Here is a 72,089-nt window from a genome sequence, read left to right as displayed (position 1 = left end):
GTGGGCCCAATATTAATAGAGAAACGAAGTACAATTCTGCGTTTAAGGAAAACGCAGTATTATACTGTATTTTCCTTAAAAAAATTAATTTTTTAATAATACGCAGTATAGTACTACGTTTTACTTTAACGGCTAACTTTTCGTTAAAGTAAAACGCAGTATTATTTATTTATGTAACTTTTTTTTAGTAGTAGAAATGTATTTTTTCCCAAAAGGCACTAGAAAAGTTTCGGACTCCACGTACTTGCTTATATGATTATGGAATAGGCAAAATCAGCATTTCATTCTTTGTAACTCTACTTGACAACTTGTCTGCATTGTTGTTGTACATCGTATTATAATGTATCATTTTGTATTATATTATAATGATGGGTATATTTATGTTAATACATTTATGTTTTTATCATTAAAATATAATTTACTAATTAGCAGTAACAAAATATGTCGAAATGCATTAACAATATATTATCAACTTCACAGATTGCTGAAATAGATTAACTGCACAATTGTTATTTTGGTGCCTGAAGTTCAAATCCAACTTTTGTTAAGGAATTCAGACCTGCCGCTTACTGTACCACTGTATACAAGATGATTACAAACATTCTTACTATTAGGCTCTAAATAGTAGTTGATTTTCCAGTAGGCCAATCAGCTTTTATTGAAGGGAGAAATATTTTGGATAATGTGATCATTGCACATGGATTAGTTTAAGGTTACTCTATTTCATCCAGGTACCTGATTAAGGTAGACATAAGAAAGGCATATAACTATGTAGAGCAGAATTATCTAAGAATAGTTCTTTTGGAGTTTGGCCTTCTTGTTAAATTTGTTAGTTGAATGTGTGAGAATTGTGAGCTACAACCCACTGATTAATGGAGGTCTCAACCAAAAAATTCAAGCAAAGAAAGGTCTGAGGCAAAGAGATCTCATGTCTCTTTATCTCTTTATCTTAGCTATATAATATTTACACAAGTCCCTAAAGCAACTAAGGCATTTGCCTAATTTCAACTACCACCCTAGGTCTGAAAGGATGATGAAATGACTCGACCGGTCGTTTTGAGCATTTGCATTTTGTTCGGTTGTTTGAGAGTATGAGTAGCTCTGTATGCTGTATTATGACTTATGTGAATCGTCGGTTTTGGTTTTTCAGGTTATTCGAAATTGATTTGGAAGAATGATTCTCAGCTTGAAGCTTTAAATTTGAAAAGTTTGACCGAGTTTGACTTTTTAGAATTTGACCTCGGATTGAATTTTTGATGGTTCTGTTAGCTCCGTGGGATAATTTTAGACTTAGAAGCTCCGGATTGTGATTTCAAGGTCCGTGGTAAAATTTGGCTTGAAATGGCAAAAGTTAAAATTTTGAAAAGTTTGATCGGGAGTGGACTTTTTGATATCGGGGTCAGATTCCAATTACGGAAGTTGGAGCAGGTCCGTAATGTCAAATATGACATGTGTGCAAAATTTGAGGTCAATCGGACGTGATTTGATATGTTTCGGCATCAGTTATGGAAGTTGAAGTTTCAAAGTTCAATGATTTCGAATTGAGGTGTGATTCATCGTTTCGATGTTGTTATATGTGTTTTGAGGCCTCAAATAGGTCCGCGTGATGTTATGTAACTTGTTGGTACGTTTGGACGGGGACTCGGGCGTGTTTCTGATTGATTTCAGATTATTTCATTTCATGTTGCATAGCTGAAGGTTTCTGGTTCTGGTATGACCGCACCTGCGGCTGATTTGCGCAGGTGCAATAGTCACAGAAGTGAGAAGTGGTTGGGTGAGGAAGACTGCAGAAGCGAATTTTTGAAGCACACCTGCGTGCGCGCAGATGCGGAATTTGGAAACGCGTACGATTCGGCATCCGCAAGTGCGGGGGATTTCTGGCAATGTTATTTTCGCAGAAGCGGAGTTTTATCGCAGATGCGACAATTTTACCGCAAATGAGGAAAGTGCTGGGCAGAGTTATAAAAATCGAGGGTTTTGTTCTTTCTTCATATTTTGAGATGTGGGACCTGGATTGAGGTGATTTTTGAAGCAATTTTCATCGCAAGGATTAGGGTAAGTGTTCTACACTCAGTTTTGATTATATTTCATGAATCTATCTTCCTTTTTAACAATTGGTTGATGAATTGAAAGAGGAAATTTGGGGTTTTGGCCTAAAGTTTCATAATATGAATTTTTGAGTTTTGAACACCGATTTGGAGTCGGATTTGAGTGAAACTAGTATGGTTGGACTCGTAATTGAATGGGCTATCGAATTTTGTGAGTTTTGTCCAGTTTCGAGGCGTGGGCTCGGGTGTGATTTTTGGCCAAAATTGGGATTTGATGTAGAATTCGATCTTTATCAATTGTAATTGATTCCTTGGGCTTTATCTGATGTATTTGAGTTACTTTTGGCTAGTTTTGAGCCGTTCAGAGGTAGGCACGTGCGAGATGCCATTTTTGGAGCATCGCTTGGCTTGTTCGATATCTGAATTGGCTTGTTTAATATAAGTAACTCTTTTAAACTTAATGCTGAGGGTATGAAACCCCAAATTACGTGATATGTGATTAATGTTGAGGTTACCCACATGCTAGATGGCGGGCATGTGGGCGTGCACCCTATGATTTGTGAGTCTGTTATTTCCAAGGCACTAAATAGTGGATCTATTTTATTGATATATGTATTTTCATCATGTGATAAAATAACTGAGATGTACATCATGCTAGATATCATGTTTAGGCTGTATGCGGATATTGTTGGGGACCCATAGTGATCGTTTCTTGTTGTCATCTCATTGAATTTATTGATATTTCGCACTCGGTCACATTCATACATTCATATCATATCTCAGTCTCAAATGTTACTTATTGATACATCATATCATTGTTTCGGGTCAGTTTTCATGACATTGTGAGCTCGTGGGTGAGACTGGAGAGATTGATGGCTGAGTGAGGCCGAGAGTCTGATTATGAGAGACAATTATGGGATCAGGCTGCATGTCGCAGCATGTTTTATTGACTATTGAGTAAGGCTGATGGCCTGATTGATTTATACCATGATTGGCTTGTTATAGCGCTTGGGCTGAAGGAGCCCTCCGGAGTCTGCACACCCCCAGTGAGCGCGGTTGATTATATTCAAGGATGGATCTTCCCTTGATATGGAGATGGATCTTCTCCATGAGGCTGGATAGGCATGTGTTCCTCAGTACTGGAGACTGGTGGTCGGTAATGTATATATTCCGGATGGAACTTCCCTGTCCGTGTGAGCCATATACAGTACTGAGTAGTTGAACATTTATATATATACCTGGAGATGGATCTTCTCTATAGAGTCGGAATGGCCTTTCCTTGGTGCTGGGTGACTTATAGTCAGTGTTGTATATGTTTCAGGATAGATCTTCCTTGGGTCATATGGGCCATATACAGTACTGAGTGGTTGAGTATGATGAGTGGAAAGTGTGAGATAATGAGATTGAGTACTCTGAGAGTGTGAGCACATGATACATCTCTGAGATACATGACATTGGCATGCATATATGACATAAATGTATAGAGATACATTTTCCTCATGTTGTACTATACCACATCATTCATGACTTTTTACACACATTGGTATGCGGGCATAGAATGGCATTTCACATGGTTATTTGGAAAGGAAATGAAATATTTTTATTTATTGTGGAAAGGATCTTTCAGGAAAAAAATTATAATTTTCAAACTATCTTTAAATTTTTCGATGATTTCGATAAAGGATTTGGATTTTCACTAATATTCCTGAAAAGCGAAACTATTTTCAAAAATTTGTGCAAAAGCTGAACATTTTTACCTTAGAGATTATTTCCTTGTTTATATGCTCTACGTTGTATGACCTGCTGTTGGTTATTTGTGTTGGACTCGACCAATGTTCCAGCTCGTCACTGCCTTTAACCTAAGTTTAGGTTTGTTACTTTTTGAGTACATGGGGTTGGTTGTACTCATACTGCACTTCCTGCACAGTGTGTGCAGATCCCGGATGCCGATGTTGCTACGTTCGATGGTTACTGGATTTGAAGGCGTGCATGCGTTCCTGTTGTACCTGCCTCTTGTTCACGGTAGCCTTAGATTATAAAAATTTGTTTATGTACTGTTCAAACAGAAGATGTATTCTTTTCATGTCAGCTTTGTAAACTCTATTCTTAGAAGCTCATAATTTGTACTACCAGTCTTTGATAAATGTAATAGATTCAGATAATTTAGTTTGTTTAATTGACTTATTAGCAATATTGAAATTGAATAGTTATTGGTTAGCTTACCTAACAGGTTGGGTTAGGTATCATCACGATTAGTAAATTTTGGGTTGTGATAGATGAGGGTATATATTGCTTTGCAGATGACTTGTTGATATGCTGTTAAGCTAATATAGGTTCAATCCAGTTAATGTTGTATGTTTTAATCACTTCTCTAAGGTGTCTCGTCTAAAAACATATGCAGAATATTTCTCAAGATTGGTAGTTCTGATAGTTCAAGAAAAACATTGGTTTGCTTGGAAAAATTATAGATATGCTAAGATCAGCACGTGGCTTAGATATCATTTACTTTTTTACTTGGAACAGAACTGCCACTTTATATACTCCTCTAGGCTGTAACTTGCAAAGACACACTATGGATTCAATAATTGTATAGCCTCTATATAAGGGGAACAGACTTATCAAGCTTACATTCTCCCAAACAAGCATGTATTTCTTTTCTACTTGTTTCTTTCTTCCCCCCCCCCCCCAATATTTCCTATTTGGGAAAATGTTTTGCATTTTATATTTAAAGCAATTGTCTTTTTTTTTTAAAAAATGCAACTGTCATTTTGTTCTTATCACTTAATATATTTTTACCATCCTTAATTTTTGTAAAACTTCACCCTTTGTCCTATTTTATCTTTATCATACCTACGAATATTTCAAATAATATATAATAATAAGAAAATTGTGAAGTTACTAACAACATTTTAAAAGGTTTTTTAAGACTCGCTTAGGGTTTGCCCCTGAACGAGACACTTGTAAAACATCCTGGGGTTCATGTGAGGGGCTTAGTTACATTTTTTTATGCTTACACCTCAAATGCCCGACTGTGCACCATGAATGTCTCACGCTCAACACTGGGGCTTGACTAGAAACTCTTACAAAAAATTATATGTTGAATTTCCTAATTAGCACCTGAAAGTGTTGGTTTATGTTTAGTCAACAATGGCATTCCAATTGGAAGAGTTGGTGGAAAGAGTTGGTGTGGATGCTAGGAGGAAGCTTCCTCCTTTGATGTCACCCATAACATCAAGCGGAGGTAGTTTGATGTCACCAATGACATCAAGAGGAAGTATTTACCTCTATAAATAGATGCACTCCTTCATTTGTAGAAGTCATCCCAAAAATAATACAATACATTGTAGTGAGTAGAGAGTTAAGAGAGAAATTCTCTTAAGTGTAATTGGAAAATCTCCCCTTCCTTTGTTAATATTAAAAAGGCAACTGTTCTCTGGTGGACGTAGGATTATTTTGATCTGAACCACATTAAATCTTGTGTTCTTTCTTTTACGTTTCCGCTAACAATTGGTATCAGAGCGACATGATTCTTTAATGATCCAAGGAGGAAGAACAAGCAAAGATGAGTTCCATGAAGTTTGAAATTGATATATTTAGTGGACACAACAACTTTAATATCTGGAAGATCCAGATGATGGCGTTACTGTGGAGGGAAGGTTTAATCCATGCTATTGACGGAAAGTATCCTAAGGTTATATCAGCTCCTGAAAAGGAGAAGATTGAAGGGGATGCATTGGGTGCAATCCAACTATCCCTTGCACCTAACGTGCTTTGTGAAGTGAGTACGGGTACCAAAGAGACAGCCAAACAGTTATGGAAAAATCTAGAAGGGCTATACCAAGACCAATCAGTGACAACAAGGATGTTGTTACAACGGCGTCTTCACACATTCAAGATGAGGTCAGGTACTTCGTTACAAGATCATTTAGATGCGTTCAATAAACTTGTCATTGACTTACAGATTGCAGGAATTAAAAAGAAGGAGGAGACGCTTGCATGTGCTTTGTTATTTTCATTGACTTCAGGATATCGTGATATTGAGAATTCAATGGTGTATAGCAAGGATCCTATCAAGCTTGAGCAAGTGCGGTAGGCACTTAACTTTAGTGGTGTGCGGAGGCACATTGAAGGAGATAGATATGACCAGGCAAGTGGGCTCTTTGTGAGAGGCCGGACTAGCCAACAGGGAAAGAGCAAATCAAAGCACAGATCAAAGTCTCATGTGAACAAGAAGAATACAGAGTGTTGGGGTTGTGGCAAGAAGGGGCACTTTGAACGAGATTGCCCAATGTCAAAGTCCAAGGAAAAAGCGAATGCATCTACAGTTGAACATGTACATGATTTTGATAATGATTATGTATTAATAACATCGTGTAATAATAATAGTATTTATAGAAATAAATGGGTGTTAGACTCTGCTTGTACTCTGCATATGACATTCCGAAAAGACTGGTTTAGCAGCTATGAGAAAAGTGGAGGAACTGTAGTAATGGGCAATAATACAACGTGTGCAATAGTTGGCATTGGCTCAGTTCGAGTTCGCTGCCATGATGGAGTCGTGAGGACTATTACACAAGTCCATCATGTTCCTGATCTGAAGAAGAATTTGATCTCCCTGAGTACTCTTGATGAACAAGGCTACAGGTACATGAGTGAAGCAGGAACTATAAAGGTAATTAAAGGTTCTTTAGTCATGCTGAAAGGCAAGCTGGAGAACGGCCTTTACACATTGGCCGGAAGCACCATTGTTGGCTCTACAAATGCATCTACAGTGCAGTTATCTAATGATGATAAGGCAAGACTATGGCACATGAGACTAGGACATATGAGCGCACGTAGACTGGAGATGTTGAGCAATCGTAACCTTTTGGAAGGTGAGAAGATCAGCACACTTGACTTCTGTGAGAACTGCGTTCTAGGGAAGCAAAAGAAGGTCAGCTTCAGCACTGGCAAACACAAGACAAGAGGAGTGCTAGACTACATCCATTCAGATTTATGGGGTCCCTCTAAACTTCCATCGAAGGGCAGAAAGAGGTATCTTCTCACTTTTATTGATGATTTCTCACGAAAGGTTTGGGCGCATTTTTTGAAGGCAAAAAGTGATGCTTTTGAAGCATTTAAAGAGTGGAAGATTTTGGTTGAAAATTAAATGGAGCGGAAAATCAAGTATCTTCGCACAGACAATGGCTTGGAGTTTTGCAATGAAGAGTTTAATGAATTCTGTAAGGTTCATGGGATCTCAAGACATAGGACTGTCAGGCATACCCCACAGCAGAATGGAGTTGCTGAGAGAATGAACAGAACTCTTATTGAAAAGGCTCGTTGTATGCTCCTACAAGCCAAAATGTCTAAAGTATTTTGGGCTGAAGCAGTTCACACTGCTGCTCATATTTTCAATCGATCTCCAGCATCGACAATTGACTTTAAGACTCCGAATGAGGTATAGTCAGGTGAACCCTCTAACTATTCATACTTACGAGTATTTGGGTGTCCAACTTATTATCACATTAATGAAGGAAAGCTTGAACCAAGGGCTAAGAAGGCCATATTCGTAGGGTATGTGGATGGAGTAAAAGGGTACAAACTTTGGTGTTTGTCTTTACTCAAATTTTATAGTTAGTAGAGATGTCACCTTTGATGAATCCTCTATACTTGATCCCCGTAAAGTTTCCATGGAGTTTTCAGGAAACAAGAATGACGAGCAGGTGGAGCTTCCGACGGAGCTTGCCAAGGAAAAGGATCAAGAGACTCAGGCTAAAGATAAGTTAGAAGATGTAGACCTTGAAGAACTTGCTGTCAATGAACCATACACAATTGCGAAGGGGAGGAGAAGAGGCAGATACGAGAACCAGAATGCCTTATAAATCAAGCAAACTTGATTGCATATGCGTTCGTAGTTGCACAAAAAGAGATTAAGGATCTGGAGCCCTCCTCGTATATTGAAGCAACTTCTTGCAAGGATGCTGTATAATGGCAGTTAGCCATGACCGAAGAAATGGAGTCTCTTCACAAGAATCAGACATGGGTCTTAGTGAAAAGACAAAAAGGGAAGAGGACAGTTGGATGCAAGTGGGTCTACCGAAAGAAAAAGGGAATTCCTGAAGTAGAAGATGCTAGGTTCAAGGCGAGATTGGTTGCAAAAGGTTTCAGTCAGAAGGAGGAAATTGACTACAATGAGATTTTCTCTCCAGTCGTGAAGCATAGCTCAATTCGTGTGCTACTAGCATTGGTTGCCCAATTTGACTTGAAGCTTCAACAGCTTGATGACAAAACTACTTTCTTACATGGTGATCTAGAAGAGACAATCTATATGGATCAGCCTGAAGGTTTCCTAGCTGAGGGAAAAAAAGATCACGTATGCCAACTAAAGAAGTTTTTGTATGGTTTGAAGCAATCCCCTAGACAGTGGTACAATAGGTTTGATGTATTCATGACTACACATGAATTCTCAAGGAGTGCATTTGATAGTTGTGTGTATCACAAGAAGACGTCTGGTAACTCAATGATTTATTTATTGTTGTATGTTGATGATATGCTTATTACTGCTAACAACATTATAGAGATAAATGCTTTGAAGAAATTGTTGAGTAAGGAATTTGACATGAAGGATTTAGGAGTTACAAAGAAAATCCTTGGTATGGAGATTTCAAAAGAAGACGGTGTTGTACATCTTTCTCAGAAGAGGTATATTGAAAGGGTTCTCAAGAGATTTAATATGCATACGTGCAAGCCTGTAAGTACACCATTAGCTCCTCATTTTAAACTTTGAGAGTTACAAATGCCTCAGTCCGAGGATGGGGTGGAGCATATGTCAAATATTCCTTATGCTAGTGCAGTCGGTAGTATTATGTATGCTATGATATGCACACGTCCAGATATTGCTCAATCTGTAAGTGTAGTATGTAGATACATGTCCAGCCCAGGAAAGAGGCATTGGGAAGCTGTCAAGTGAATATTGAGATATCTCAAAGGAGCTTCTAGTATTGGTCTGACCTTTCGAAAAAGTGGTGGAAGTATTTCAATTCTCGGTTATGTAGATTTTGACTATGCAGGAGATCTTGACAGAAGAAGGCCCACAACTGGATACATCTTTACCCTCGTTGGCAGTGCCGTTAGTTGGAAGTCGACTCTGCAATCAATTGTCGCTTTGCCTACGACAAAAGCAGAATACATGGCAGCAGCGGAGGCGGTGAAGGAAGTTATCTGGTTGAAAGGTTCAGTAGAGAAATTGAGTTTGATTAAGCTGGAATCAACTCTTAGATATGATAGTGAGAGTGCTATTCATCTAATGAAAAATCAGAGATTTCATGAGCGCACTAAACATATTGATGTCAGATTTTATTTTATTCGAGATGTTGTTGAAGAGGGAACTATCAATGTCGTGAAGGTTATCACATACGATAATTCTGCAGATATGTTGACCAAGATAGTTCCGCTCGCTAAGTTTGCATACTGCAAGGACTTGGCGGGGGTGTGCATCAACTGATGCAACTCCGAAGAGAACAGTTGTTAGGTAGAGGTAGTATGTTCAACAATGGTTTGATTCTTCTTGTTCTTACAACGGGGTTGCCTTGTAAGCTTAGAAGTTTTGGCCAGAGTTGTTTACACGCACGCTCGAAACGCAAACCAAGGTGGAGATTGAAAGTGTTGGTTTATGTTTAGTCAACAATGGCATGCCAATTGGAAGAGTTGGTGTGGATGCTAGGAGGAAGCTTCCTCCTTTGATGTCACCCATGACATCAATAGGAGGTAGTTTGATGTCATCAATAACATCAAGAGAAGGTCTTTACCTCTATAAATAGATGCACTCCTTCATTTGTAGAAATCATCCCAAAAATAATACAATACATTGTAGTGAGTAGAGAGTTAAGAGAGAAATTCTCTTAAGTGTAATTGGGAAATCTCCCCTTCCTTTGTTAATATTAAAAAGGCAACTGTTCTCTGGTGGACGCAGGATTATTTTGATCCGAACCACATTAAATCTTATGTTCTTTCTTTTACGTTTCTGCTAACAACACCACTGACATTCAAACATCTCTAGATATATGAAGAATGAGAGTAACTAAAACAATAAATCATAGGCTATTGAAAATTTAATAATTATGAACATTGTGAGAGTAAATAGCACTTGAACATTTGTTTTGAAAATAGATAGTCGAAATTTATATTTGTTATTTGTCTTCACGTCTTAGTAATATGTCTCTCCAAATAATCAGTCTTTTATTATTTTACCTTTTTAAAAGTAATCATGTCCTTATTCATGAAGGAGTACTGTTTTAAGTTATAGTACTGAAAAACTTTATTGATTATTTACTTTTAGCGACGTATAATAGTTTGATAATTTTAAGAGATTGTTATATTTTTAATTGTTTGAAATTTAATACGTTATAACTGGTTTTTATCTTATACCTATTGTATTATTTATATTTTTAAAAACATATTGGATATTTTATTTTCTATGAGTTTCTTATTTTTTTTAGTTTTCTTAAATATTTAATGTAGTTTTCTATTTTTTGTGTTGTTATACTATTTTATTAATTTACAAATTAAAATATTTAAAAGATTTATGGATCCATGCCTTTTGTCTCATGACTTATGCCTCATCTTGTATTAAGTAAAGTCAGAATACATCGGCATGCCATTAAACTTGTTCTCCCTTTTCATTGTGACACTTACTTTTGAGTTTGTTCCATTTGAACCCTATAACAAGGTTATTACTTTGTCAATTTGAAATATAAAAAAAACATGTGCTTTTATAAGTCAAGCGTGTGTATATAAGCGCCGCTAACATGTAATAGCCGACGAATAAGTTTCTTCCATGTGAAATTATTGTCCACGTAAGATCCATGTGTACCGGATAAATCCAAGTCAAACAAATCAGGTTCAGGTTAAACTGCCCAACCCTTATAATTACTTTTAATCTTTACAGCCCTCAGTAAAAAAAATCCTAACCTCACCCCGTCTCCGTCTATCTTCTTCCCCTTCAAAATCTATTGCTCCATTAGAGAGATTATGAAATCATCTACTACTTCTCATAAAAGATTGAAGCTAACTACCTGAAAATCGTCCAAATTTCACTCTCGTCTTCGTTTATCATCTGCAATTTTTTATCTGAAGAAATTGTGAAGTCGATTATTTTGGGTGTCCTTCAGCAAGAGTGTTGTCTCGAGTTACTCCTTTACTAGTATGTCTCGAGTTACTCTTTTATTGAGATATTAGTTATTTATTAGGGTTTTTGTGTTAGTAACGGTGTTTTGGGAATTATAAATATAAAAATAGGTTTTTCACTTCTTTTCTTCGAATCTTGCTGACTGTGCTCATGTATTACTTTTATTTGTTTACTTTAAGTTAAAATCATGTCAGTAGACGGATACCTTCTTGTTCGCTTTTATCATGGTGGAACATTTACCGAATCTCCAGGTACCAAATATGTCACTAATATAGAGATAATTTCTACTGACAAAGACCATTTCTCCCTGTTTGAACTTCAATATTACATAAGGGGGTTGGATTATGCAACTGTTGGGTTTTTTTTTGTCTTTAACCCTAATTTCAAAGAATTTATCTTGGTGAAAAATGATGAACAACTATATAATATTACTTGTTATTGTAAGGAGGGTATTTTAGACTTGTACATTTCACATGTTGTTAAGATAATTTCTGATAGTGTGGTCCCAATTGGATATTTATGTGGGCCAGAGGTTGTTGGCGAAAGTAACAACACAATAAATAATCCATCTAAGGCAACAGTAGAAGATGGTCCAAACAATATAAATGGACCACAACTTGTTGAAAAGCCTCCATTTTAAGAGTTTGAGACTGTTATTGGTGGTGAAGAGGCTGCTGTTGGTGGGGAAGATTTTTCTGGTAATGTAGAAGAGGAAGTTGCTAGTGTAGAGAATCTGAATGGTGGAGAAGGGGTTGATGAAGAAGAGGTTGCTTCAGAGGTAGCTAGTAGTGAGTCAGATCTTGATGAACTTCCTTATGAGGATGATAGTGAAGTTGATGAAGAGGCTAGGACCTTCAGAAATGAGAGGAGAACTAAAAAGAATGCTACCAAAAAGAAGAAACAACCTGAAACTACTAGTGTGCATGTATGAGAAGCTGGAATTGATAGGGATTTTGAAGATATATGATTTAACATAAAAAGAAAATATGTTGGTAGATTAGGAGGTGATGAGGAGTTCATTGACAGTTCTGATACTAGAACTGATGATACTGATGAAGAGGTAGAGGTGGATTTTCGGTCTGGTGTTGACCTTCCAAGTAGAAGAAAGAGCACAAAGGTTAGATATGACACTGACTGTGAAATGGTAATTTTTGAGTTGGGCATGATATTTAAGAATGTAGGAGAATTTAGAAAGGTAGTGACTGATTATGCAATAGAGTATAAAGTTCAGTTAAAGCTTAAACCGAATGAGAAGGGTAGGGTAAGGGTGTAGTGTAAATCAAAAAAATGCAAATGGGAGTTGTATACTTTAGTTGATAGAGATTCTGGTGACTTTATGATCAAATAGTACCATCCTGTTCATAAATATCAACCAATGAACACCAACAAGATGTGTAATTCAAAATACATTGCCAACAAATTCAATAAAGAACTTACTGTTGCTCGCTATATGAGAATCTAGGAAATTCAAGAACTAGTTAGAGAGAGGTTAGGATTGTATATTGGCAGAACAGTAGCTTATAGAGCCAAACAGATTGTTCTAAGAAAGTTTATAGGGGATTGAAAGCTGGAGTTTGCCAGATTGTGTGAATATGCTGATAGTATTAAGGAAACTAATCCCGGCAGCTCCTATTTTGTGAAAATTGACATAGAATCTGAGCCTGATAAGAAATTATTTCAGAACTTCTATGTCTGTTTTTATGCACTCAAGAAAGGTTGGTTAGAATGATGTAGGAACATAATTAGTTTAGATGGTTGTTCCTAAAGGGAAGTTGTAAGGGTGAATTACTAGTGGTTGTGGAAAGAAATGAGAACCAACAGATGTTTCCTATTACTTGGGCTGTTGTACACCATGAAACTAAACATTCATAGAGTTTGTTTCTTAGTCACTTGATAGAAGATTTGCAACTAGGTGAAGGTCATGGCTTAACAGTAATGTCAGATATGCAAAAGGCAAACAATTTATTTATGTTTATTAGTTGTTGGTATTCTATCTTCTATTTTAATTTCTAATGTTGTATATATTATTTTGCACGGGCTTTTGGTATCAGTTAAAGAGTTATTACCTATGACAGAATAAAAAAAATGTGTTCAAGGCACATATGGTCTAACTGGTCTAAGAAATGGAAGGGAGAAGAAAGGAGGAAATAATTCTGGAGGGTTGCAAAGGCCAACTATCTGTTTAAGTACAACAATGAAGTTGCAAACATGAGAAAACTTGGCTCTGCTATATGTGAAGATATGATGAAGCATCCAAGAGAGTCAAGGTGCAAGGCATTCTTTCAAGAACATTCCAGGTATGACATAATAGAGAATAACATATGTAAGACTTTTAACTCATAAATATTGAATGCTAGGCACAAAAGTATTGTTACCATGTTAGAGGAGATTAGGCATAAGATCATTCTAGATAGGTTGATATGATAAAATTTGTTGAAACATGAATTCAGATATATAACCTATGGCTAGACAGTGCCAAGTTATATGGAATGTGCAGGATGGATTTGAAATAAAAAAGAAGATTTGGTTTATAGTTGATACTAGGATGAAGACTTGTAGTTGTAGACTTTGGAGGCTGAGAGGCATCCCATGTGAACATGTTGTGTGTGCATGCTATTACCTACAAGATAATCCAGATCAATATGTGGAGCATTGGTACACAAGGGAAATATTTATGAAGGCTTATGAACACTTCATTCAACCAATTCCTAACCTGAAGATGTGGCCTGAGAGTAATAATCCTACCATTGAACCACCAGCCCCAAAGTCAATGCCAGACATATCCCTAAAAAATAGAAGGAAGTACAAGAATGAACCTAAGAAGAAATGGGGAAAACTGTCAAAAAAGGAGTCAAGATGACATGTTCATAATGTCATTAAGTAGGCCACAACAAAAAAGCATGTACACTAAGGGTATGATATATTTTTATCTAACTTTCTATTAATCATTTAAGCTGAAATTAGTTGTATATATGTATTCATTTTAGAGTACATTTAGAGGGTCATCAAGTAGACAAGAAGCACAAGAAAGTCAATCAAGTCAACCAACTCAAAGGTGTTCAATGTGTGATAAAACAACAACAACTGTTAATAGAAGAAGGGACAGGGGAAGAGGAAAGGCACCTAGTACAACTATTAGACCTACAAAATGTGCATTTCCAAATGCACTTCCTCAGACTGCTCCTAGGGAACAGCCCCAAAACTAAAGGTAGCAAGAAGATCTTCATATGCTGGAAAAGGAAAGGGAAATGGACCTGCAACTGCAGAATCATCTACTGCTTCTAGGAAAAAATGACTAAGAACTGTTGGCTTTGGATGCTACACTAACACTGGAAGGACAATACTTAATGTAAGAATCTTAATTTCTAGTTTTCTGGTTTTTGCAGCATGGTTTCTAGTTATTTTTGCAGCCTGGTTATTTTTACTTACTTAGGTTTCTGATTTTATACAATTGCAGCCTGATTTGTCAAGTAAAAGGGTTGTCAACCATGAGACTAGAGTAAGGACCACCACTGATGTGAATCTGGATGATAGAATTAGGCTTGCAGGACTTAGAGAGAATGGGAGAGATGCAATTATTACTTCGTAACTGCAGCAAATAAGTGCAAGTAGAAGAAACAAAGTTGGAACACAAGCACCATCTCAGTTTTCAACTCAAGTGATCATGGATAAACTAGCCAAAAAAATTAGTGACCAACCAAGATTATGTAATATGCATCACTTGTTTTTTGTTAAAACTTGCTTTTTTTGTTGAATGTAGTTTGTTGGACTTACTGGTATCTTTTGGAACTGGATTATGTAATATGCCAGCACTTCTTTAATTTTCAGTGAACTAAGTTCCATTCCTTTTTGCTACTATAATATGCACTTCTGTAATTTGCAACACTTCTTTTAGTAGCTTTTGCAATAAAGTAAGTTTCATTCCATTCATAAGACTAACTATATTAACTAGCCTAAATTCTAAAGAATTGCAGTGAACACTAAAGAATTGCAGTAAACATTAAATAATTACAAATTTTTTTTAACAAAACAAAGATACATTGCATTGATAAGGTAGTATCAACTACACAAAATAGGATCCGTACCATCCCAAGTACAACAACAATGAACAAAAGTAGAGCAATATTTCCCCTAGACTATTCAAGTACAACAACAATGAACAAAAGTAGAGCAACATTTCCCCTAGACTAACTACATTAACTAGTCTAAATTACAAAGATTTTCCTAGAAACTTGGTTCAGTCCCTCAACAGGAGCAAGAACCACAACAAAGCCATATAATTAAGGCCACCAGTAGAACAATAAACATTATTGTGTTCCTCTATTTTTTTGCTCGATCTCTTTCTTGATCAAATGCCTGCACTCTCTTCAACAAACCCCATATAACTCTATTCGCATGCTCAGGAAACTCGTCCTCAAACCATCTAAAATATTTACATCCCCCGTTGTCCTTCAAAAAATAAAAAAAATCAAGTGATATAAATCAATGGAAAATAAAATCGTATAAAGAAGTTTTTGTGGAATACACTTACTTTGCCAATTTTGCATACAAAGTACCTTCTTCATGGGTTAGCAACACTCCATGAAATTTTCAGTTCACATGGACTACTACATTGACACCAGTCAACACTTTGGTTGTTCTGGGACATTATTCGAACAAAAATTAAGAGAAGTAGCATGGAAGATTACGTCAAAAATTCGACTAAGAGGATGGAGTTCTTTCAAATTGAAAAAAAAAGCTCCGATTTTCACTTCTTGATGAAGAATTTAGCTCTGTTGAATTGGAGAGAAATTAGGACTTGGGAGAAGATAACAGTGGAGAAAGGGGTTAAAATAAAGAAAATAACGTGGGTTTAGGTTTATTAACGTTGGAATAGTCCATGTCAACTTTTTTTATAATCGTCACGCACTAAACTTATGTGATTCCCACGCAAGATGACCCATAGTGATATAGTAATAACCTTAGTATAGGGTTCAAATGAAACAAACTCAAGATTGAATGTCAAAGTGAAAAGGAATGACAAGTTTAATGGCCTGCCATGTATTCTGCCTTAAGTAAAATGCCACGACTCAACGAATCATTGTCTAATCTCACACTAAAACTGTACGAGATGTTTTAATTGTCGCTATTTGTGTCAGAAGACTGTCATGAGACACATGCATGTCATGTCATGATGATACATTCATGTTACCATGACGCGGTTGAATGACATGCCACATTATGGGCACTAAGGCGTGAAGGAAAATATCAAAGCCACGTATGCAAATTTCAAGGAAGAGGGAGAGCTCAGCTAAAGATCTCTTCTCTTCCTCTCTGTATCTCTCTCTTTCTTTCTCTCTCCTCACATTATTTTCTTTTCTCTCTCTTCTCCTCCACCCAAAAATCTGTAGAAACAATCTTCTTCAAATTCCTTACAAGATTTTCACGCACCCACTTTCAGAAAATTTCCATTGCAGGTATTCCTTTTTTTCCCTTTAATTTTCTATTTTTTCTGCTATTACTTTTTTATTTTCTTTTATATTTTTAGCTCCATATTTCTTGCTTTTGCCTCAGTTTATAATGGAATTGGTTAAAAAGTGTGAAAATTGATACAAAGGGTACTGATAGTTCTGAACTTTATTTTGTTATTTCAGTGATTAGAGAGTTCAAGCAAAGTAATGTGACTCTATCTTAAGTTGTAGTATCTGTTATTCAAGATTCAATTTTGATGACTTAAGCTGCATCTTCAAGAGAAAATATTTGATGTTATTAAGTTTATTTAATCATTTTTAAATTTTTATTGGAACTAAAAAAGTTAGTAATCTGGAAATTTATTGCAGAATTATAGGATTGTTGAATTTTGCATTTAAATTGATAAAAGGGGTTATGAAACTTCTGAACTTCTGTGATTGGTTTGATGAACTAATAAACCTTCTTTTTTAGCTCATGGAAGATACTTATTTCATTGTGCATCTGTCTAACAGTTTGAGGAACAATGTTTTTGTTTTGCAGGAGAAATAGTTGTAGGTAGTATCTGCTTACTATTTAATTAGGGAAATTTTACATTCCCATTTTCTGCATATTGTTTCAGCCAGTGATACCTTGAAGCTCGGTGGTTTTGCATGTTAGAAGTTCTGGACCATCCTTTGCTTTGGGATCCAAGAATGTTGAATTACAATCTGTGGATCCTTGATTGGTAGTGGTACTTGCTGGCCTTACTTGTGAGCAGCCTCTCATACTGATTAAAATTCTTGGATTAACAACAGTTATATGGCTGCTACATGCGAGAGGTGGATTGATGGCCTTCAATTCTCCTCATTATTTTGGCCTCCCCCTCAAGATGCACAGCAACGGAAGGTGTGATCATTTTCTCTTAACATTACAAGTCATTTATATAATTTTTTCTATTGCTTTGGTTTGGTTTAAGTACTTTTTGTCATACTTTTAGAGACCAGATATTTTGCTTTGTTGAGGCTTTTTCCTTTTCAGTTATTTGTTTTTTCGTTTGTTTCTTTTTGATCCGCAACATGTAGAATGCTCGCACCAGTATCCGAGAAACATTAGTTTTTGCCTGAAATATTTTCCCTATTTATTTTGTTATTTAAGGGGCGCTTAGACACACTTAAGTCGTGAAGCTACCTGCAGTACAGGTTGGCGCTTCACCTTGCTTAGATGCCATTTTAGTAGTCACTAAGGTGCGTATTTGCGCCGTACAGGTTGCACGCTTCACCTTGCTTAGTCGCCATTTTAGTGTAGTCACTAAGGTGCATATTTGCAATACAGGTTTCGCGCTTCACCTTAGATGCAATTTTAGTGTGGTCACTAAGATGCAGATTTGCTTCCATAGGTTCTTTCTTGAAGAGGGCAGGTCTAAGCAATAATAATAGCTGGCAAAACAATATTGTCGAGGAGGCGAAAGGGGCTATGCGTAAGATGAACTAGGAAAGAGCAACTGGGCCAGACGAGATTCCGGTGGAGTTTTGGAAGAGTGCAGGTAAGGAAGGTTTGTATGACTCACTGGCCTATTTAATATCATTTTTAGGACATCTAAGATGCCCGAAGAATGGAGGTGGAGTATGATGATCCCCCTATACAAGATCAAGGGTGATATTCAAAACTGCAATAATTACAGGGGTATCAAGCTGCTAAACTACACTATGAATGTGGGAGAGAGTGGTGGAGATGAGGGTGAGGAGGATAGTATCTATATCCAAGAATCAGCTCGGATTCATGCTGGGGCGATCAACAACAGAAGTCATCCATCTCATAAGGAAGTTGATTGAGTAGTATAGGAAGAGGAACTTGCATATGATGTTCATCGATATGGAGAAACCATACGAAAAAGTCCTGAGGGAAGTTTAATGGAGGTGCTTGGAGGCGAGAGGTATCTCGGTAGCATACATTAGGGCGATTAAGGATATGTATGATGGAGTAAAGACCATGGTTAGAGATGCGGGAGGTGACTGGGGATACTTTCAGATCGTGATGGGGTTGCACTAGGGTTCAACTCTTTTAGCCCATTCTTATTCGCCTTGGAGATGGATGTATTGACGCGGCACAACCAGGGGGAGGTACCATGGTGTATATTATTAGTGCTGATTGACGAGACGTAGGGTGGAGTTAAAGCTAGGCTGGAGGTTTGGAGACAAAACCCTAAAAGCTAAAAGTTTCAGGTTGAACAAGACTAAAACCGAATACATGGAGTGCAAGTTCAGTGGCGTTACTCATGATGATGCAATAGAAGTGAGGCTTGATTCACAAGTCATCCCCAAGAGGAATAGTTTCAAGTATCTTAGGTCAGTAATCCAAAGTAATGGGAAGACTGATGAGGATGTCACACACCATATTGCAGCATGTTAGATGAAAATGGAGGCTCGCTTCTGATGTCTTGTGTGATAAGAAGGTTCCACTAAGACTTAAAAGGCAAGTTCTACAAAGTAGTGGTTAGACCAACTTTGTTGTATGTGGCAGAGTGTTGGCTAGTTAAAAACGCGCATGTCCAGAGGATGAAAGTGGGGGAAATGAGGATGCTGATATGGATGTGTGGACATACTAGAAGAGACAGGGTTCGGAATGAAGTTATTCGGGACAAGGTGGGGGTGGCCCCTATAGAGGAATAGATGCGGGAAGTAAGACCGAGATTGTACAGACATATGAAGAGGAGATACTCGGATGTCCCACTAAGGAGGTGCGAGAAGTTGGATATGGTGGGTTTCAGGAGGGGTAGAGAAAAGCCTAAGATTATAAAGGAGAGCTGATTAGGCAGGACATGACGAATCTTCAGCTTACTGAGGACGTGATCCTTGATAGAAGGTTGTGGAGGTTGAGAATTAGGGTAGAAAGTTAGTAGGTAATATAGCGTCCGACCTTTCCATATCAATATCTTTAGTATTACTCTGGTTCTGGCTATCCTAGGATCCCTATTATAACCTGTTGTTGCTTCTGTTCCAGTTTGTTACTATCTTGTTGTTGCCTCTATTTCTTTTCATAATATTTTCCTGATTTGTTATTCATTTCTTTACTGTTGTGACTGTGCTTACCTGAGCCGAGGGTCTATCAGAAACAACCTCTCTACCTGCATAAGGTAGGGGTAAGGTCTGCGTACCTCTACCCTCCCTAGATCCCATTTGTGAGAATTCACTGGGTATGTTATGTTGTTGTAAAGCAATATATAATTGTTAAGTGAAAATATTAGTAATTAGGAATATGAAATAAGAAATCTAGTTAAGATTGTTAGTAAGTTTGGATGAGAAATTTAAAGTTGTATCCGTACATATATACCAGAATGTAAAAGGATCGTCCTTAGTTTGATTTTATTACCTTTTCTAAAAAAAGTAATTTATTGACATCATTCATATATAGTATTTGCCTTCTTTTTTGACGTCCCTTTATTTCATAATTTTTTTTGCTTGTGCGCATGGTTTTTTTCCATGCATATATACAAAGAATAAACAAACAAATATTTTTTTCCCTTATTGCGCCTTTCTTCACTAGCATGCTTCCTTTGCATTTTGCATGCAAAAGCTTGGCAAAACGTGGCACCTTTTTTTACCCTTTTTGCCTTTGAGTAGGGATCAAAAGGTCCAGGGAGAAAAAAAAGACTAGCACTTTGGACGATGGAGCCAACATTGAAGATAAGGCTAGTATATGAACTCCTCTCCTTGTGAGTGAGAGAATCTATAAAGCTTGTGCTTTGGGTTGATCCATTGTAGTTGAATCTTCTCGGCAAGCATTTCGCTAAGAAAGCAACACAGGAAGTGGCATTAGCAAATGTTAACCTAATTAGAACAATATGTTCTTGGGAGACATGAAGCAAACTAAACCTCTCTAACACATGCGCCTTCTCCATTAGGGTATGGGGTCAGGGGAGCGTGACAGATCTCGAGCACAATTTATGCGGCATGGGAGTCTAATAACTTTTGCTCAGACCTTGTATGTGTGTGTGTGTGTGTATATATATATATATATTAATATTAATTAAGACATCCACTAAATATTTATAAATATGTGACTGTAAACCTAATTATTATTGTATATTAATTTGAGGTTGTTGCAGGAACCCATAAACTTCAAATCCTGGTGGCTTCTGTGAGTGGCCCTAGAGTTATTTTATCTCTGATTTAAAGGCCAAATGATGCATTGCACCACTTGTATTTTCGTGTTTTAATTTTTCCAATTTAATGAGATTGGTTTTCCACCATTGCAGCACATGTTCTTGCACTTTTTCCTTCTCAGATAGAATGTGTGTTCCATTTCAGGACCAAACACTTCAAGTTCCAACTTTCTAGCATAGTGCAGTATAAGGCAAAACTTGAGAATAAAGAACAAAATTAAATTTATGATAAACCCCTCAGAGAATTGTATTTCTCTTTCTTATTGTACTAGATTCTGTTCACGTGCCATATTAATCAGTACAAAGCTTTTTAAAATTCGTAAACTAAATTTATAATTACATTTTTCTACATCAATGTTGAAGGGTTAATTTAGCTTTTAAAGGGTTAATGTTGAAGGACAAATGTAAAAACTCTAAAGCAATGATAAGTTAATTTTATGGCAGATGCAAGAGAACTCTTCATAGACTCTAAAATTTGATCTCAAAGATATGTGATACTTGAATAAAAAAATTTCTGTATATACCTGGTTTCTCATTTCTGAGTAACTAAAGGGCTGCATTTGATTAGTGTACAATATATGTACATGTATTAAAAGTATTCATTCAGTCTCTACATCTTCAAGCATCATTATAATGGCTATTATTATTACCCCTACGTATTTATTATAAGATGCTTGAGTACAAAATTGAAGGTAAGTTTACTTTTTGGAACAAAAATATTATATAAATAGTGTTTAAGTAAAGGGTAAAAAGGTCATTTAGGTTTTGATGGGTATTTTAGGAATTTAATCTTACACTTTGGGCTTCACACTTATAATATAGTATATGAGTATGACCCGCATTTTTTTAATGTATAGATTTGAATAGGTCATATGTGTGTTTATTGCGTTATCATCTTGAACATTTAAATGTATGTAGAAGGATATTTGTTTTTTTCTTTTGTTTGCTGTCTTCTGATATTTGTATCTTCAGTCATAACAGCCTTCTTGATTCTCTTTTGTAGGCTCAAATTACTGCCTATGTTGAGTACTTTGGTCAATTCACATCAGAACAATTTCCTGAAGATATAGCTGAGGTATTTAGTCACATCAGAAACTATCCTCCCAAGCAGATCTTCTGCTTGAGCCGAGGGTCTATCGGAAACAGGCTCTCTACCCCTTGGGGTAGGGGTAAGGTCTGCGTACACTCTACCCTCCCCAGACCCCACTTGTGGGATTTTACTGGGTTATTGTTGCTGTTGTTGTTGTTTCTCTACCTAGCTGAATGTGTTCAATCTTCCTGATTAATGTGTATTATCTTGGCAGCTGATACGGCACCGGTACCCATCCAAGGAAAACCGACTTTTTGACGATGTTTTAGGTATCATGATAACCATGCTTTAAGATTACTGAGGTTGATTGATTTTATCTGTCTTTTGATTAATTTGCTTTTAATTTCCAGCAACTTTTGTTCTTCACCACCCAGATCATGGCCATGCTGTAATTCTTCCAATTATTTCATGCATCATTGATGGAACACTGGACTATGACAAAAGTTGTCCGCCTTTTGCTTCTTTCATATCATTGGTTTGCCCAAACAGTGAGGTACTCAGAATCTTGAACTATCAATTTGAAGGATTGAGCCATGTAAATACAATGGTCTTTCAAGCAAATGCATTCTACTTCTTGCTAAAGAGGAGTCTTCAAACTAATTCCTTGCTCATAAATGCAGAAGGAATATTCAGAACAGTGGGCTCTTGCATGTGGAGAGATTTTACGAATTTTGACACACTACAACCGCCCGATTTACAAAGTTGTGCAACAGGAAGGTGGAGCAGATAGAAGCAGTGGAGGAAACCATGCTTCAACAAGTAAATCTGCTGATAGCGAACCTAGTTTGCCCTCTATGCACCACGAGAGGAAACCGCTGAGGCCATTGTCTCCATGGATTACTGATATTCTGGTCGCCGCACCTCTAGGTATTAGAAGTGATTACTTCCGTTGGTAAGTGTGCAGTGTGTCAAATATGGTTGCCTATGCCTCTACTTTTTCATTATATTTCGAATTCATCATGATGAACGACTAATCATTAACAATAGTTAAAACCTAATATAACTTTCCTGTTCTTATCATTTCCAATGTTCCATGCTTCCGGACGCTTTCTTTAGAAGATTAATTGTGGCATTGAGTCCGTACTTGTTTATCTTAGTTGTGGATGAGCTAACTAATAATGAACTAACTAATCTTAGTTGTGGACGATAACTAATGTTTATCGTATGCTTTTCCATATGATGTTGTGCTAAGTGATGAAACTCGCGAGTGTATCAAAGAAAAGCTTGAATTATTGAGAAGTACTCAAAAGTAAGGGTTTTGGATGAGTAAAAGTAAAACTGAATATATGCACGGCAAGTTTTGGCAACATAAGAAAAGTGAAGTTGAGGTGAGATTAGACGGGGTTGCGGTGCCTAAGTGAAGTTGGCGTACTGATTTGAGTTGTTATAAATGACTCCATTTTTCTTGAATTAGTTGAGGTTCCTCGTTTACTATACTATTGGGCCTATCATATTAGCAATGTAGGACCACGAATTAACCCATTTTCCTTGGTCCAGTCATATATCCGAACTTTGAATCTTGTATCACCTTCTTTCCGGATCTCTCTTCCTCTAAACTAACAGAAAATTTTGATAGCTCTTCCAGCTTTGTCTTCAATTGTAATCAATTTGAACAATCTGGCACCTCCATATGTCATCGACCTCTCCATTTTCGATGTTGTAATTGTGATCAAGTTTGGTTGGTTAAAAACTTAGTTCATTTTCTCGGTGTAATCCAAACCCTTTAAGCCGAGTTAAATGCTATGTATAATCTACGGGTTCAACTGAGCCCAACATTTTTACACACGTAGCATAGATATATATGTGAGAGATCACTAAAGTATTTAACAAAAATTTTAAACAAATTTTAAAATCTGAAACTGCAAAAGTGCATTGTATTTAGTAGTGAGAATATAAAGATTGAATGATCAAGTTTAAATCAAGGATCTCCCTATGCCTTTAATAGCTTTGCCATTTTCATCACAGATAAAACTTGGTATTTTCTGCTTTCTTTAATGAGTAGTTTGACCCTGAACAAGTTGGTTAAAGTTATAATCTTAAATCAACATCCGTATAATCTGTTGAAAAAAACCTATATGGGACAAGTGAATGGATAATCTGTCCAAACTCCCAGCAAAACTGTATTCTTCCTCAACCCGTGATTCTAGTGGTCCGGCAGCACAAGGGCTTCACTCATATGCCTATTTCCTATTTCAGTACGCTATCTACCTCTATTTTCATTGGAAATCAGAAAAGCAGCAGGGTGCTCCCAAGCTAGGCACCTTCAAGCCTGCTGACAGTCTCCATTTTTAACTGCCTTGTAAGCTACATGGGCTAGCCTACTCAATGATCAAAATATCCTACCAAATGTTTTATCTGGTTTTTGGTGCTTCTCAAGTTAAAGAACTTTAGGAACATTGTCACTCTGGCCTGAATCTTATCATGTTAAATTATGTTTTTAGGCTAATTCATAGACTTTAGACACTGATGAGTATTAGGAAGTTAGAACTACACTTTCCTGCAGTTGATGTAGAAAGGTGATTCACGTATATGTAGGTGTGGTGGTGTTATGGGGAAGTATGCTGCCGGAGAATTAAAGCCGCCATCAACTGGTATGTGCATTTCCTTTCTTGAAATATTTATGTCTAGGAATATTCTTGAATATTTCTTGAACTAAAGCTGCCATCAACTGGTGTGAATACTTGCTGATAAGGTGTTTTATGAATGTATCTCTTGAATGCTAGAAGTCTTCTCAGACCTTTGCTAATAAAACCTGAGAATAGCTTATTGACGTTCTTTTTATTACCACATCTGTTGTCATTGCCTAGTTAAATTGTCTCGTTATTCATGTTTAAGGAGCTTATTGGAAATTTAGTCTATATTGATTCCGGAGTTCTAGTTTACTGTTATGTTATCTCAGCATTATTTCTAAGTAGTCTCTTACTATATATCCTGGAGTCCAATATGATGTCTCCTCTCCCGCTCTCTATGCTACTAGCATTGCTCCATCAAGGTGACAACGCATCAATTTTGTATCAATTCATATCAGATGTAAAAAGGCCCAAAAATTTACTAAAGTTTCAATAAATAGGCCTTGGACAGGAAAATACCAAGTCAATAGCTTTCTAGACACTGAAATCCCGTGTAATTTCACTCCATCGTCATTCTTCCGGTGGAAGATATATTTGTAATGATATATAATGTCTTACTTTGGCACTTTTATTTTATTTTGATAACAATGATGATATGAGTTGAGCTAAATGAAAGGAATGAGGATTCATATCGCCGACCCCAACTTGTTTGGGATTGAGGCGTAGTTGTTTTTGTTGTTGGTGTTGTTGTGATGTTTTACGTTTACTTTCCATAGTCTGTACTCTCCAAGTCTTGCTTCATAGCTTTTACTTCTTGATAACCCCCTTGCTGGTTTTGTTATTTAACACAATATTATTTTGTATAGCATTGATTAGTTCATTCATAACTAAGATAAAAATGAAGGGTTAAACGCAGGTCCATAGATGAGGCTTCTGAGAGAGTTTGCAAGCAACTTGGAAATAAAGTTTGCCTGGGACTGCTACTCAGAGTATAGCTAGATAACACCAGAAATAACTGAAAATGAATAGGTGGTGTCTCAAGCATGGTTCAATTGCAGTGATGATCAAAAATCACTGAAAAGTGATTGGAATAGTGACAAGATAGAGCTGGATGTAAGTTAGAAATCTATCAGAAAACCACCAAAAACCTACTGGAATTTTTTTTGAAGTTAGATAGAGCAGTTTGTATGCCTCAGTTGACTCCAAAAGTGAAAGAGACTCCAACCACAGATCATTGAAATTTGAAAATTTTCACCAGAAAGGAGATTGACTCATTCAGACTAGGGTTCCATACTTGGAGGGATGTGTGAGATCAAAGCCTGAGTCAATCACCAAGAAGCCAGAAAATTGGACTGAAGCTTGTAGGATAGGGTACACATGCGATGTCAGGAGAGCGTGGCATCAGATTTTCTGAGATCCAAACATGACTTAGCTTCAAGTGACTGCACAGCTTCTCAGGTTCTGTTCGTACTCCTGGTCCTATAGCTGGTGCTAGTTTATATGCACAACACTCACAAAAGTAAGAAGATCCTGGACATTTCGGTGATTGCTGGAAAACCATGTTGACGATCTTTTTCTCTCTTACACGTCACTGGTGACCGCACAGCTCATAGCTAGAGTTTAGTTCTCACATTTGTTCTGAGACCATATGAAAAGTATGAGAGAATTGCAAGGATGTATGACACTAATGTCTTACGCATGAATCCTTTAACAGCCACACTATACATTTTGTATATTTACATTTGCTCGATATGGGAGACTTACACTTGCAACTCTGTATAACACTCGAGTGTAACTTTTCACATTTTAGTTATATCTAAAACAGTTACCTGATTAATGGGGCATGTAGAACAATCCTTTTCTCCTTCCTGTTTATTGGAGGCCACACTTGCTTCCCGTCTCCAGTTATCCTTGTGACACAAGATATCAGGTACCTCATAGAGAGAAGGATACAACCAATTTCTTGGTAGAAAATCTAACCTCTTTCCATATATGAAAGTTCACAGTGCCGGTTGTATGAATTATTATATATGTTTCATAATATATTTGCATTCTTTCCTTGCAATTCTTTTTTGTATCCATCCTATTACACCAATAAATTTACTTTCATATGGAATTATGTGATAGTATTCCGAAAGAATGTTCATATTTTAGAATTGTGATATACTTTATTGACTTTAGATTTTATCGTAGCTTCTTCTCGTGGCTCTGGAAAGCATCCTCAGTTAATCCCTTCAACTCCGAGGTGGGCAGTTGCTAATGGTGCTGGTGTTATTTTAAGTGTTTGTGATGAAGAAGTTGCTCGTTATGAGACAGCTACCTTGACTGCAGTGGCCGTCCCTGCTCTTCTGCTTCCACCTCCCACAACACCCATGGATGAGCATCTTGTTGCAGGGCTACCAGCACTTGAGCCGTATGCACGATTGTTTCATCGGTAAGAGCATTGGTCATCTTATCTTTTAGGGCTTTTGGTATAGGAAAGTTACTTTTAACTTGTGTTTCTGGACTAGATACTATGCAATTGCTACTCCAAGTGCGACCCAGAGGCTTCTTCTTGGACTTTTAGAAGCTCCACCGTCATGGGCTCCAGATGCACTTGATGCTGCTGTTCAACTAGTGGAACTTCTTCGAGCAGCTGAAGATTATGCTTCTGGCTTGCGGGTATGTTATAAAATTTCAAACAGAGTAGTTTGAACAAGCTCTTGGTGAGTGTTTGAATGTGTTGGCCATCTTTATCATTTACTCGGCTTTTCTTTTGAGGTTTCTATGTACAGTATGCTGACACTTTTGAACTATCATGATCTATTGGGCACACGATTGAACTGTTTACGATATGAATTGAGTGGTGTTACATCTTAAGCACTATGTGATGTTTCTACCAGCATCATTAATCTTCTACACATGTCACCACTCTAATGCAGGTTTATACACTTCATCCAAATCTAGACTTTTCTTAGCTTCACTAACTTCCGTAAAAATTACGGAGACAACTTCTGCAAAGGATTCTTGTTTTAATAGGTTTACAAGAAGTGCGTAAATCCCATCCTAGTTGATCTTTTATTTTACTCTACTCCCCCATAGCATAAACAACTTAGGCTCACCAAAGTTGGTAGTGCTTTAGCTTACACATGAAAATTTCTAAGCTGATCTATGATGATATGAGCAGTTCTTGAGGAAGAACCTAGAATTGACGAGATAATGGCCAGACTCGAGAAGGCAGTGCAGGGTTGTTTCCAAATTTTAAACGGGGCCATTCTTTTTGGAACATACCAGAAAAGAAATAGGTTCATATAAACTGGAATAAAAGGGAGTTTTGAGCTAAACAAGAGGCTCAAGGGGAAAATGAACTTGAAGCTTCTTAGCTAATTGCTTAAGCTTTTAGATGAGATGATAACACAATTTAATAATGCAAATATAGTCCCGGGTTCAAGTGCCACCGCCCCATTATGAAAAAGTATTTCTACATGCTTTGCCCGAAAAAAAAAAATCAAAGCATGCAAGTGAAGGAACGTGTTAAAGGCATAATTGAGTAAATAGAAGTGTCTCCTCTCTAATAACTTAAGCTTTTAAATAAAGTAACCATACAGTTGAGGAGGTGTCTTGGAATTTGGACAAGAGAACTGTTTGAAAAAAATGGAAGAATTTTTGGAAAAAAGTGTTTGGCTAAAGTCTTTTCAAAAAAAAAATGGCGGAGAAGTGCGTCACTTTTTGAATCATTAAATCTTCTTCCACTCTCAAAACATCTCACAAAACTTTATCAAAGTACAATTATCGATTGGCCTTTGGATGGTCCCACCACCCTTAATGGTATATTAGCAGTAACGGTTCTGATGTCTGAGTTGTTTGTCCTAACACAGTAAGTGACTGAACTCAGAGGTTCATTTTAGTGGAAGTTATTTATCAAAAAGAAGAAACAAAGTGAAATCAGAAGGTCGAGGCCCTGGTATTTGCTCCACCCTTGTTTTTTACGCACTCATTAAGAGAGGGAAAACAAATACTATGTGGAAATAATTTAACTTAAACTTCCAATTGTGCCCTCGGTGAAAAGCTTTTATAGCCACACAAATACTCTGCCATGTTTACACCACAAGTTTCAAAAGAATTATAGCCACATAAATGTTTTGTTTAGGACCACAAGTTTCAAAATTCTTAATTTCTTTCTTAAACTCCTGCCCAGTCAAATAAGTTCATATAAATTAGAACGGAGGTAGTATTAGTTTACTATTCCAACTTCATTTTCGAGCATATCAGAGGAAACAAATAGCTCTGTTCACCTTTTTCCTATTTTTTCCCTTTTTCTTGTTTGCCTTACTCCCTCTTCCTTTCCCTACTTCCCAGAGCCTATAGCTATGAGGCTTCGAATTCATATTTCAAGGGCTAGATGCTAGTTATGGAGGTTTCTTGAAGTTACCTGAGGCTCGGTAAAGCCCTAAGTCAGATTTGAATACCTGCAATTTCTAGATCAATATCAGCTTCAGCTAAATAGGTCATTTTTGTATACTTGGAATGTCAAGAATTTTAAATTGATGCTTCGGCTCCAAAAGTTTTTGAAAAAGATCAGTGAAGACAAGGGTCGTGACATCAGGCTCTTCTTGCAGACTAATGTTCCTTTGGCAGTCTTTATCTGGAGGATGTTCTGTACCCAAAGAATAACCAATGAATGAGGATTCATTGTATTTAATTTCAAAAAAGCAATGGTTTACTGACTGTTGAATCTCTACACAGAAGATTAAGATGAATTTATTCTTCTTTTTAGTTTTTGGTGTAAATAAGAATACATTGATGACCAGGATTCAATCATAGAAATCTTGGACTCCTTATGAGAAGAACAAGGATGTTTTGTTTTTGTTTTTGTCATAGCTCTTCATGATGTACATTCTGGCTCCCAGCACAAATTTTGTTCTGATGATTTAATAAATATATTAGATATGTTATTCAAAAAAAAAAAAAAAACTTAGAGCTCAGAATTAAATAGTGCCATGGGGCGAAAGGCCTAGGGTTTTGAGCAGCCATGGATGCTGTCGTCTCTCCCCAGCCTCAAGCTGTGGGAGAGCCCATCCAAATCAGTGCAGAAACACGCCCAAAAAGCAATACAAAGCAGTCATATTTATCGCAGCTACAAGGAAAGCATTCTGCCGCAAATCGTCAAAACTCGAGCTATGTCCAGTCACGTTTGAACATGGTGAACCTACTGTGGAATTCACCATTGAAGAGGTAAATGCATTCACCATCGAAGAAGGTTTACATCAAGCAGTCATCCTCAAGTTCTCGTATGGAAAACCTGATCTTCAGGAGTTGCGACAATTGATACCCAAACAATTTGATGTCAAAGGCTACTGTAATATTGGACAATTGGAATATCGACATGTACTAGTAAGGTTTGATTTGTTTGAAGATTTTGTTCAAGTTTTATCTAGATCCACAGGTTATGTTAAATCGAAGGGCGATGAGTTTTTCTTTAGATCGTTCCCATGGACAATTGGTTTTAATCCGCGAGAAGAAACTCCAAAGTCAGTTGTTTGGATTTCCTTTCCTGATTTACCTGCAAATTTCTTTGCCAAGAAGTCTCTAATGTCCATAGCTTCAGCAGTTGGCAAACCTTTAGCAGTGGACAAAGCGACACAAGATAGAACTCGACCAAGTACGGCCAGAGTTAAGGTGTTACTTGATTTACTGGCCAAACATCCTATGCGAGTTAGGATAAATATTGTGGATAAAAATTCTGGGAAGTTAGTTGAACATTATCAAGAGATTATGTATGATAATCTCCCAAAATATTGCACCTGCTGTAATCATCAAGGACATGACGTAAAATCGTGTCGTTGGAGGATGGAGAAAACTAACGAAGAAGTTGCGTCAGTGGTTGAAATTGAAGGGCTGGGCAGTATTGAGAAATTAGAAGGTGATGCTAGGGAGTTTCTCAATACTAAAAGGGCAGAACAATTGGTCGATGAAGCAGCAAAGATGAAAGTAGTCGAGCAGCAGCTGCTGCTAACTGACTTTGAAAAACAAGTTGGATCAAAAGATGTTAATGGCCAAGCTAATGTAATGAAAGCTGTAACAGGGGCATTGAAAGATGCTACTGATCATGCAAAGCAGACTGTCAATGTAGAGGCTAAATTTCCAAACGCACAAGCTGAAAGGGAGCAGGGATTTGAGCAGGGTAGTCTGGCACAGGTAAATACTGTTGTGCCTGTTACACCTGTGGGGAAAGCAGTAGTAAAAGGTGCTGAAGGTTTTGATCAATTCGGGACTGCTGCAATGTTGAAAAAACATGTTGATATTGATGCTGTAAATGGTGCAGCTGCTGTCCCTGCTGCTACAGCATTGGCAATACATAAGTCTGTGACTACAGATAATGCTATTTTGTCCAGTGATCCTGTGCCTGATCGTGCTGCAGCAGGGGCTACTAAAGGACCAGGGGATAGGCAAAGATTTGATGAAGTTGGGCATCGAACACCTAGTGCACATGTGCTTACTACTGGTGTTATAACACCATTAGTAGCAGCTTTTGATCATGAACAAATTTTAACTCCAACAGGTATGGCATCAGCTCATGGGGGTTCGCTGCAGCAGGATATCCAAAAAGCAACTTCTGTTGCTACTAGTGCAATGGCTAGTAGAACTACAGCAGCAAATGGATCTGCTAACGTTGGTGCAACAGCTATGCAGGCAAATGCTACTGCTGGTGTTGGATTAGATATTACAGGCTTTAAACGTGAGGCAACACCAAGAACCAGCCATCCAAAAACACCACAAAGTGTACAACAAAAGCAGAAATCAGAAGTTTCAGATGCACCAGTAAATGGCTCAAATCGAATGATGCCAAGGAGTAAAGCCTGGGCAGATCGAGCTGAGTATGAAGAAGAGGAGCATTGGGAAAATAGTGTGGATGAAGAGCTTGATGATTCCATTGAACAACAATCTGGGCAGCAGCAGCGACGCAGTCAAGAAGCTTCTTATGCTCATGATCATTCCCCTGGAATGCAACAACAGCGTGCACGCACTCAATGTGATGCACTACTGCATCCAAATGCAGGACAGAAGCAACATTTTCCTACTAGCTTCATGACTGGACAGCAGAAGCAGACTACAGGCAGTCTACAGATTGAAACGAGCACAGTGGTTACTAGCTCGAAGGCAAAGGCAGCAAACAAGAAATCTGGAAGGCAGAAGCAGCAAATTGTGAACACTCCTACTGCTATTTGTGATCGACATGAAGCAGCACCAAATCCGGGACAGCAACAGCTAATTGAAAACAGTCCACAGTCAGTAATTCAGGTGCCAAAAGATGGACAGCAACACAAGGATAGAGTTTGGCTCGATGCGATGCAGCAGCGAAATGGCACAAATGTACCTGAAGCCAACTCGATTGTAGTGCTAGACGCAAATCAATCTGGGCAGCAACAGCTTGATCCAAACAATTCACCTGTTATACATACTTATGGTCAAAAAGCAACAACAATGTCCAAATTGGCATCGACTTCGACATATGCTGGACAGCAACAACTTATTCCAGCTGATAGTGGTCATCGACAAGTCACAGCACCAACATCTGGACAGAAGCAAATTGCTACAACCAGTCAAGTTATGTCAGACGATGAGAGAATTTATTTGGAATCAATGCTGAGTGCCAATGCTCCTCAATCTGTGAATTTGGGGATACACTTGAATTTAGCAAGAGAAGACGATCCAATTTTTGCACTGTCTAGGCAACAGGATGTATCACCCTCGCGCATCGGACCAAATCACAACATTCGTATAAGAGATAAAAGCTGGGAAGGCAAGGTGAGTGATGAAGGAATTGTTAGGCGACCTCCAATGAGAGTTGCCAAATAAAAGCAGGATGCCTCAACTACTTCTACGAGGTCCAACCGTTCAAAAAGGAAATGATGATTTTTGAATACATTTTGCACACGGTTGAGGGAATCAACAAAGAATTACAAATTGAAGATTTTACAAGTTTGGAAAAGAAGGGACAAGAATCAAATGGGTACTACATTTTATTTTACCACGTTCTTAGTATCCTCATCTGTAATATCATCACAGAGTATGTTATAAACTCTCTGATGATCATAGAATATTTGATCCTTTCAAGTTCATATTTTTTACATGCTTGTTAGTTCGCGAGGCTATTGTATGCCTCAATAGGATTAGTAAGGTAAGGTTTAGCCCGGTTTGTGTTGCCTTGGTCCTATGCCTTTGAAAATTATCCACACGCTATGAGATTATATGCCCTCGTGAGACGTTGCCGACAGCTACATCATGAATCCTCTACATGAGGCTGTCATCATAAGGCAGTGTGAGGCGCAGAGGAGTGATTATATAGCCAAGGCATTTGTGTAACAATACCGGTGTTATTGTCCCCCTTATTTCTACTCTTCCTAATTGTTGTATTTTTATTTTTATTTTATTAATAAAAAATTAGCCCTAGGCGCTTGCCTAGCGGATGGCTAAAAAAAATATATATATATATAAAAAAAAAATAGTGCCATGAACAATATTTGATTGCTGAACTTGGAGGATCAGAAATACTGTATTGTTTTATTTATAGGCCGAATATTCGAGTTTCTGTTTTCAAGGCTCATAGCCTTGTATCGTCTACCATAATTTCTTTAGATCCTTGCCATGTAGGATGGTCCTACGTATACCAAACAGACCCTATATTTTGTGGTAAAATTCTGTCACATCCCTTAATCCTGCATCCAAAAGGGGGTTTGTACCATGATGTGCGGACATTACATGATATTGTTTCCGTTCTTTCATCTCTCCAAGTCGTTGCTTAATATGCCTACAGTCTTTAGATGCATCACATAGAGCCATTTTGTAATGACTGACCTTCTTGCACATTGCCAGTTCTTTAATTCTTTTTCTCAGCTTGCTATGAAGTCCTTTGCATAAATTATGAACTCTTGTATGTTCACCACCAAAAGATATTCAATTAACTATGGAAGTCTACATATCAAATCCTAGGATAGCTGCTTTAATACTCCACTAACTGAAGTTTGTCCTGTCTTAATTGTTATTGATTTCAATTTACATGTAGAATTTCTAACCTTCTATGCATTGATGAAGCTTCCTAGGAATTGGATGCATTTGCATTTCTTGCGTGCAATTGGAATTGCAATGTCCATGAGAGCAGGCATTGCTGCAGATGCTGCAGCTGCTTTACTTTTCCGAATACTTTCACAACCTGCTCTGCTCTTTCCTCCATTAAGACAAGTTGAAGGAATTGAAGTTCAACTCGAACAGGTATAGCCACTTGAGTGTATTATTTGTGATAAAATTCCATTCTTTCTGCAGAATTCTTGAAATTTATCCAGTAGTTGTTGTGATAGTGACTACCTATCACTCATGAAATTTTGTTCTTCAGAGAGAAGTACCTGCAGCAGAAGCCACAGTTGAAGCCACTGCACAAGGGATTGCATCAATGCTTTGTGCACATGGGCCTGAGGTTGAATGGAGAATATGTACCATATGGGAAGCTGCATATGGCTTGATTCCTTTAAGTTCATCAGCTGTTGATCTTCCTGAAATTATAGTTGCGACCCCTCTGCAACCGCCCAATTTATCGTGGAACCTGTATATACCACTACTTAAGGTTCTTGAGTATCTTCCTCGTGGGAGTCCATCTGAAACTTGTCTCATGAAAATATTTGCTGCTACAGTTGAAGCAATTCTTCAGAGAACGTTCCCACCTGAGTCCTCCAAAGAAGAAATCAGGAAAACCAGATATGTTTTTGGCTCTGCCTCCAAAAACCTTGCCGTGGCAGAATTGCGAACAATGGTTCATTCATTATTCTTGGAGTCATGTGCTTCTGTAGAGCTTTCTTCTCGCCTTCTTTTTGTTGTCTTAACTGTATGCGTCAGTCATGAAGCAAAAACAAATGGGAGCAGAAGACCTGTAGGGAAAGATTCTTACCGACCTTGTGAAATGGGGATAGACTCGCTGGAAACCAGTGGAAAACAGAAAGAAAAAGGAACTAAGAAAGTGAAAAAGCAAGGACCTGTTTCAACGTTTGATTCTTATGTTCTTGCTGCTATCTGTGCTCTTTCATTTGAACTTCAGCTCTTCCCTTTGATTTCAAGAGGGACTAATTATTCAGATTCAAAAACCATCCTCGATGCTGCAAAATGTGCCAATGATTCGTCTATTGAGTTAAGAAACGGGATTCAGTCTGCTGTCTGTCATACTCGGAGGATATTGGCAATTCTGGAGGCTCTTTTCTCTTTGAAACCATCATCTGTTGGCACTTCTTGGAGTTACAGCTCAAATGAGATAGTTGCTGCAGCTATGGTTGCGGCTCATATTTCTGATCTGTTTAGACGTTCCAAGGCTTGCACACAGGCTCTTTCGATCTTAATACGGTGTAAGTGGGATAATGAAATCAACTCCAGAGCGTCTTCACTATATAACCTCATTGATATTCATAGCAAAGTTGTTGCATCAATTGTTGACAAGGCCGAACCATTGGAAGCACACCTAATACCTGCACCTGTTCTTAAGAAAAGAACCTCGTGCTTGAATGGGAAAAAACATAATAAATATAGCAATTGTAATTGCTTAACTGCAGAACAGTCATTGTTGCTCGAGTGCAAAGACTCAACCGACTGTAAGACCTTAACTATGAGTGAGAAAGTTCTACACTCAAGCGAGGTTGCACAAAGCACCACCGGTAAAGGGATCGTAAGTTTCCCTATAGATGCTTCGGATTTGGCCAACTTTCTAACAATGGACAGGCATATAGGATTTAATTGCAATGCACCAGATCTTATAAAGTCGGTACTCACGGAGAAACAAGAACTATGTTTTTCTGTTATCTCATTGCTGTGGCACAAGTTAATTGCATCACCTGAAACACAACCGAGTGCAGAAAGCACTTCCGCTCAGCAGGGATGGAGACAGGTATCTACCACATTACTTCATGATATTGATTATATATTGTAGCAGTTGAAATAAAACATACCTGAAAGCATATTTATGGTTAGTGCAATGCCAGAGCTTGTTATCACATGGTATTTTTGAACTTGGCTATCCCACGACCATTTTCACTTGGAGTTTCAAATAGTTGGTCGGCCCGTAGTTTTGGCATCAAAAATTTGAAGACAGTGTGAAGAGTATAGGCAAACCATAAAATCTGACCTTATCAGAAAAAAAAAGAGTGTAGGCAACCCCCAGTGCTGCATTTTAAGGAGATCATTAACCCTAGAAGCTTGGGAAATGTGTTTGAATTTCCTTCTTTATGTGTTTTAACGCTACATTCTTTTCCTCCCCCTCACCCCCTTCCGCATGGAGCTTTCTTGATAGGAAAATTCTATTTGCAATCTGTTGGCTGTAAACTGTAACAGTTTGGAGAGGCAATTGAAACTTCACGTTCCTAGAACTTGTTTATGCTTTGGGGAGAAGTTCTACTCTTTCCACTCTCATGGTTTGACAAAAGGAAGTGGAGGAAGAACGGGTGGAGAAATAACTTACGTGGCCCACCAATTTTTTCTCCCCAATCCTCTCATATTCTTCCCTCGTAGCTTTCCTTTCTATCTTTTCCCTAGTTTTCAAGCATAGGTAAGATCATGTTAAGGTAAATGGAGAATAATAGTGGAAGATGAACTCCAACTCTATTGTCGGGCAAAGTTGTAAGAGCAAAATATGGAGTGTCGAAAATACTTAAGGAAAGAACAACGATTTCAAGACAGCTAAGGATGCAAGGTCTATCTTTATAAGGTGGTATAAAATAGGGAATATCATGGGGGGGGGGGAGGGGGGGGAGTTGGTTATACCAAGAAAATTAAAGATGATGTTTTATGTCTGAGTTACAGTTGTTTATAGCACCAAAGTGCTTATCAATTTTTCTGTACATTTCTCCCTTAAAAAACAGTAAGAGACATCTTCTGAACTAAGTAAAATTTTGGTTAGAAACATCGGCTTTCATGAAATTAGTACCTTGCCGTTTTTTTGTGTGTGTGTCAGTGTGTGTGTGTAACATTTCCCTATAGGTATTATTAACATATGTTACACTGAAGAATATTAATTTGTAAGTCTGAAGAATTCAAATTCATCAAACAATTCAAATGCAAAACTATAATTTTCCATGACTATATTCTATGTACAACCAAACCATCTCTTCTAGAAAGGGATGACGGATGGAAAGATAGTTTCCCAGTTACCTACTCAAAAGATAGATGCGAGTAAAACTCGTCCTCCATTTCATACCTCAGTCCGGTGCCTATGTGACAACACATGGTTCTAGTATTATGTCTTCCACTATTATGACTTACAAAATACTATTTTAAATTCCCTATTTGGGTTTGGACCTGAATTTCACTTGGAAAGAAAGTTGAGATTTTGTGGGTGAAAATCATTACGTGCACTAGTACATTCAAATTTGTACTTATTCGGAGTAGCTTTTACCAAAAAGCAGCTTTTGCAATAGTACCTTCTACAATATAAGTTGCTTATTAGCTTTCACATGTTTTACAGGTCGTTGACGCACTATGCAACGTCGTATCAGCATTGCCTGCAAAAGCTGCAACAGCCATTGTTCTTCAGGTCCAGATTTCGCTTTTTTTGAACTCGATGATAACAAGAATATGAACTTTTCTTTTGAAAGATCCGTTAGATTCTTCACTATTTCTGTTAATTGAGTCCGTAAGGCTTTCACAGATGTACATGCTTTAAAATTTTGTATTTATGTCCATAATTTGTGGCCACATGTTTATAGAAGATATACATTTTAGATGTTCTTTGGTATGGGGTACTTCTCTGCCTTGTGAAATTTCTGACTTGCATCTTTAATCATCTTGTATCTTTTTCACCATATATTTTTAGTCACTTTCCTTGCTTCGTTTGCTTGTCAGGCGGACAAGGAATTACAACCATGGATTGCCAAAGATGATGATCTTGGCCAGAATATGTGGAGGATAAACCAACGAATAGTGAAATTGATCGCTGAACTAATGAGGAATCATGATACACCAGAATCTTTGGTAATTCTGGCTAGCGCACCGGACCTCCTTTTACGGGCGACAGATGGGATGCTTGTCGACGGAGAAGCGTGCACCTTGCCACAGCTAGAGGTAATAACATCTTCAGTTCAAACATTTATCATTTCTCATTGAAGTAAATATTTGATTCAGTAAGCGAGGACTTTACATATACTCTGAAGTTCCAAGTAATATGTCGTGTCTGAATGACAATTAATTGATCATCACATTCTATTTCCTTTTTTTTCCTTAATAAACTTGCATGCTTGCAACTAAATACTATCGAGCAGCTTCTGGAAGTGACAGCTAGAGCAGTACAACCAGTGCTTGAGTGGGGAGAATCTGGATTGGCAATCGCTGACGGTCTGTCAAACTTGTTAAAGGTATATGTCCTAAGTGAGTAAAATGATAAGTATTACATTTCTTATCACTTTTAAAATGAGAAATATACTTAAGGTACCAGCACTTACTAGAGTCCTTTGTCAATACATTTCAGTGTCGCTTACCGGCCACAGTTCGTTGTATTTCTCATCCAAGTGCTCTCGTACGTGCTCTCAGCACGTCAGTTCTTCGCGTCATCATGCATGCTGGATCAATAAAATCTAGTGCAAAACGAGCAGATGTAAACGGAATCCACGCTCCTGCATATAAGTACTTAAGCATTGGCATTATTGATTGGCGAGCGGATATTGAAAAGTGTTTGACATGGGAAGCTAACAGCCGAATTGAAAATGGGATGTGTACTAAATTTCTTGATATGGCTGCTAAGGAATTAGGCTGTACTATATGCATATGATCTAACTTAATACAATGGGGGCCTATATATTAGTTATCTTCCCATGCTTTGCCACATGAAATTCACAAGATTAGAAAGTGACTATCTATTGGCATGAGGATGGAGAAAGGGCAGAAACATATAGAATGAATGAGCTTTAGTTACACAGTCAGGAAATGAGATTAGTGTCCTTTCGCACATCCATTATTTGGTGTACGCTAGATAGTCCTTCTCTGGTTGTATTTTTTTTTTATTTTGGTTCAGTTTATGTTTGATGTACACCTGAATATGAACTTTATTGTAAAAATAGGATCTGTAATTGGTTTAATATTCAGTGTGACTTAAAAAAAGGGGTGGCTCCGCTTTGGGACCTAAGTCACCTCCTTGTAATAATCATGTCTGGTTTCTTGATAGTTTATTCAGCAAGTTGATGGTCTTTCTTATTTCAACCTTAGGGTAAATAATTTTAGTAATAATAAATATATCTCCTACTTACCAGTAATATACCAAAAAGTGAAGAATTTACGACATAATATGATTTTTTTTAAGTACTGTTTTCGGAACTTCCATTAGGTTGGGGAAAGTTTCGAATTCTCATAATTTTCCTCCATCTTGACCTAAGTGAATACAAATGAAAATGATGGCTTTACTACAAATTTGATTGTGAAACACATTATTTTTGCTGTTTTTTTTTCTCTCTTCTCCCCCCCCCCCCCCCTTCTAACTAGTAAGGAGTGGGAGCTGGTTTTAACACTGGGTACAAGTTTGCACTTCAGAAGTAGTAATACGTCACAATCCTAACGAGAATCAAACACAATTTATAAATTATAATGATAACGAACATACCTTCCCGTCAAGACGTGCTCCTAGTTACTTGCTAGACAAAGATTTTCTTTTGAAAAATTTGACTTAATTTTGCCTGACTTCTAAATCTAAAATCAAGGAGGCCATGAGTGATAGGATGTAAATCACTTCAGAAAAACTTCAAGGCTTGAATAACTTTTCTGATAAATTATTCTATGTATTCTGCGTTTAATAAAACCCTTTAAATATTCTCTTTTATACTTATTTCTCATTATCAACCAAATTACTCCCTTACTAAGAAAAATTTGTATCTTTGATTCTTGGGCTTATATTCGTAAAAATAGCACGGTATAGCCAGTTTTCGAACTGGTTATTCAAAAGTAGCCAGCGTTTACGAAGTTAATGAAAAATAGCCATTATTTTGTTGCAACAGAGACCGGTCCAACATAATATACTGGAGTTCGGTGCACCTGTGTATGACCTCCAACATATTATGCTAGACCGGTATATTTTGCTGACTCCAGTATAATATACTGGAGACTGGAGCACCGATGCTCCAAACTCCAGTATACTATACAGGACAAATATACTTCCTGGAACTCCAGTATATTATGCTGGAGTTCAAGCATACTTATGCTGGAACTCCAGTATAATATACTGGCGTATTTTCCGGGTTTTGAACAGTGTTTTCGCTCAGATTTATCTTTACACGAAAAGTGGCTAAATTTTGATTACTTTTGAAACTGAGCTATTTTTGAACGAGCAGTTGTAAATCTGGCTATTTTTGAATTTCTCCCCTTATATTCGGGTGAAGATGGCCTTTGAATTGCGAGGAACACATATTTTTTGTCGTTTCCATAAGGGTGAAATTCAAAAATAGCCAAATATACAATTAGGAATTGAAAATAACCACAATTTCAAAAGTAATCGAAATTGAATCTGAACAAAAATACTGTTAAAATCTGAATATATTCCAGCATAATATGCTGAAGTTCGATTTTTTTACATATGAGCTTCCAGCATGATATGCTGGAATTTTATAATGTGTTGGAGTTCCATCATAATATGCTGGAAGTTTATATGCTTGAGCTCCATAATCCCATATATTACGCTCGAACTTTCCATGTCCCGAAGTTCTAACATAATATGTTGGAAGTTTATACGCAGTAGCTCCATAATCTCGCATATTATGCTGGAACTTTTTGTGTTTCAGCAAAATAATGGATATTTTTCAATAATTTTGCAAACGCTGTCTATTTTTCGATTACTAATCCGAAAAATTATTAGCTCATGCTATTTTGACGAATTTTAAGTTGTTAGTATTGTCCCTTGATTGTGCCATACAAAATACTTTTAACTTTAAAGTTCTGCCCAAATGGAGAAAAGTGCCATATTTTTGGGTAAAAATTGCATGGGGGCGCCCCTTTTTAACCTGTAGCCATTTTGTCTTTCTGTTTTCACCCGTACCTGTTTTTTTGTTAAAAGTCTTTTAAAGACTATTTTGCCCTTCTTTATTAAAAGACTACTTTCTCTCCAAGTATACGCTAGTTCTCTACTGTCTCTGTCTCTCTCTCCCGTTATTCGCGTTTTTTGATTTGTTCTTCTCTGAAATCAAACGGTTTTCGTCGTTGTTTTGATTTTTCAACTGCTAGTCATCATTGTTCCTACATTACGATTTAATCACGGGTACATTGCATTAACTTTCTGGGTTTTATTTTACGATTTCTGGGTTTTATTTCTGGTTTTGGTTTTGATAGTCATGTATTTATGATTAAATAGTTTCTTAGGGTTTAGTTTGATAAGTGCATTAATTTTACTTTTACGATTGTATTTTTAGGTTTTTTGAACGAGTTTTTATTTTGTTGATGAGAATTCTATAAATTCTTCAGTGATTAGACGTCCAAATTTTTAAAAATTTTGAGAGTTAAATAGATGATATTATTAAAGTGATGATAACTTAGATAGGAGCTGAAGTTTTTTTTTCATGTTTTGACATTATTTTTGGATTTGAATTGTGTTTTGTTTTTTTGTAAAAACTACAGCATATTTTTTTGCTGAATGTTTTGTGTTTTGTAACTGGTGAACTTCAGTTTTAGGAGGGTGAACTTCAGCTCTAGAGCTGAAGTTTTTGTTTTATAACTGTCGAACTTCAGCTCTAGAGTTGAAGTTTTTGTTTTGTAATTGTCGAACTTCAGCTCTATAGTTAAAGTTTTTGTTTTATAATTGTCAAACTTCAGCCTTTTTAGAGATTGAAGTTTAACTGATCTTTTTGATAATGTCCTAATATTATTTTTTGTATGTTTTACTTTTTTTGAACAGATGGCACCTAAAGCACCTAAAGATCCTAATGCAGCTAAAGTACGCAAAGCAGCTAAAGCACCTAGACAACCTATAATACCCCCAGGTCCTTATGTCTCCTCCACCTACAAGACCAGGACAAAAATATTTTGAGTTTCGAGATTGGTTTAACTGTAAGGGTTACTAGAAGGGGAACCACGATTTGAAGAAATTAATTGCAACTTTCTTGACTCTTACACAATGGGATAAGCTTAATAATGGTACATTTCGATACATTATGGCTATGGAGAATTTCCAATGCAGCATGAAGTTGGTTCATTGTCTATGTCTTTCTCGAATATTCACCAATGATCGAGACTCCATTAGTTTCAAGATTTTTGGCCATGATGTTTCCTTCACCCTTGAAGATTTTCACATTATGTACGGTTTGCGGATTACAGCACATAATGTTGAAAAACCAATTAATCGAGAGAGCAATATTCTGAAGCGCTATTTTGGTAAGTCCAAGGGTGTGACTTTGAAGGATATTCGAGATTTTATGACTCGGAATGAAATTCCAAAGAATGTTGTGAATCACATACATGTATGCGAGAGCGATGATGATGTTATGAAGCTTATGAAAATTCTTATTGTAGAGTCTATTTTGTTTGGGAAAAAGACTGAGTCATCTGTGATGGAGGAGTATGCATCTATTGTTGAAGATGATAAGGTTTGTGTTGAATATCCTTGGGGTAATGTGGCTTATGAGAAGCTCATTTACTCACTGAAACATGCATTGGACAAGCAGAACAAATTACGTTCAACTGAGTATAAACTTGGTGGATTTTCATATCCGTTATGTGCTTGGTTCTATGAGCGCTTCCCAGATATTCGGGAGAAGTATATAAGAGAGGATGAGTACCTTGATACCCCTCAAGTTCCCAGGATGTTACGTTATGTATGTGTGGGATAGCCTAAATTTCCCGAACTTTTTGATCTGTTCAGTAGTCATGAAGTAAGTTACTTTTTTTGTCTTTGTGTTAATATGTTGACGTATTAGTTTTTTTCTTCTCATAATATACTTTTTTTATATTAAACAGAGATATCACAACTTTAGGGTATTGGATATAATTCCTACAGAAGAAGAATCGAATTCAGTGCCTTTAATTGAACAATTACCATGCAGCCGGTTTCTTTCAAAGGTACTTAACGCGGTTCCTTCAACTGGTGAATTACCACGTACTCTTAGTCTATCAAAAGAAGCGAATCGAACTCATGTTATTGGTGAATCACCACGTAGTCGGAGTCGATCAAAAGAAGCGAATCGAACTCCTTTTATTGGCGAATCATCTCGTACCCAGAGTCGTTCTAACCGTTCTACAACTGACTTTGATGACAATGAATTACTCGACACAATATGTTCTGTAAGTTTTGATCTGAAGTTTTTTGGTTTTGTTTTTGTAAAAGTATAACATGTTTTTAAGCTGAAGTTTTCTTCAATATCTAAATTTTTGTTGTGTGTCTATTCTAGAGGTTAACGATGGAGGTTCAAAGGCATGTAGAAAAAGAAAAAAGCACGATCGTGAAAGAAGTTTTCGATAAGTTTAAAAAGGATGAGCGATCTGCTATTATGGATGCGGTTTTTGTAAAAGTGAAGGTAACTAATTTATAGAGAAGTCTTTTTATTTCTGGTGATATTATTCAGATTAATCATTGTTAGTAATTTTTTTTCTAGGAATATTTCAATGAGAAGTTTGAACAGTTGTTTAAGATTGTCAACAAATCAAATGGAATGGACGATGGCAATTTTGATTTGAGTAACTATCGAGAATATGATAGGGTGAACGACTGTTACGAACATCCATAAGATATTAATGTTGTTGATGATACATTAGATAAAGTCGCAGATGTAAATGCTACACGTGAGGAATCGGCTTTTGAAGGCGATCAACATGTTCAAGAAAAAGTTGAAGAGGAACGTTCCAGTGCTGATAGATTGAGCAAAAATGGAAATGATGAAGAATAGTTATCAACTGAGAATGTTGGAAGCAAGCAAGTTGCAGATAATCAAGTTGTTTATATTGAAGAACATGCTGCTCATGATCCATCGCATAAAGTCGCAGATGATAATGCTACACGTAAGGAAGCGGCTGTTGAATGCGATGAACATGTTCAACAACAAGGTGCAGAGGAACAATCTAGTGTTTATAGATTGAGTAAAGATGGAAATGATGAAGAGTTAACAACTGAGAAAGGTGTAGATGATCAAGTTATTGGTACTGGAAAACATGCACCGAGTTGTGCTTTGGAAAGTGATATTGGAAAAGGCAATTTGTTTGGCGATGGAGATCAAGCACATGTTGGTAATTTAGAACTGAAAGCGAGTGATGTGTCTAGCACTATTAGGAAAGACAATCGGTTTGATGGAGCACTAGCTATTTTCATGGAAATTTTAGGTGGTGATATACAGGAAATTGTTACTACAGGTATAAAGTGTGAAGTTTATAATAGTTCAATGATACCTTAGATAGGAGCTGAAGTTTTGTTTCATGTTTTGTGTTTTTTTGTCATATATTTTTATGAACTTTAGCATTATTTTTGGATTTGAAATTGTGTTTTGTTTTTTGTAAAAACGACAGCATGTTTTTTGTTGAATGTTTTGTTTTGTAACTGGTGAACTTCAGCTCCAGAGCTAAAGTTTTTGTTTTGTAACTGTCGAACTTCAGCTCTAGAGCTGAAGTTTTTGTTTTGTAACTGTCGAAATTCAGCTCTAGAACTGAAGTTTTTGTTTTGTAACTGTCGAACTTCAGCTCTAGAGCTGAAGTTTTTGTTTTGTAACTGTCGAACTTCAGCCTTCTTAGAGTTGAAGTTTTTAACTGATTTTGTTGATAATATCCTGTAGTGAAATTTTCACTACAGGTATAAATTTTTTCTATATTATATATATATAGAAAAACTAGTTGATCTATTCCCCCTCTTTATGAATATGCAATGGAAGTTGAAACTAGTTGTGCTTCACTTGACACAACTCAAAAACTCTCTGAATTGAATGAAAGTAGTGTTGAGAAAAACCTTCCAGGAAATGCTCCAATGCTCCTCGCCGTTGGCGCAAAGTTGAATGAAGTTGTAATTGTTTATATCAACAAAGGCATGCAGCTTGGGGAAACCACAGCGGAAGACAAACGTCAAGGTATTCTATAGATCATGAATTTATTGCATTTGATGCAAGTATATTTTTTACAATTTGAAATTTTGCATACTTTATTTTTTTTATTTTGTTTTTGAATGATTTTTCAGAAAGACTCGAGGCAGCTCAAAAATAATTTGGTGAGCTTGTGCAGCTATATCAAAAAGAAGAAATACATATATTCACACTTGTTGGCTCACAGACAGGTGTGAAGTGTATTGGTATTATTTTATAAAATTTAGTCAGTATTATTTAGTTTTTTTTTGCATGAAGATACAAGCATATCTAAAGGTAAAGGAAGTGAATCTGTTGGAATGCAAACACCATCTATGCCTCAACACTTAGACTAGGTAGTTATTTTCTGCAATTCGATTACAAGCTATTTTCTTGCCTAATGTGTTTTTGTATCAGTTTTATTTATGTTTATATTTTCCTTGTTTTTGCAGATCTCATCTGATGCATCGCAACTTCTTCCAAATCCTAAGAGAAGGAAGATTTCCAGTTCTCCTATGTGTGAGACCAGTGATATCCCCAACTTCAATATATGTTCATTTTCGCTGGACAATACACAAGGGACTGATTCAGAAGGTAATTCTGCTGTTGTTGTTGTTCGTTAAGAGAGACAAGAACGTCGTGAACAGTAGAGAGTTGGTCAAGTATCTGCCACTATGGCTGTGGTTTCTCCCCCTATTGGTGAACAACAGCAGTTAGTTGTGATGGAACAGCAGGAAGAGCAAGCAAAAGGAAAACCAGATAAAAAAGGAAAAAGGATTCGTATGGAGAGTATTTGGTTGAGATCTCTTTACGTAGTTCATAAACGAAAGAAAAGAGAGCAAGATTGGAAAGTAGGAAATAATACACGAAGGTGTCCCTTCCATTATGTTAATCAAGACAGCGGATTGATGCAAATATTTACAGAGTGGTTGGAGATGGATGCCAGTGAATATGATTCCAATCCATTCAGATTAGCTTGAATTGATATTCGAAAATCATTCTTTACCGAGCTTATGGATCCTAACTTTGATCTTGCGGATGAAGTAAGTTATTAAATTTGTTTTTTGAATTGGTTTTCAACTGTATTTACCAAAGTTTCAGCTTATTTTTTATAGTAAAGTTTTTGTACTGTAATTTGAAAAACTTCAGCTTTATTCATAGTAAACTGCTTAAGTTTTTTAGCTTATTTGCTAAAAATAAGCTGAAGTTTTTGACATGTATTCTCTAGTTTTTTTGTCAAAACTTTTAAATCAAACATGCTGAAGTTTTTTAGATTATTTTCTAACACTTCAAACTGAATATGCTTAAGTTTTTGTCATGTTATTTGTAATTTTGTAATGCGTTTTTTCTAAACTTCATAGTTATGCATGCTGAGGTTTTTTTTCCACATGTTATCATTTGTTGTTGTTAATTTGCAGCATATGGATGTGGGCATATATTACTTGCACAAAAAATATTGCTATCACCTTCCAAATTATCCAAAATCAAGATGTGCAGTAACAAATTTAATTTTTGATCAGTATATGACTAAGCTGGCTGGTATTCATCCTTCAGAAGAACAGATGGAGAAAATTAGAAAAAGGAAGGAAAAGAGAATGCATGATCAAAAAAAGAGCAAATCAAAGAGAAAGAGGATATCCAAACAACAGGCTGAAGAAGAAGAAGAAGCGGTTATTCAGCCACTTACAGACTTTAGTTGGTTTGAGGAAGAATCAACGAATGAAAAGGTGGCCAACTACGTAAAAGGCCTCGACCTTTCCTGTGGTATCTCATGGGCATCTGCCAGAAAAGTATTTTTCCATTTCGACTTAAGCCAAGGATGGGCCAGAGATCTACGCACTACTTTTTTGAAATTCTGGTCTTTCAAGATAAAACTATATATGTGTATGATTCCATGGGCAGTGTAACATATGATCGTGCGGTTGAACATGTCAGACTGTCACGACCCAGATTTCCCACCATCGGGTATAACTGAAAGTAACTGGGAGTCAAAGATGATCTGAAGATATGCTTACCTGCTGATACTAATTCAACTCTCTCAATATAGTGAGTAAAATAGTTGAAGACTTTAAATCTAAAGCAACTGAAAACCAAAAGTGCGGAAGTTTAATACACATCACTACCCAAGGTCTGGTGTCACTAGCTCACGGACTACTACAGAATACTACAATCAATGTCTGAAGGGAAAATACATCATGTTTGTCTGATACAAGATAAACAAACAAAGAAAAACATGGAAAGGGACTTCGGCATGCGAACGCCAGCTAGGCTACCTCGAGAGTCCCTGGACTGAAGATAGCTCCCAGAAGTCCTACTGATGCGGTCCGTAAGCTGCTCCCTGATCTGTGCACCAAAAATGCACAGAGTGTAGCATCAGCACAACCGACCCCATGTGGTGGTAAGTGCCTGGCCTAACCCCGGCGAAGTAGTGATGAGGCTAGACAGTACCTACAACAATTAACCTATACAGATATATATATACAACACGTGCAAGAAAACAATAACAAGATAATACAAAGTAAAACTGGGAGGGGACATGCTATCGGGGAGTAACAGATAAAAATGAAATATCGGAAATAAGCAGAAGAGACTCCGGTTCCCATGATGTATATATATATATAAGTGGACGGCGTGCCACACGATCCCATAATATCATATATAAGTGGACGGCATGCCACACGATCCCATAATATCGTATATAAGTGGACGGCGTGCCACACGATCCCATAATATCATATATAAGTGGACGGCATGCCACACGATCCCAATTCATCTTTATCACAGTGCACAATATGTCACCGGCAACAGAGGCCAATAACCAAGTGGACGGCGTGCCACACGATCCCATAATATCATATATATAAGTGGACGGCGTGCCACACGATCCCATAATATCATATATAAGTGGACGGCGTGCCACACGATCCCATGATATCATATATAAGTGGACGGCGTGCCACACGATCCCATAATATCATATATAAGTGGACGACGTGCCACACGATCCCATAATATCATATATAAGTGGACGGCGTGCCACACGATCCCATAATATCATATATAAGTGGACGGCGTGCCACACGATCCCATAATATCATATATAAGTGGACGGCGTGCCACACGATCCCATAATATCATATATAAGTGGACGACGTGCCACACGATCCCATAATATCATATATAAGTGGACGGCGTGCCACACGATCCCATAATATCATATATAAGTGGACGGCGTGCCACACGATCCCATAATATCATATATAAGTGGACTTCATATAGTAGACCCCTTCAGGGAAGAATAATAACTCAATACCTTTAAACCGGCAAGGGTACAACTAACAACCCAAAATATCCCGACGAAGGAGAATATATATATATATCAGTCTACACATCCCGGCAAGGGAGTATTCACAACACATTCTCCTTTTAAATCATTCTTCCTCAACCTTTCACATTATATGAAACTTATCAAATAAACAAGGAGCTTGTGTTACACTATTCGAATTAAAAGCAATCAAGACTCACGGTCATGCTAGACTCCGGTGCATAGATAACCGTCACCATGCCTATACACCGTACTCCACATTAGCAAGTAGCAAATATCATCCTAATCCTATTCCCTCAAGCCAAAGTTAGAACAAACACTTACCTCGAATGCTCCAAACTCAACTCACGCTTCTAGTACATCTTTACCTCTTGATTCCACCACCAATCCGCTCGAATCTAGTCATAAGTTACTTAATCACATTAATAATTACTAAATGAATCATCCCCAATGCATGAAAATAGATTCTTCAAGGTTTTTCCCAAAAAGGTCAAAAATACCCCCGGACCCACTTGGTCGAAACTCGAGGTTCGGACCAAAACCCGGTTACCCATTCCCCCATGAATCCAAATACATGATTTGTTTTTAAATCGGACCCCAAATTGAGGTCCAACTTCTCAATTTGTAGAAAACCTAGGTTCTACCCAAAACACCCAATTTTCCCCATGAAAATCTTTGATTTGAAGTTGAAATTATGTTAAAAGATATTAAGGAATAAAAAAATTAAGTTAGAAATCACTTACCAATCGTTTTGAAGAAGAAAAGTTGTTTGGAAAATCGCCTTTTAGGTTTTGGGTTTTTGAAAAGTGGAAAAATGACTAAAAATCCCGAATTTATACATTTTTTTGGGGGGCTGGCGCGGACCGCACAGAAATGCACCGCGGCCGCGCCGAGGGAGGGGAGAAGTGGGCTCTCTCTGAACCCACCCAGCGCGGACCACACTGATTTGGTGCGCGGCCGCGCTGGTCGACCCTCTGAACCCCACCACGCGGACCGCACAGAAAAGCATCGCGGCCGCGTGGCTACCAGCGCGGAAATGGCCGCGGCCGCGCTGGGCCTGCAACATCTAAACCTGTATATTTTTTTCTAAGTCCAAGACCTCCCAGGCCCCATTCAAAACTCACCCGAGCCCTCGGGGCTCCAAACCAAACATGTACACAACCTTAAAAACATCTTACGGACTTACTCGTGCGATCAAATCGCCAAAATAACATCATATACATAGGATCAAGCCTCAAACACATGATTTTCTTTCAACTTTCATAAAAACTCAAATTCCCCATTTTAAGTCCGAAACACGTCATATGACGTCCGTTTTTAGCCAAACTTTACAGATAGTGCTTAAAACATATTTAAGACTCGTACCGGGCGTCAGAACCAAAATACGAGCCCGATACCACAGTTTTCTGATCAATTTTCTTCTTCATTTTCCTTAATTAATTTCAGAAAACAATTTCACACAAAAATTCATTTCTCGGGCTTGGGACCTCGGAATTTAATTCCGGGCACACGCCCAAGTCCCATATTTTTCTACGGACCCTTCGGGACCGTCGAATCACAGGTCCAGGTCTGTTTACCCAAAATGTTGACCGAAGTCATCATTATGCATATTAGTACCAAAATTCATCAAATGTTTCACATAATTCACATATTCTAACATCAAAACTTTCCGGCTACGCGCCCGAACTGCGCACGCCAATCGAGGCAACTAAAAGCAAGGTTTTCAAGGCCTCAAAAGCATGGAACAAGGAAGAACTACGGTGATAACCCTTCGGGTCGTCACATTCTCCCCCTCTAAAACAACCGTTCGTCCTCGAACGGACAAAAGAAAGAAGTACCTGAGTCGGGAAATAAATGAGGATAACGGCTCCACATATCGGACTCGGACTCCCAGGTCGATGCCTCAGGAGGCTGACCTCTCCACTGAACACGCACCGAAGGAAAACTCTTCGACCTCAACTGTCGAACCTGCCGGTCTAGAATAGCCACCGGCTCCTCTTCATATGACAGATCCTTGTCCAATTGGACAGTGCTGAAATCTAACACGTGCGATGGATCTCCGCGATACTTCCGGAGCATAGATACATGAAACACGGGATGCACAGGTGACAAGCTAGGTGGCAAGGCAAGTCTATAAGCCACCTCTCCCACACAATCAAGAATCTCAAATGGACCGATGAACCTAGGGCTGAGCTTGCCCTTCTTCCCAAATCTCATCACGCCCTTCATAGGCGATACACGGAGCAATACCCGCTCACCGACCATGAAAGCAACATCTCTGACCTTGCGGTCTGCATAACTCTTCTGTCTGGATTGAGCTATACGAAGTCTATCCTGAATAATCCTGACCTTGTCCAAGGCCTCCTGAACCAGATCCGTACCCAATAATCGAGCCTCTCCCGGCTCAAACCATCCAACTGAAGACCGACATAGCCTACCATACAATGCCTCATATGGAGCTATCTGAATGCTGGACTGGTAGCTATTGTTGTAGGCGAACTCTGCTAAAGGCAAAAACTGGTCCCACGAGCCTCCAAAATCAATGACACAGGCTCGGAGCATGTCCTCAAGAATCTAAATAGTCCTCTCGAACTGACCGTCTGTCTGGGGATGAAATATTGTACTCAACTCAACCTGGGTGCCCAACTCTCGCTGAACCGCTCTCCAGAAATGCGAGGTAAACTGCGTACCCCGATCCGAAATGATAGATAGCGGCACCCCATGAAGGCGAACAATCTCCCTGATATAAATCTCGGCTAACCTTTCGGATGAATAGGTGGCTGCAACAGGAACAAAATGCGCTGACTTGGTCAACCTATCAACAATGACCCAAACTACATCAAACATTTTCCGAGTCATCGGAAGTCCAGTAACGAAATCCATCGTAATCCTCTCCCACTTCCACTCGGGAAGTGCAATCCTCTGAAATAGACCACCGGGTCTTTGATGCTCATACTTAACCTGCTGACAATTCAAACACCGAGCCACGTGCGCAACAATGTCTTTCTTCATCTTACGCCACCAATAGTGCTGCCTCAGATCTTGATACATCTTCGCGGCGCCCGGGTGAATAGAATACCGAGAACTGTGGGCCTCCGCTAAGATCAACTCTCGAATCCCATCAACATTGGGCACACAAACTTGCCCCTGCAATCTCAATACACCATCATCATCTAAGGTTACTTTCTTGGCACCTCCACGCTGCACCGTGTCTCTCAAGACACACAAATGGGGATCCTCAAACTGCCGCTCACAGATACGCTCTAATAGTGAGGAACGAGCAACCGTGCAAGCTAACACTCTGCTAGGCTCAGAAATATCCAACCTCACAAGACGATTGGCCAAGTCCTAAACATCCAAAGCAAGCGATATCTGGCTGACTGGAATATAAGCAAGACTACCCATGCTGGCGGACTTCCTGCTCAATGCATCGGCCACCACATTGGCCTTCCCCAGGTGGTATAAGATAGTAACATCATAATCCTTTAGCAACTCTAACCACCTCCTCTGCCTCAAATTCAACTCTTTCTGCTTGAATAGATACTGAAGACTCTTGTGATCAGTGTAAACCTCACACGTCACGCCATATAAGTAATGCCTCCAGATCTTCAAGGCATGAACAATGGCTGCCAACTCGAGATCATGAACCGGATAATTCTTCTCGTGGATCTTCAACTGCCTCGAAGCATAAGCAATGACGTTGCCTTCCTGCATCAATACTGCACCAAGCCCAATACGAGACGCATCACAATAGACCGTATATGGCCCTGAACCTATGGGCAAAACCAATACTGGTGTCGTAGTCAGAGCCGTCTTGAGCTTCTGAAAGCTCGCCTCACACACGTCCGACCACCTGAACCGGACACCCTTCTGGGTCAATCTGGTCATAGGGGCTGCAATGGATGAAAACCCCTCCACGAACCGATAGTAGTAACCTGCTAACCCTAGGAAACTCCGAATATCCGTAGCTGAAGCTGGTCGAGGCCAGTTCTTGACTGCCTCTATCTTCTTCGTGTCTACCTGAATACCTGCTGCTGATACGACATGACCCAGGAATGAGACCGAACTCAACCAAAACTCGCACTTTGAGAACTTAGCATACAACTGACTATCCTTTAGGGTCTGAAGGACCACTCTGAGGTGTTGCTCATGCTCCTCCTGATTGCGGGAGTATATAAAAATATCGTCAATGAAGACTATCACGAACAAGTCCAAATAAGGTCTGAACACTCGGTTCATCAACTCCATGAACGCTGCTGGGGCATTAGTCAATCCAAATTACATGACCAAAAACTCATAGTGCCCATACCGAGTGCGAAATGTTGTCTTAGGGACATCAGATGCCCTAATCCTCAGCTGGTGGTAGCCAGATCTCAAATCTATCTTTGAAAATACCCTCGCACCCTGAAGTTGGTCGAATAAATCGTCGATCCTCGGCAGTGGGTACTTATTCTTAATTGTAACCTTGTTTAATTGCCGGTAATCGATGCATATTCTCATCGAACCATCCTTTTTCTTAACAAACAACACCGGCGTACCCCAAGGCGAAACACTAGGTCTAATGAAACCTTTCTCAAGCAAATCCTGCAGTTGTTCCTTTAACTCTTTCAACTCCGGCGGGGCCATACGATATGGTGGGATAGAAATGGGCCGAGTGCCCGGGGCCAAATCAATACAAAAGTCGATATCCCTGTCGGGCGGCATACCTGGCAAGTCTGAAGGGAAAACCTTAGGAAACTCCCGAACAAGGGGCACAGAATAGAAGGGGCCTCCGCGCTAGAATCGCGAACATACGCTAAGTAGGCCAAACATCCCTTCTCGACCATACGCCGAGTTTTCACATACGAGATAACACTGCGGGTATAATGACCAGAAGTCCCTCTCCACTCTAAACGGGGTAAATCCGGTAAGGCTAAGGTCACGGTCTTGGCATGGCAATCCAAGATAGCATGGTACGGGGATAACCAATCCATCCCCAATATAACATCAAAGTCGACCATGTCCAAAAGCAACAAATCAACACTGGTCTCAAGACCCCCAAACACTACGATACAAGAACGATGAACTTGGTCAACCACAATAGAATCACCCACCGGTGTTGACACATAAACAGGAATACTCAACGAGTCACTAGGCATAACCAAATAGGGTGCAAAATAGGACGACACATATGAATACGTAGATCCGGGATCAAATAGCACAGAAGCATCCCTATCACAGACCAGAATAGTACCTGTAATCACAACATCTGATGACTCAGCCTCTGGCCTGGCTGGCAAAGCATAACAATGGGGCTGGGGCCCACCTCCCTGAATCATATCCATAGGACGATCTGCCGCTGGTTGAGCCCTACCTCTAGCGGTCGGAGCTCCACCTCTAAGACCTCTACCTCCACCTCTATGTCCTCTACCCCCGCCTCTAGCCGGCTGGGCAGGCTGTGGGGCAACTGGTGCCTGGATCATCGGGCGAGGACCCTGCTGCTGCGAGCTGTTAGACGCTCGAGGGCAATATCTGGCAATGTGACTCACATCGCCGCAAGTATAACAAGCCCTCGGCTGCTGAGAATAACGAAGTGGTGGTGCACTGATAGGTGCTGATGGTGAACTGAAGAGCTGCTGGTCAGAATACTGCGGCCGAGAACCGCAACCACCTGGTGTACCATGAGAAGCCTGGAGAGCTGACTGAAAGGGCCTCGAAGGATGGCCTCTACCATAATAATCCCTACCTCCAGATGAGATACCACTGAATCTACCAGAATGACGGGGCCTCTTATCAGACCCATGACCACCTCCCTGAGAAAGTGCCATCTCTATCCGGCGGGCACCATCTGCCGCCTCCTAAAATGAAATCTCACTACCGGCACTCCTAGCCATCTAAACACGGATCGGCTGAACCAAACCATCAATAAACCTCCGCACCCTCTCTTTCTCGGTGGGGAGTATCACAATGGCATGGCGTGCAAGATCAATAAACTGTGTCTCATACTGGGTAACTGACATCGAACCCTACTAGAGACGCTCAAACTGCATACGAAGGGCATCCCGCTGAGTAACTAGGAGAAACTTCCCCAAAAATAACTCTGAAAACTGATCCCACGTCAATGATGGCGACCCTACTGGCCTGGCTAAACAGAAATCTCTCCACCAAGTCTTGGCGGATCCTGCTAGGCGAAAAGTGGCGAAGTCGAACCCATTGGTCTCTAAAATACCCATAGTCCGAAGAACCTCATGACAGCTGCATATGAAATTCTGGGCATCCTCTGAAGGAGTGCCACTATATGTGGTAGTGAAGAGCCTGTTGAACCGATCTAGCCTCCACAGAGCATCCGCGGACATAGCCGCACCATCACTGGACTGAGCCGTAATACCTGGCTGGGCTGCCACAGCTGGCTGAACTGCCATGACTGGCTGAACTGCTGGAACCTGAGCCTGAGGAGCTACCGGCTCTTGAGTACGAGTATCGGGAGTCTGAATTCCTCCCCCAGCCTGAGATGTGGATGGAGCTACGGGAAGCAAACCCGCTCTAGAAATGCCCTCCATAAAGCCTACCAGTCAGACCAAAGCATCCTGAAGTACTGGAGTGGCTATAAAACCCTCTGGGACCTGAGCTGGGCCCACTGGAACAGCTGGGGCCGGAACCTCCTCCTCAAAATCGACCTGAGGCTCCGTCGCTAGAAATGCTACTCGGGGCTGAGCTCTGCCCCGACCTCGACCTCTGGTACGGCCTCGCCCTCGCCCTCTGCCCCTAATAGGGGCTGCTGCTGGGGGCTCAGGCTATTGCGCGATAGAGGAGGAAGCACGTGTCCTCGCCATCTGCGAAAGAACAGAGTGGAAAGCCAATCAGTACTTGAGAAACAGAATCGCACGACAAGAATGAACAAGGTGAAGTTTTCCTAACTCAGTAGCCTCTGCGGGATAAATACAGACGTCTCCGTACCGACCCCTCAGACTCTACTGAGCTTGTCCGTGAGTTGTGAGACCTAAGTAACCTAGTGCTCTGATACCAACTTGTCACGACCCGGATTTCCCACCATCGGGTGTCGTGATGACGCCTACTATCGGAGCTAGGCAAGCCAAATATTTAAAACACCTTTCCTGCTTTCTTTCAAACAATATAATCAACTAGACAAAATCTAAGCGGAAGACTTTAAATCTAAAGCAACTGAAAACCAAAAGTGCGGAAGTTTAATACACATCACTACCCAAGGTCTGGTGTCACTAGCTCACGGACTACTACAGAATACTACAATCAATGTCTGAAGGGAAAATACATCATGTTTGTCTGATACAAGATAAACAAACAAAGAAAAACATGGAAAGGGACTTCGGCCTGCGAACGCCAGCTAGGCTACTTCGAGAGTCCCTGGACTGAAGATAGCTCCCAGAAGTCCTACTGCTGCGGTTCGTAAGCTGCTCCCTGATCTGTGCACCAAAAATGCACAGAGTGTAGCATCAGCACAACCGACCCCATGTGCTGGTAAGTGCCTGGCCTAACCCCGGCGAAGTAGTGACGAGGCTAGACAGTACCTACCACAATTAACCTGTACAGATATATATACAACAAGTGCAAGAAAACAATAACAAGATAATACAAAGTAAAACTGGGAGGGGACATGCTATCGGGGAGTAACAGATAAAAATGAAATATCGGAAATAAGCAGAAGAGACTCCGGTTCCCATGATATATATAAGTGGACGGCGTGCCACACGATCCCATAATATTATATTTAAGTGGACGGCGTGCCACACGATCCCCTAATATCATATATAAGTGGACGAAATGCCATACGATCCCATAATATCATATATAAGTGGACGGCGTGCCACACGATCCCAATTAATCTTTATCACAGTGCACAATATGTCACCGTCAACAGAGGCCAATAACTAAGTGGACGGCGTGCCACACGATCCTGTAATATCATATATATAAGTGGACGGCGTGCCACACGATCCCATAATATCATATATAAGTGGACGGCGTGCCACACGATCCCATAATATCATATATAAGTGGACGGCGTGCCACATGATCCCAATTCATCTTTATCACAGTGCACAATATGTCACCGGCAACAGAGGCCAATAACCAAGTGGACGGCGTGCCACACGATCCCATAATATCATATATATAAGTGGACGGCGTGCCACACGATCCCATAATATCCATATATAAGTGGACGGCGTGCCACACGATCCCAATTCATCTTTATCACAGTGCACAATATGTCACCGGCAACAGAGGCCAATAACCAAGTGGACGGCGTGCCACACGATCCCATAATAACATATATAATATCTGACTTCATATAGTAGACCCCTTCAGGGAAGAATAACAACTCAATACCTTTAACCCGGCAAGGGTACAGCTAACAACCCAAAATATCTCGACAAGGGGGAATATATATATATCAGTCTACACATCCCGGCAAGGGAGTATTCACAACACATTCTCCTTTTAAATCATTCTTCCTCAACCTTTCACATTATATGAAACTTATCAAATAAACAAGGAGCTTGTGTTACACTATTCGAATTAAAAGCAATCAAGACTCACGGTCATGCTAGACTCCGGTGCATAGATAACCGTCACCATGCCTATACACCGTACTCCACATTAGCAAGTAGCAAATATCATCCTAATCCTATTCCCTCAAGCCAAAGTTAGAACAAACACTTACCTCGAAAACTCCAAACTCAACTCACGCTTCTAGTACAGCTTTACCTCTTGATTCCACCACCAATCCGCTCGAATCTAGTCATAAGTTACTTAATCACATTAATAATTACTAAATGAATCATACCCAATGCATGAAAATAGATTTTTCAAGGTTTTTCCCAAAAAGGTCAAAAATACCCCCGGACCTACGTGGTAAAAACTCGAGGTTCGGACCAAAACCCGGTTACCCATTCCCCCATGAATCCAAATATATGATTTGTTTTTAAATCGGACCCCTAATTGAGGTCCAACTTCTCAATTTGTAGAAAACCTAGGTTCTACCCAAAACACCCAATTTTCCCCATGAAAATCTTTGATTTGAAGTTGAAATTATGTTAAAAGATATTAAGGAATAAAGAAATTAAGTTAGAAATTACTTACCAATCGTTTTGAAGAAGAAAAGTTGTTTGGAAAATCGCCTCTTAGGTTTTGGGTTTTTGAAAAGTGGAAAAATGACTAAAAATCCCGAATTTATACATTTTTTCTGGGGGCTGGCGCGGACCGCACAGAAATGCACCGCGGCCGCGCCGAGGGAGGGGAGAAGTGGGCTCTCTCTGAACCCACCCAGCGCGGACCGCACTGATTTGGTGCGCGGCCGTGCTGGTCGACCCTTGTCACACCTCCTTTTTCCGTACCCGCGAGGGTACAAGGGAGTTTTTCCAATTAAAGGACAATCGAAACGGGATTTGTTTATTTATTTCAGAGTCGCCACTTGGGAGATTTAGGGTGTCCCAAGTCACCAATTTTAATCCCGAATCGAGGAAAAGAATGACTCCATATTACAGTCTGCGCACCAGAAATCCGGATAAGGAATTCTGTTAACCCGGGAGAAGGTGTTAGGCATTCCCGAGTTCCGTGATTCTAGCACGGTCGCTCAACTGTCATATTTGGCTTGATTATCTGATTTAATACAAATATGAACTTATGTGCAAATTTTAACTTTTTACCGCTTTCATAATTATTATTATTAATTTTTACAAGAAATTGCAACGTTGTGAAAATGTATCTCGAACCGCGTTACAATCAATGTACCCGTGGTCGTCGACACACTTTGACTCCGTTGAGTTTTGGATTTGGGTCACATCAATGTGCACCCGAGTTTAAGAAAATTAAATTATTAAAGGCGCGCCTAAAGCGACTAGCGTATAATCTACTTTGGGTAGGGCCGTGGAATTTTGCTAAACGGTCCATCCCGAAGTCTAAGCAATATAAAGCAAATATTTACTGAGGGCCCCGCAATTTTGTATTTTTATTTGGCGAGGCTCATCTCATTCTTATTTTTAAAGATAAACCTATAGTGACTACATTTCTTCTATTAAGTTTGTCTCTAAAAATAAAAGAAAATTTCTCAATTAATTACATGCTGAAAAAAAAATAACTTATTAGTTATTAGTTTACAGCTAATGTGAATGGAAAATTGCGATCGAGTTTGTACAAAGAAAAATTGCTTTCATTCTATATTCTATTATTCAATAATACTGGAACATGAGATTGACACACCATAATATCAAAAACAAATTAACTAGTATTTGACTAATTTAAACTAAAATTATTAGATGAAGAAGTTATACATATGCAAGCCCATTACTCATTAATTAATCGACTACATTTTTATACAAAGAAAGGAAAATTATATTCAAACACAAATCTAAACAGGAGGGATTCAACAGGAACAAAGCCTGATTAATATTTCATTTCGCTTCAAGCCGAGAGTGTACAAATGTGTACCTGGAAATGACAGTACAAGAAGAAGAAGATCAGCAAAGTAGTATGTAACACAGCAACATACAGCAGCAGAAAGCCCAACACAATAGCTTCAACACCTCAGTCCAGAAATCCCAGCAACACGGAGAAAACTAGTAAAAATGGAGAAGACAAATAGTGCGAAAATCTCTCTTTATTTTTTTCTTTCTAGATTTGAACTCTCTATGGTGTTCTTCCGCTCTCAATATTTCAGAAAAATTATTTCTATCTTTTTTACTCTCTCAAAAATGAATTCTGTCCTTGTATATTCTGTGTATCCAGAGTGTATATCAAGTGTATACTGCTCTCTCCGCCCCCTCTTTTCTTCTTCTCTCTATCTAGTTTTTCCTCTTTTTTTCACCTCCCTTCTTAATAAATTTTTTCTTCTATTTATAACAAAATTTTCGAAATTTTCAGATTTATTTTTTTATTTATTTTATTTTTTAAATTAAAAGAAATCCCACTTATAAATTGCTTTTATTTTTTAGAAAAAGAAATCCCACCTTTATTTACTTTTATTTTTAAAATTCCAACTTTAATTACTTTATCTTATTTAAAATCCCACTTTTTATTTTTTTAAAAGAGAATCTCACTTTATTTAACTTTTCTTTAAAAAAACAAACCACTATCTTTTCTTTTTCTTTCAAAAATGCTACTTTCAATTACTTTAAATTTTTTAAATTTTCAGATACCTTTATATTTATTTTTTAATTCAAACCTTCTTTTACTTTTTAATTTTTAAAAACTTTTTATTTTTTTTTAAATTTTCTACATTCTTTTACTTTTTTTAAAAAAAAGAAGAGAATTACACCTATTTTTACATTATATATTTTTTTTATTCAATACTTCCCTTTTTCTTATTTTTTTAAATCATTCCCGAAATTATTATATATAAAAATAAAAAATAAAATAAAATAAAAATAAAATAAAATATTTTCGGATTTTTTATATAAAAAAAACAAAAAATAAAACTATTAATAGTGATAATTCACCTTTTTATTTTTTTTATTTTTTTTTTGGTTTTGTTTTGTGTTGGACAAAAATGAAGAAGGGGTGTTGGGTTAATGGAGGGGACCGGGTCGACCCGGTTTGAAGTGGACCGGGTCATGGGGAAAGTTGGACAATTATTTGGGCCTGTGGTTTGAAATTGAAGAAGTGGCCCAATCCGATTTTTCTTTGTATTTTTGTTCTCTTTTCTTCTTTTATTTTTCTAAAACTAAATTATAAAAGTACTTAAATTATTATTAAGAACTAAATTAAGTTATAAAAGCGCAAATTAACTCCCAATAACAATTAACGCACAATTAAGTAATAATTAAGCATAAAATTGTATATTTGGACATTAAATGATAAAAATGCAAAAGATGCCTATTTTTGTAATTTTTAATTTTTGTAAAACTAATTTAATTACTAACAATTGTAGAATTAAATCCTACATGCAAAATGCGACATATTTTTGTATTTTTTATTAATTTAACAAATAAACAAGCACAGTCAAATACAATTATCCAAAAATATCATAAAATCTCACAAAATTGCACACCAAGGAAATCATTTGATTTTGAATTTTTTGAGAGTGATTCTCATATAGGGAAAAAATCACGTGCTTACAGCTGCCCCTCTTTGTCCGAGGACACGAAGGGTTTTCGCGCAAAGATAAAGCGAGCGATTTTTGCCTATCCGAGTACTCCGTGTGAAGCATTTTTTTTTTGAAAAAGATTTAACTGAACCTTTGCTTCAAAGGTTTCCTACATATCCCTGGCTAAAGGGGAATCAGGTTAATGTAGTTCGGGAAGTTTTTGTAGCTGGGACTACCGTGGGACTGCAATGTTACTGCTGTTGCATGCTGTTATCACTGCTTACCGATCTCCTTGTTACACCGTGCTTAAAAGAAAACAAGAAGCTAGGCTAGACTAAAATTTGTTCGTGTTGCCTTGCTTTCTTGTCGGCTTGTGTTTCCTCCGGTGCTTTTCTTCCGATGCTTTTCTTCCTTTTGACCCATGCACTTGAGTTTGTGCTGGGACCTCTTGTTGCAACCTTTTGCTTCCCGGTGCTGGGGATTTTTATTGTTTCCTGTTGGGGATTCCTGTTGTAACCCTCTGTTTTATTGTCCTCTGACTTGATCTTGAAACGTATGCCTCTGTTCTATGGGCGGGCTCCCAGCTTCAACACTTGAAATGAAAAGACTGAATGTATGCCTCTGTTCAATGGGCGGGGTCCCAACTTCAACGCTTGAAATGAAAAGACTAAAATGTATTCCTCTGTTATATGGGCAGGCTCCCAACTTCAACACTTGAAAGAAAAAGACTGAATGTATGCCTCTGTTCTATGGGCGGGCTCCCAACTTCAACGCTTGAAAAGAAAAGACTGAAATGTATGCCTCTGTTCTATGGGCGGGCTCCCAACTTCAACACTTGAAATGAAAAGACTGAATGTATGCCTCTGTTATCTGGGCGGGCTCCCAATTTCAACTCTTGAAATGTAAAGACTGAAATGTATGCCTCTGTTATCTGGGCGGGCTCCCAACTTCAACACTTGAAATGTAAAGACTGAAATGTATGCCTCTGTTATCTGGGCGGGCTCCCAACTTCAACAACAACTTTAAAAATGCCACTCCTTTCTTTAGGTTGGCGAGATTTCAACCAATAAATCGCCATTCTATTCTTCAGGGGGGCTCTAGACTACTTAGAATTTGAATTGTATTCCCTTATTCTCCAGGTGGGCTCCTGATTGCTAACTTTGAAATGGAATGTCTCTATTCTCCAGGCAGACTCCTGACTTTTAAAATTTAAACTGTGTGTCTCTGTTCTTCAGGCGGACTCCTAACATCAAACTTGAAAAGTATGTCTCTGTTCTCCAGGCGGACTCCTGATTGCTAAATTTGAAATTGAATATCTCTATTCTCCAGGCGGACTCCTGATTTTTGAAATTTAAACTGTATGTCTCCGTTCTTCAGGCGGATTCCTGACGTCAAACTTGAAAAGTATGTCTCTGTTCTCCAGGCGGACTCCTGATTGCTAAATTTGAAATTGAATGTCTCTATTCTCCAGGCGGACTCCTGATTTTTGAAATTTAAACTGTATGTCTCCGTTCTTCAGGCGGACTCCTGATTTCAACAACAACTTAGGAGGAAATGCCTCTCCTATGGGTAAAATAAACTTAGAAGGAAACGCCTCTCCTATGGGTAAGACTAAACTTAGGAGGAATGCATCTCCTATGGGGTGAAACTAAAACAAACTTAGGAGGAAATGCATCTCCTATGGGTAAAACTAAACTTAGGAGGAAATGCGTCTCCTATGGGTAAAAGTAAACTTAGGAGGAAATGCATCTCCTATGGGTAAAAATAAACTTAGGAGGAAATGCCTCTCATATGGGTAAAACTAAACTTAGGAGGAAATGCCTCTCCTATTGGTAAAAATAAACTTAGGAGGAAATGCATCTCCTATGGGTAAAACAAACTTAGGAGGAAATGCATCTCCTATGGGTAAAAAAACAAACTTAGGAGGAAATGCATCTCCTATGGGTAAAAAACAAACTTAGGAGGAAATGCATCTCCTAGGGGTAAAACTAAAACTTAGGAGGAAATGCATCTCCTATGGGTAAAACTAAAACTTTAGGAGGAAATGCATCTCCTATGGGTAAAACAAACTTAGGAGGAAATGCATCTCCTATGCGTGAACCATTTCCTTCTTCCTGAATTATTTACTTACCTGTGTTGTCTTCCCTCAAAACTGCTGGGGATTATTTTGATGGGGATGACTCTTCCTTTTCTTCCTTACCCACTCTGGGTTGCCCGAAACTCTGTCGAGGATGCTTCTGCATCTCGATGAACCACTGGGGATAACACTGCTGAGGATAACTCTACTGAGTAAATATGTTATCTTTCTTCTTCCAAAATTACTTCCTTTTAAGTAGGATGTTTCATTCCTCTGCAAACTACTTCCCCTTTTTTCTTTTTCTTTTTTCTCTTTCTTTTTCTTTTTTTTTTCTTTTTTTTTCTTTTTACATAGCTTCTTCCTTCGAAGACTACCTCCCTTATGTCTCGTTTTGCCTTTCCCCGAAAGGAACCGCTGAGGATACCGATTTTCACTAAACTTTTGTTGGACTCCTCGAGACTGTTGGGGAATAATACTGTTGGGGAATTATTTACTTACCTGTTGGGGAGTAAAATGTTATCAGCTGGGGATAACGCTGTTGAGGATAACACTACTGAGGGATTCTGATTCCTTCAGAACTAGTGCTTCACTCTTCGGAAGGCTGTTGTGAAAGATGCTGGCCTCTTGCTTTTTCTGAGCTCAAGTTTCATCCCTTTGCTGGGGAACAACTTCCTCCATTGAAACTTATTATGTTTGGGGCAACACTGGTTCTAAGACCACTTCCCTTGAGACTGGCGTTATCTTTATTCTTCCCTGAATGGGTACCTGACTTCCAGAAAATTTTCTAAATGAAAGGAAAATTTTCTGCCCCAGTTTGACAATATCCCTTGTGGCATGCATTTTTGTCATCAATGCCATTTCCTTTACCTGTTTCAAATCAAACAAAATTTGTTAGTTTAAAACGTGGTGGTTGGTTGTGATACTCCTGCTGGGATGGTTTTCCCTTTCTCCTTCCTTGCTCTGTATTCCACAACTTGTGAGGATGACATTATTTGCTGGGGATAATCCCTTTCTGTTGGGGATATCCCTCTTCTTTTGTGACATAGCCTGGAAACTTGCACTTCACCGATCTTTTAGTATCGTATGAATTTCCCAAATCATGCTCACTGCTCTCCTTGCTTTGTCCACGGGCCTTGGTCTTGAGGTTTAACAACCTTTGATTTCGGTTGGGATATCCCTCTTGACACTCGTCAATCCTTTTGACAATTCCCTTTTGCTGGGGATATCTTTCTTGACACTGGTCTTGCGCTTGTTCCTTGCTGACTATACCACTTGGATATACTAGCCAGATCTCATCTTGCATAATTGGAAGACTGATGGCCTATTTTGAAATCATTTCCCATTGGTTCTGACCAAACAGACTCTACTGGGGAATTTTCTATGAAAGGAAAAGATAAAAGGGAACAGAATAAAAGACAAATGAAAAAGATGACTCTGTAACAAAAGAAACTATAAATAAAAACCTATCAAACACAGACACCGACTCTAATGGTCATGACATGCATATGTGGCCTATCCTCCGTCGTCAATCGTCTTTCAAGACCTTCAATTGGCAATTCCTCATCTGATTCTCAATCTTATTCGACTTGTAGTGCCCGAAGGGTTTTCACTATCAAGTCTCTCTCATTTTAGTTTTTCTCTCAGCTTTCATCGCCTTATGGTGTCAGTGAAGATTTTCACCCATAAGACTCTCTCATTTGTATCACTTTCCAGCTGAGGATTTGGAGTGTTGCCGGTATGACTCTCTCTGCTGGAGATTAGAGTCCTTTCTGTTGTGGAACAGAATGTTATGTTCGCCGGTAAGACTCTCATTTGTCTGACTTGGCATTTTTTGCAGACTGGTCAGAAGGTCTTTCTTTGGACCGTAATGTGGGTTTTGGATAGGCTAGAAAGAAAGGGTATTAAAGGCTCAAAATGCATCGATTTTGGGTTATTAATTACAACCTTCGGAACTAGATTTATTTACGACAAACGCAACCTTTGCCCCAGTTTCGTGTTGGGGGATATCTTAATTGATTTTTTTTCATTGTTCAAAACCATGACCGAGCCGTGAAGCGCCTACGTATCCTCTTTGAGGAATCAGGTCAAATGTAGTTCCCAATTCCTCTTTTTTCATTTGACTTTTTTTTTTTGTTAGCATTGTTCCTCTTCTTCTTTTTTTCTTTTTTTTTTTGTTTTTTGTTGATTTTTTTTTTCTTTGCCTTCCAGGCTCGTATTTCCTAGTCGTTGCTATTGATTCCGAACGAGGGGTATGAAGGAAATAAATAAGGCTCAAAAGGGGTAACGAAGGATAAAGTGTTTAGGTAGCAGAACAAAATGCCTTCGTCATTCCAGTCTTCAAAACATGCCAAGTGCAAACAACACAATTGAACATAGATTTGTAGCCTCTCCCGATGGTGCTGGACTTGACAATTATATTCACACATTTTATTTTTCCTTTGTCATTTCTAAAGCACCGTTGGGCGACACTCTTACTCTCGTTATCATGAAAGGTGAATCTTGCTTTTAACGGTTTTCTTTGTGTTTTACTTGCCCCAGTTCCACATGACTCGGGATCCAAATAATCTCAAACCGTTCTTATTTCCTTTAAATGCTTTGATCACCTTCTCAGGGTTTATGATTAACTTTTAAGATTAGGCCCAAACTGTGTGCGCATGTCATGTCCCTAGAATCGGCATTGAACAAATATGATAAAAGGACTAAACAAAAAGATGACTGGAAATAATAAAAGATCGGCTTTTGTATTAGACTGCCGACGAAATGGTTTGAATAATAAAACAAACAAAAAAACCAGAATAAAATCCTAACACAGCCTCGACAAAACTTAAACAAACTTATATGACAAAATGGAAAGATAGGAAGGTTTGACACAAGAAAATATTCGGATTACAACCCTAAGAATAATCCGGACAACAGAAATGACAACAAAATAAGCCACCACCAGCTTCTCTTTTGCTAACCAAGGAACGGAGCGTCCTCCCATTTTATCAAAATTGGCATCTTAGCCACTGAGCTTCGCATCAGTATTGCCTAGACCATTACCAGCTTCAATATCATCAACCTCCGTCAACAAGTTCCCAATAAGATCCGAGTGCTTTTGTTATCAGGCCTGATCCCCGCAGAGTGTGTATCATGAGATGCAAGTAAAGGATTCTGGGTGTCATTGTCCGGCTTACCACAAACCAACCACCTTAACTTTCTTTGCGAAACAAAACAGGTTAGAATGGACTCAGTCGGTCCTCATTATTAACAACATCTTTTTTTTCTTTTTTTCTTTTTTTTTCATCTTTTTTTTTCTTTTCTCTTTTTCAATTTTTTTTTTTTTGTTGTGGTCGAATCTTATGGAGATTGCCTACGTATCATGACCTCGCATGAATCAGACCTTGCGTAGTTCGGACCAACAAAGACAAACAATACTCAATATTTTTTTTTAATTCATATTAAAACAAACTGGGTTTCAAAGGTTTAAAGATGACCTACAAACTTGGAAATCAAACAACCCGCATATTCATATCAAAAGATTTACAAACTCAAAAACAAACGGCCAGCTTCCTTTCCCCGTTTGTCAAATGCAACCAAACGACTATTTTGCAAATGTGGCCCCTTCCAATTCTCACATGAATTTTGAGGCCGGGGAGGATTATTTTATGACACTTTAACAACTTGTCCATTCTTTTACGAAAATAACCTTTCGACAACTAAAAGATACTCTAAGGCAATTTCGGCAAGAACGGTTTAAGACGCGGCCGAAGCTGGCTCGGCTTATTATGACAAAATTCAAACGGTATTCACCTGACCACCGACTCTTTGTTTTTTTTTTCTTTTAAAATTATAATAAAAACCTGGTGTTGCAAACACGGCCCTTCAGCGCCTCGGGGACGAAGATTTATAGGGCTATGTGGGTCAACTAGACCAAAAATCCTAAACATGACCCAAAAGTGGCTGTTTATGCAAAGTCAGCCTTCCGGCGTTCCTTTCGGGAACATTCGGCTATTTATGACATAACAACATCACCTGACTTATTTATGACTCTTTTTATCATTTTTCAAATTAGAAAACTCAATATTGCAAACACGGCCTTTCAACGTCTCGGGGACGAAGATTTTTAAGGCTGTGTGGGTCAACTGGACCAAATCTTAAATATGACCCAAAAGTGGCTGTTTATGCAAAGTCAGCCTTCCAGCGTCCCTTTCGGGAACATTCGGCTATGTCTTGATAAAACAACGTCACCCGACTTCTTAGAAATTTGACATATATATTTTTGCTATTTTTTTTTTGTAAAAGGGAAGTTGGACATCACCCGACTTATTTATGACAAAATTAAAAATCTTGAAATGTTTTTTTTTGTTTTTTTTTTATTTGTTTTTGGCTTTTTAGCAAAAGGGGGGTTGGACCCGATAAGGGTTGCCTACGTATCTCACATCTGGTGAGAATCAAACTCGCGTAATTCGGGCAAATTAACCGAACTATTTTAAAACATGACTCTTTTCCATTTTTATTTTTTGGCATTTCATAAGCGAATACAAACTATTTTTAGCAACGAGACTCTTTTTTCTTTTTCTTTTCAACAAATAAAATAGCCTATTTTTCCAAGATAAAAATAACAGACTCTTTTTTTTCTTTTTCATTTTCCACAGATAATAAAACAACCTGTTTTCCAAACTAAAAATAAAAGACTCTTTTTCCTTTCCTTTTTCAACAAATAATGAAACAACTTATGTTTTTCAAACTAAAATAAAAACTTTTTTTTATCCTTTTCTTTTTCAACAACCAACTTTCCAAAAATAAAAGACTTTTTTTTCTATTTCTCTTTGCTTTTTTTTTTAGTAAAACAAAATAAAACATTTTTTTCTTCTCAAAATTTCGGCAGAGTTTCGCCAGTAATTGGTCATTGATTTTTTTTCTAAAATAATCAATTAACTCCCTAACTGATATATTCTTTTTCCTTTTTTTTAATTTTTTTTTCCTTCAATTTTCCAACATTCCCGAGATTCAGAAACCGGTCAACATGCAAGTTCGAAACAAATATATGTACAGAGCAAGTAGGATGCATTAGAATAGTCTTTTCATTTCAGGTTGCTAGTCCTAGACGGACCCAACCCCTGTGTTGAGTCCCCTAAGTCAAATGCAACGTTATGCAAATAAGCGTTCCTACTAGGGATCCGGCATGAGGTTTCGTTATACTAGGTTTATAACCTGGGTATATGTTCTAGACTGTGTAACCGAGCGGACAACTCGAGTCGAGGAGGGGGCAACTTACCGGGAACCAAAAGGCCATCCGGCTTCGTAACTTGTCCGACCTCTTTCTTATTTCAGGGTATAACACTAACAGAACAGGGAGTCTCAACCAGTAAGCACATCCCCGGAGGTGAAGAGAGAAGGGTTCGACACAGTTTATACATACAGTCAAATAATATCAAAGCGGTAAAAGCAGCATTTAGCACATTAGGCTCAAACGTGTAAAAATCAGATAAAGCCAAATATAACAATTTATCTAAGCTCGAATCTCTAACCCCGAACCAGTGGTTCTGGGTTACCAAAAAGATATCCCCAGCAGAGTCGCCAGAGCTGTCGCACCTCCTTTTTCCGTACCCGAGAGGGTACAAGGGAGTTTTTCCAATTAAAGGACAATCGAAACGGGATTTGTTTATTTATTTCAGAGTCGCCACTTGGGAGATTTAGGGTGTCCCAAGTCACCAATTTTAATCCCGAATCGAGGAAAAGAATGACTCCATATTACAGTCTGCGCACCAGAAATCCGGATAAGGAATTCTGTTAACCCGGGAGAAGGTGTTAGGCATTCCCGAGTTCCGTGGTTCTAGCACGGTCGCTCAACTGTCATATTTGGCTTGATTATCTGATTTAATACAAATATGAACTTATGTGCAAATTTTAACTTTTTACCGCTTTCATAATTATTATTATTATTTTTTACAAGAAATTGCAACGTTGTGAAAATGTATCTCGAACCGCGTTACAATCAATGTACCCGTGGTCGTCGACACACTTTGACTCCGTTGAGTTTTGGATTTGGGTCACATCAATGTGCACCCGAGTTTAAGAAAATTAAATTATTAAAGGCGCGCCTAAAGCGACTAGCGTATAATCTACTTTGGGTAGGGCCGTGGAATTTTGCTAAACGGTCCATCCCGAAGTCTAAGCAATATAAAGCAAATATTTACTGAGGGCCCCGCAATTTTGTATTTTTATTTGGCGAGGCTCATCTCATTCTTATTTTTAAAGATAAACCTATAGTGACTACATTTCTTCTATTAAGTTTGTCTCTAAAAATAAAAGAAAATTTCTCAATTAATTACATGCTGAAAAAAAAATAACTTATTAGTTATTAGTTTACAGCTAATGTGAATGGAAAATTGCGATCGAGTTTGTACAAAGAAAAATTGCTTTCATTCTATATTCTATTATTCAATAATACTGGAACATGAGATTGACACACCATAATATCAAAAACAAATTAACTAGTATTTGACTAATTTAAACTAAAATTATTAGATGAAGAAGTTATACATATGCAAGCCCATTACTCATTAATTAATCGACTACATTTTTATACAAAGAAAGGAAAATTATATTCAAACACAAATCTAAACAGGAGGGATTCAACAGGAACAAAGCCTGATTAATATTTCATTTCGCTTCAAGCCGAGAGTGTACAAATGTGTACCTGGAAATGACAGTACAAGAAGAAGAAGATCAGCAAAGTAGTATGTAACACAGCAACATACAGCAGCAGAAAGCCCAACACAATAGCTTCAACACCTCAGTCCAGAAATCCCAGCAACACGGAGAAAACTAGTAAAAATGGAGAAGACAAATAGTGCGAAAATCTCTCTTTATTTTTTTCTTTCTAGATTTGAACTCTCTATGGTGTTCTTCCGCTCTCAATATTTCAGAAAAATTATTTCTATCTTTTTTACTCTCTCAAAAATGAATTCTGTCCTTGTATATTCTGTGTATCCAGAGTGTATATCAAGTGTATACTGCTCTCTCCGCCCCCTCTTTTCTTCTTCTCTCTATCTAGTTTTTCCTCTTTTTTTCACCTCCCTTCTTCATAAATTTTTTCTTCTATTTATAACAAAATTTTCGAAATTTTCAGATTTATTTTTTTATTTATTTTATTTTTTAAATTAAAAGAAATCCCACTTATAAATTGCTTTTATTTTTTAGAAAAAGAAATCCCACCTTTATTTACTTTTATTTTTAAAATTCCAACTTTAATTACTTTATCTTATTTAAAATCCCACTTTTTATTTTTTTAAAAGAGAATCTCACTTTATTTAACTTTTCTTTAAAAAAACAAACCACTATCTTTTCTTTTTCTTTCAAAAATGCTACTTTCAATTACTTTAAATTTTTTAAATTTTCAGATACCTTTATATTTATTTTTTAATTCAAACCTTCTTTTACTTTTTAATTTTTAAAAACTTTTTATTTTTTTTTAAATTTTCTACATTCTTTTACTTTTTTTAAAAAAAAGAAGAGAATTACACCTATTTTTACATTATATATTTTTTTTATTCAATACTTCCCTTTTTCTTATTTTTTTAAATCATTCCCGAAATTATTATATATAAAAATAAAAAATAAAATAAAATAAAAATAAAATAAAATATTTTCGGATTTTTTATATAAAAAAAACAAAAAATAAAACTATTAATAGTGATAATTCACCTTTTTATTTTTTTTTTTATTTTTTTGGTTTTGTTTTGTGTTGGACAAAAATGAAGAAGGGGTGTTGGGTTAATGGAGCGGACCGGATCGACCCGGTTTGAAACGGACCGGGTCATGGGGAAAGTTGGACAATTATTTGGGCCTGTGGTTTGAAATTGAAGAAGTGGCCCAATCCGATTTTTCTTTGTATTTTTGTTCTCTTTTCTTCTTTTATTTTTCTAAAACTAAATTATAAAAGTACTTAAATTATTATTAAGAACTAAATTAAGTTATAAAAGCGCAAATTAACTCCCAATAACAATTAACGCACAATTAAGTAATAATTAAGCATAAAATTGTATATTTGGACATTAAATGATAAAAATGCAAAAGATGCCTATTTTTGTAATTTTTAATTTTTGTAAAACTAATTTAATTACTAACAATTGTAGAATTAAATCCTACATGCAAAATGCGACATATTTTTGTATTTTTTATTAATTTAACAAATAAACAAGCACAGTCAAATACAATTATCCAAAAATATCATAAAATCTCACAAAATTGCACACCAAGGAAATCATTTGATTTTGAATTTTTTGAGAGTGATTCTCATATAGGGCAAAAATCACGTGCTTACAACCCTCTGAACCCCACCACGCGGACCGCACAGAAAAGCACCGCGGCCGCGTGGCTGCCAGCGCAGACCGCGCGGAAATGGCCGTGGCCGTGCTGGGCCTGCAACATCTGAACCTGTATATTTTTTTCTAAGTCCAAGACCTCCCGGGCCCCATTCAAAACTCACCCGAGCCCTCGGGGCTCCAAACCAAACATGTACACAACCTTAAAAACATCTTACGGACTTACTCGTGCGATCAAATCGCCAAAATAACATCATATACATAGGATCAAGCCTCAAACACATGATTTTCTTTCAACTTTCATAAAAACTCAAATTCCCCATTTTAAGTCCGAAACACGTCATATGACGTCCGTTTTTAGCCAAACTTTACAGATAGTGCTTAAAACATATTTAAGACTCGTACCGGGCGTCAGAACCAAAATACGAGCCCGATACCACAGTTTTCTGATCAATTTTCTTTTTCATTTTCCTTAATTAATTTAAGAAAACAATTTCACACAAAAATTCATTTCTCGGGCTTGGGACCTCGGAATTTAATTCCGGGCACATGCCCAAGTCCCATATTTTTCTACGGACCCTTCGGGACCGTCGAATCACAGGTTCGGGTCCATTTACCCAAAATATTGACCGAAGTCAATATTATGCATATTAATACCAAAATTCATCAAATGTTTCACATAATTCACATATTCTAACATCAAAACTTTCCGGCTACGCGCCCGAACTGCGCATGCCAATCGAGGCAACTAAAAGCGAGGTTTTCAAGGCCTCGAAAGCATGGAACAAGGAAGAACTACGGTGATGACCCTTCGGGTCGTCACATTCTCCCCCTCTAAAACAACCGTTCGTCCTCGAACGGACAAAAGAAAGAAGTACCTGAGTCGGGAAATAATTGAGGATAACGGCTCCGCATATCGAACTCGGACTCCCAGGTCGATACCTCAGGAGGCTGACCTCTCCACCGAACACGCACCGAAGGAAAACTCTTCGACCTCAACTATCGAACCTGCCGGTCTAGAATAGCCACCGGCTCCTCCTCATATGACAGATCCTTGTCCAATTGGACAGTGCTGAAATCAAACACGTGCGATGGATCTCCGCGATACTTCCAGAACATAGATACATGAAACACGGGATGCACAGGTGACAAGCTAGGTGGCAAGGCAAGTCTATAAGCCGCCTCTCCCACACAATCAAGAATCTCAAATGGACCGATGAACCTAGGGCTGAGCTTGCCCTTCTTCCCAAATCTCATCACGCCCTTCATAGGCGATACACGGAGCAATACCCGCTCACCGACCATGAAAGCAACATCTCTGACCTTGCGGTCTGCATAACTCTTCTGTCTGGACTGAGCTATACGAAGTCTATCCTGAATAATCCTGACCTTGTCCAAGGCCTCCTGAACCAGATCCGTACCCAATAATCGAGCCTCTCCCGGCTAAAACCATCCAACTGGAGACCGACATCGTCTACCATACAATGCCTCATACAGAGCCATCTGAATGCTGGACTGGTAGCTGTTGTTGTAGGCGAACTTTGCTAAAGGCAAACACTGGTCCCATGATCCTCCAAAATCAATGACACAGGCTCGGAGCATGTCCTCAAGAATCTGAATAGTCCTCTCGGACTGACCGTCCGTCTGGGGATGAAATGTTGTACTCAACTAAACCTGGGTGCCCAACTCTCGCTGAACCGCTCTCTAGAAATGCGAGGTAAACTACGTACCCCGATCCGAAATTATAGATAGCGGCACCCCATGAAGGCGAACAATCTCCCTGATATAAATCTCGGCTAACCTTTCGGATGAATAGGTGGCTGCAACAGGAACAAAATGCGCTGACTT

General features: G+C 38.3%; 1 protein-coding gene across 17 annotated transcripts; it reads left to right on the top strand.

Annotated features, from left to right (window-relative positions):
• The first annotated feature begins 16,461 nt into the window (after positions 1-16,461).
• Positions 16,462-38,636, top strand: LOC107784760 (protein GIGANTEA). 17 transcript variants are annotated; one of them, XM_075232829.1, is made up of 16 exons: positions 16,462-16,673; positions 17,209-17,223; positions 17,463-17,553; positions 21,813-21,884; positions 22,114-22,168; positions 22,274-22,392; positions 22,520-22,791; positions 24,435-24,490; positions 26,663-26,903; positions 26,980-27,130; positions 33,545-33,721; positions 33,843-35,375; positions 36,948-37,016; positions 37,325-37,543; positions 37,741-37,833; positions 37,947-38,636. In XM_075232829.1, exons 1-16 carry the CDS (start codon positions 16,477-16,479, stop codon positions 38,244-38,246), a joined length of 3,660 nt encoding a protein of 1,219 aa, XP_075088930.1. In that variant the 5' UTR covers positions 16,462-16,476; the 3' UTR covers positions 38,247-38,636. The 17 variants fall into 17 exon arrangements, with proteins under 17 accessions (XP_075088930.1, XP_075088929.1, XP_075088926.1 ...); XM_075232828.1 differs by having other exon boundaries at positions 26,651-26,903; XM_075232825.1 differs by having other exon boundaries at positions 22,274-22,434; positions 26,651-26,903.
• The last annotated feature ends 33,453 nt before the right edge of the window (positions 38,637-72,089 follow it).

This window comes from Nicotiana tabacum, chromosome 16 (genome assembly GCF_000715075.1).
Source record: "Nicotiana tabacum cultivar K326 chromosome 16, ASM71507v2, whole genome shotgun sequence".
NCBI lineage: Eukaryota > Viridiplantae > Streptophyta > Magnoliopsida > Solanales > Solanaceae > Nicotiana > Nicotiana tabacum.
Note: the sequence above shows the minus strand (reverse complement) of the source record. Positions and strands in the feature narration are given on the sequence as shown.

What these genes read in the sequence shown, in the direction of transcription:
- LOC107784760 (XM_075232822.1), top strand. Translation starts at nt 16,477, where the DNA reads ATGCAAATTTCAAGGAAGAGGGAGAGCTCAGCTAAAGATCTCTTCTCT. An exon ending in AGAAGTGATTACTTCCGTTG is followed by an intron (nt 22,792 to 24,434) that starts GTAAGTGTGCAG and finishes ACGTATATGTAG; the next exon opens with GTGTGGTGGTGTTATGGGGA. An exon ending in TATGCACGATTGTTTCATCG is followed by an intron (nt 26,904 to 26,979) that starts GTAAGAGCATTG and finishes TTTCTGGACTAG; the next exon opens with ATACTATGCAATTGCTACTC.